At 47.7% G+C, this 72,089-nt stretch overlaps 1 long non-coding RNA gene across 1 annotated transcript; it reads left to right on the forward strand.

Annotated features, from left to right (window-relative positions):
• The first annotated feature begins 13,708 nt into the window (after positions 1 to 13,708).
• Positions 13,709 to 55,501, forward strand: LOC132389010 (uncharacterized). The gene is made up of 3 exons (XR_009510401.1): positions 13,709 to 13,939; positions 54,759 to 54,811; positions 55,059 to 55,501. It is a non-coding gene; the product is annotated as an uncharacterized LOC132389010 (long non-coding RNA).
• The last annotated feature ends 16,588 nt before the right edge of the window (positions 55,502 to 72,089 follow it).

A 72,089-nucleotide genomic window follows, 5' to 3' on the forward strand; every position in this document is an offset into this window, starting at 1 on the left:
AGGAAATGTTTAGAGGGATACGGACAGGTACACGGATAGGAAAGGTTTAGAGGGAAACGGACAGGTACACGGATAGGAAAGGTTTAGAGGGAAACGGACAGGTACACGGATAGGAATGGTGTAGAGGGATACGGACAGGTACACGGATAGGAAATGTTTAGAGGGATACGGAGAGGCACATAGATAGGAAAGGTTTAGAGAGATACGGACAGGTACACGGATAGGAAAGGTATAGAGGGATACGGACAGGTACACGGATAGGAAATGTTTAGAGGGATATGGACAGTTACACGGATAGGAAAGGTTTAGAGGGATACGGACAGGTACATGGATAGGAAAGGTTTAGAGGGATACGGACAGGTACATGGATAGGAAAGGTTTAGAGGGATAAGGACAGGTACACGGATAGGAAAGTTTCAGAGGGATATGGACAGGTACATGGATAGGAAAGGTTTAGAGGGATGCGGACAGGTACACGGATAGGAAATGTTTAGAGGGATATGGACAGGTACATGGATAGGAAAGGTTTAGAGGGATACGGACAGGTACACGGATAGGAAATGTTTAGAGGGATATGGACAGGTACACAGATAGGAAAGTTTCAGAGGGATACGGACAGGTAAACGGATAGGAAAGGTTTAGAGGGATACGGACAGGTACACGGATAGGAAAGGTTTAGAGGGATACGGACAGGCACACGGATAGGAAAGGATTAGAGGCATTCGGACAGGTACATAGATAGGAAAGGTTTAGAGGGATACGGACAGGTACACGGATAGGAAATGTTTAGAGGGATACGGACAGGTACACAGATAGGAAAGGTTTAGAGGGAAACGGACAGGTACACGGATAGGAAAGGTTTAGAGGGAAACGGACAGGTACACGGATAGGAAAGGTGTAGAGGGATACGGACAGGTACACGGATAGGAAATGTTTAGAGGGATACGGAGAGGCACATAGATAGGAAAGGTTTAGAGAGATACGGACAGGTACATGGATAGGAAATGTTTAGAGGGATACGGACAGGTACACGGATAGGAAATGTTTAGAGGGATACGGAGAGGCACATAGATAGGAAAGGTTTAGAGAGATACGGACAGGTACATGGATAGGAAAGGTTTAGAGGGATATGGACAGGTACACGGATAGGAAAGTTTCAGAGGGATATGGACAGGTACATGGATAGGAAAGGTTTAGAGGGATGCGGACAGGTACACGGATAGGAAATGTTTAGAGGGATATGGACAGGTACATGGATAGGAAAGGTTTAGAGGGATACGGACAGGTACACGGATAGGAAATGTTTAGAGGGATATGGACAGGTACACAGATAGGAAAGTTTCAGAGGGATACGGACAGGTAAACGGATAGGAAAGGTTTAGAGGGATACGGACAGGGACACAGATAGGAAAAGTTTAGAGGGATACGGACAGGTACACGGATAGGAAAGGTTTAGAGGGATACGGACAGGCACACGGATAGGAAAGGTTTAGAGGGATTCGGACAGGTACATAGATAGGAAAGGTTTAGAGGGATACGGACAGGTACACGGATAGGAATGGTTTAGAGGGATATGGACAGGTACACGGATAGGAAATGTTTAGAGGGATATGGACAGGTACACGGATAGGAACGGTTTAGAGGGATATGGACAGGTACACGGATAGGAAATGTTTAGAGGGATACGGACAGGTACACGGATAGGAAAGGTTCAGAGGGATATGAACAGGTACATGGATGGGAAAGGTTTAGAGGGATACAGACAGGTACATGGATAGGAACGGTTTAGAGGGATATGGACAGGTACACGGATAGGAAATGTTTAGAGGGATATGGACAGGTACATGGAGAGGAACGGTTTAGAGGGATATGGACAGGTACACGGATAGGAAATGTTTAGAGGGATACGGACAGGTACACGGATAGGAAAGGTTTAGAGGGAAACGGACAGGTACACGGATAGGAAAGGTTTAGAGGGAAACGGACAGGTACACGGATAGGAAAGGTGTAGAGGGATACGGACAGGTACACGGATAGGAAATGTTTAGAGGGATACGGAGAGGCACATAGATAGGAAAGGTTTAGAGAGATACGGACAGGTACACGGATAGGAAAGGTATAGAGGGATACGGACAGGTACACGGATAGGAAATGTTCAGAGGGATATGGACAGTTACACGGATAGGAAAGGTTTAGAGGGATACGGACAGGTACACGGATAGGAAATGTTTAGAGGGATATGGACAGGTACATGGATAGGAAATGTTTAGAGGGATATGGACAGGTACATGGATAGAAAATGTTTAGAGGGATACGGACAGGTACATGGATAGGAAAGGTTTAGAGGGATATGGACAGGTACACGGATAGGAAAGTTTCAGAGGGATATGGACAGGTACATGGATAGGAAAGGTTTAGAGGGATGCGGACAGGTACACGGATAGGAAATGTTTAGAGGGATATGGACAGGTACATGGATAGGAAAGGTTTAGAGGGATACGGACAGGTACACGGATAGGAAATGTTTAGAGGGATATGGACAGGTACACAGATAGGAAAGTTTCAGAGGGATACGGACAGGTAAACGGATAGGAAAGGTTTAGAGGGATACGGACAGGGACACAGATAGGAAAAGTTTAGAGGGATACGGACAGGTACACGGATAGGAAAGGTTTAGAGGGATACGGACAGGCACACGGATAGGAAAGGTTTAGAGGGATTCGGACAGGTACATAGATAGGAAAGGTTTAGAGGGATACGGACAGGTACACGGATAGGAATGGTTTAGAGGGATATGGACAGGTACACGGATAGGAAATGTTTAGAGGGATATGGACAGGTACACGAATAGGAACGGTTTAGAGGGATATGGACAGGTACACGGATAGGAAATGTTTAGAGGGATACGGACAGGTACACGGATAGGAAAGGTTCAGAGGGATACGAACAGGTACATGGATAGGAAAGGTTTAGAGGGATATGGACAGGTACATGGATAGGAAAGGTTTAGAGGGATACGGACAGGTACATGGATAGGAAAGGTTTAGAGGGATACGGACAGGTACACGGATAGGAAATGTTTAGAGGGATATGGACAGGTACATGGATAGGAAAGGATTAGAGGGATACGGACAGGTACATGGATAGGAAAGGTTTAGAGGGATACGGAAAGGTACACGGATAGGAAATGTTTAGAGGGATATGGACAGGTACACAGATAGGGAAGTTTCAGAGGGATACGGACAGGTAAACGGATAGGAAAGGTTTAGAGGGATACGGACAGGGACACAGATAGGAAAAGTTTAGAGGGATACGGACAGGTACACGGATAGGAAAGGTTTAGAGGGATACGGACAGGCACACGGATAGGAAAGGTTTAGAGGGATTCGGACAGGTACATAGATAGGAAAGGATTAGAGGGATACGGACAGGTACACGGATAGGAATGGTTTAGAGGGATATGGACAGGTACACGGATAGGAAATGTTTAGAGGGATATGGACAGGTACACGGATAGGAAAGGTATAGAGGGATACGGACAGGTACACGAATAGGAAATGTTTAGAGGGATACGGACAGTTACACGGATAGGAAAGGTTTAGAGGGATACGGACAGGTACACGGATAGGAGCGGTTTAGAGGGATATGGACAGGTACACGGATAGGAAATGTTTAGAGGGATATGGACAGGTACATGGAGAGGAACGGTTTAGAGGGATATGGACAGGTACACGGATAGGAAATGTTTAGAGGGATACGGACAGGTACACGGATAGGAAAGGTTTAGAGGGAAACGGACAGGTACACGGATAGGAAAGGTTTAGAGGGAAACGGACAGGTACACGGATAGGAAAGGTGTAGAGGGATACGGACAGGTACACGGATAGGAAATGTTTAGAGGGATATGGACAGGTACATGGATAGGAAATGTTTAGAGGGATATGGACAGGTACATGGATAGGAAATGTTTAGAGGGATACGGACAGGTACATGGATAGGAAAGGTTTAGAGGGATAAGGACAGGTACACGGATAGGAAAGTTTCAGAGGGATATGGACAGGTACATGGATAGGAAAGGTTTAGAGGGATGCGGACAGGTACACGGATAGGAAATGTTTAGAGGGATATGGACAGGTACATGGATAGGAAAGGTTTAGAGGGATACGGACAGGTACACGGATAGGAAATGTTTAGAGGGATATGGACAGGTACACAGATAGGAAAGTTTCAGAGGGATACGGACAGGTAAACGGATAGGAAAGGTTTAGAGGGATACGGACAGGTACACGGATAGGAAAGGTTTAGAGGGATACGGACAGGCACACGGATAGGAAAGGTTTAGAGGCATTCGGACAGGTACATAGATAGGAAAGGTTTAGAGGGATACGGACAGGTACACGGATAGGAAATGTTTAGAGGGATACGGACAGGTACACAGATAGGAAAGGTTTAGAGGGAAACGGACAGGTACACGGATAGGAAAGGTTTAGAGGGAAACGGACAGGTACACGGATAGGAAAGGTGTAGAGGGATACGGACAGGTACACGGATAGGAAATGTTTAGAGGGATACGGAGAGGCACATAGATAGGAAAGGTTTAGAGAGATACGGACAGGTACACGGATAGGAAAGGTATAGAGGGATACGGACAGGTACACGGATAGGAAATGTTTAGAGGGATATGGACAGTTACACGGATAGGAAAGGTTTAGAGGGATACGGACAGGTACACGGATAGGAAATGTTTAGAGGGATATGGACAGGTACATGGATAGGAAATGTTTAGAGGGATATGGACAGGTACATGGATAGGAAATGTTTAGAGGGATACGGACAGGTACATGGATAGGAAAGGTTTAGAGGGATATGGACAGGTACACGGATAGGAAAGTTTCAGAGGGATATGGACAGGTACATGGATAGGAAAGGTTTAGAGGGATGCGGACAGGTACACGGATAGGAAATGTTTAGAGGGATATGGACAGGTACATGGATAGGAAAGGTTTAAAGGGATACGGACAGGTACACGGATAGGAAATGTTTAGAGGGATATGGACAGGTACACAGATAGGAAAGTTTCAGAGGGATACGGACAGGTAAACGGATAGGAAAGGTTTAGAGGGATACGGACAGGGACACAGATAGGAAAAGTTTAGAGGGATACGGACAGGTACACGGATAGGAAAGGTTTAGAGGGATACGGACAGGCACACGTATAGGAAAGGTTTAGAGGGATTCGGACAGGTACATAGCTAGGAAAGGTTTAGAGGGATACGGACAGGTACACGGATAGGAATGGTTTAGAGGGATATGGACAGGTACACGGATAGGAAATGTTTAGAGGGATATGGACAGGTACACGGATAGGAACGGTTTAGAGGGATATGGACAGGTACACGGATAGGAAATGTTTAGAGGGATACGGACAGGTATACGGATAGGAAAGGTTCAGAGGGATACGAACAGGTACATGGATAGGAAAGGTTTAGAGGGATACAGACAGGTACATGGATAGGAAAGGATTGGAGGGATATGGACAGGTACATGGATAGGAAAGGTTTAGAGGGATACGGACAGGTACACGGATATGAAATGTTTAGAGGGATATGGACAGGTACATGGATAGGAAAGGTTTAGAGGGATACGGACAGGTACATGGATAGGAAAGGTTTAGAGGGATACGGACAGGTACACGGATAGGAAATGTTTAGAGGGATATGGACAGGTACATGGATAGGAAAGGATTAGAGGGATACGGACAAGAAGACGGATAGGAAATGTTTAGAGGGATATGAACAGGTACATGGATAGGAAAGGTTTAGAGGGATACGGACAGGTACACGGATAGGAAATGTTTAGAGGGATATGGACAGGTACATGGATAGGAAAGGTTTAGAGGGATACGGACAGGTACATGGATAGGAAAGGTTTAGAGGGATACGGACAGGTAGACGGATAGGAAATGTTTAGAGGGATATGGACAGGTACATAGATAGGAAAGGTTTAGAGGGATACGGACAGGTACATGGATAGGAAATGTTTAGAGGGATATGGACAGGTACATGGATAGGAAAGGTTTAGAGGGATACGGACAGGTACATGGATAGGAAAGGTTTAGAGGGATACGGACAGGTACACGGATAGGAAATGTTTAGAGGGATATGGACAGGTACACAGATAGGAAAGTTTCAGAGGGATACGGACAGGTAAACGGATAGGAAAGGTTTAGAGGGATACGGACAGGGACACAGATAGGAAAAGTTTAGAGGGATACGGACAGGTACATAGATAGGAAAGGTTTAGAGGGATACGGACAGGTACACGGATAGGAATGGTTTAGAGGGATATGGACAGGTACACGGATAGGAAATGTTTAGAGGGATATGGACAGGTACACGGATAGGAAAGGTATAGAGGGATACGGACAGGTACACGGATAGGAAATGTTTAGAGGGATACGGACAGTTACACGGATAGGAAAGGTTTAGAGGGATACGGACAGGTACACGGATAGGAACGGTTTAGAGGGATATGGACAGGTACACGGATAGGAAATGTTTAGAGGGATATGGACAGGTACATGGAGAGGAACGGTTTAGAGGGATATGGACAGGTACACGGATAGGAAATGTTTAGAGGGATACGGACAGGTACACGGATAGGAAAGGTTTAGAGGGAAACGGACAGGTACACGGATAGGAAAGGTTTAGAGGGAAACGGACAGGTACACGGATAGGAATGGTGTAGAGGGATACGGACAGGTACACGGATAGGAAATGTTTAGAGGGATACGGAGAGGCACATAGATAGGAAAGATTTAGAGAGATACGGACAGGTACACGGATAGGAAAGGTTTAGAGGGATACGGACAGGGACACAGATAGGAAAAGTTTAGAGGGATACGGACAGGTACATAGATAGGAAAGGTTTAGAGGGATACGGACAGGTACACGGATAGGAATGGTTTAGAGGGATATGGACAGGTACACGGATAGGAAATGTTTAGAGGGATATGGACAGGTACACGGATAGGAAAGGTATAGAGGGATACGGACAGGTACACGGATAGGAAATGTTTAGAGGGATACGGACAGTTACACGGATAGGAAAGGTTTAGAGGGATACGGACAGGTACACGGATAGGAACGGTTTAGAGGGATATGGACAGGTACACGGATAGGAAATGTTTAGAGGGATATGGACAGGTACATGGAGAGGAACGGTTTAGAGGGATATGGACAGGTACACGGATAGGAAATGTTTAGAGGGATACGGACAGGTACACGGATAGGAAAGGTTTAGAGGGAAACGGACAGGTACACGGATAGGAAAGGTTTAGAGGGAAACGGACAGGTACACGGATAGGAATGGTGTAGAGGGATACGGACAGGTACACGGATAGGAAATGTTTAGAGGGATACGGAGAGGCACATAGATAGGAAAGGTTTAGAGAGATACGGACAGGTACACGGATAGGAAAGGTATAGAGGGATACGGACAGGTACACGGATAGGAAATGTTTAGAGGGATATGGACAGTTACACGGATAGGAAAGGTTTAGAGGGATACGGACAGGTACATGGATAGGAAAGGTTTAGAGGGATACGGACAGGTACACGGATAGGAAATGTTTAGAGGGATACGGACAGGGACACGGATAGGAAATGTTTAGAGGGATACGGACAGTTACACGGATAGGAACGGTTTAGAGGGATACGGACAGGTACATGGATAGGAAAGGTTTAGAGGGAAACGGACAGGTACACGGATAGGAAAGGATTAGAGGGATATGGACAGGTACATGGATAGGAAAGGTTTAGAGGGATACGGACAGGTACACGGATATGAAATGTTTAGAGGGATATGGACAGGTACATGGATAGGAAAGGTTTAGAGGGATACGGACAGGTACATGGATAGGAAAGGTTTAGAGGGATACGGACAGGTACACGGATAGGAAATGTTTAGAGGGATATGGACAGGTACATGGATAGGAAAGGATTAGAGGGATACGGACAGGTAGACGGATAGGAAATGTTTAGAGGGATATGAACAGGTACATGGATAGGAAAGGTTTAGAGGGATACGGACAGGTACACGGATAGGAAATGTTTAGAGGGATATGGACAGGTACATGGATAGGAAAGGTTTAGAGGGATACGGACAGGTACATGGATAGGAAAGGTTTAGAGGGATACGGACAGGTACACGGATAGGAAATGTTTAGAGGGATATGGACAGGTACATAGATAGGAAAGGTTTAGAGGGATACGGACAGGTACATGGATAGGAAAGGTTTAGAGGGATACGGACAGGTAGACGGATAGGAAATGTTTAGAGGGATATGGACAGGTACATGGATAGGAAAGGTTTAGAGGGATACAGACAGATACACGGATAGGAAATGTTTAGAGGGATATGGACAGGTACATGGATAGGAAAGGTTTAGAGGGATAGGGACAGGTACACGGATAGGAAATGTTTAGAGGGATATGGACAGGTACACGGATAGGAAAGTTTCAGAGGGATATGGACAGGTACATGGATAGTAAAGGTTTAAAGGGATACGGACAGGTACACGGATAGGAAATGTTTAGAGGGATATGGACAGGTACATGGATAGGAAAGGTTTAGAGGGATACGGACAGGTACAGGGATAGGAAATGTTTAGAGGGATATGGACAGGTACATGGATAGGAAATGTTTAGAGGGATATGGACAGGTACATGGATAGAAAATGTTTAGAGGGATACGGACAGGTGCATGGATAGGAAAGGTTTAGAGGGATATGGACAGGTACACGGATAGGAAAGTTTCAGAGGGATATGGACAGTTACATGGATAGGAAAGGTTTAGAGGGATACGGACAGGTACACGGATAGGAAATGTTTAGAAGGATACGGACAGGTACATGGATAGGAAAGGTTTAGAGTGATACGGACAGGTACACGGATAGGAAATGTTTAGAGGGATACGGACAGGTACACGGATTGGAAAGTTTAGAGGGATACGGACAGGTACATGGATAGGAAAGGTTTAGAGGGATACGGACAGGTACACGGATAGGGAAGGTTTAGAGGGATATGGACAGGTACACGGATAGGAACGGTTTAGAGGGACATGTACAGGAAAGTTTTAGGGGGATACGGACAGGTACACGGATTGGAAAGGTTTAGAGGGATAGGGACAGGTACACGGATAGGAAAGGTTTAGATGGATACAGACAGGTACACGGATAGGAAATATTTAGAGGGATACGGACAGGTTCACGGACAGGAAAGGTTATGAGTGATATGGACAGGTACACGGATAGGAAAGGTTTAGAGGGATACGGACAGGTACGGATAGGAAAGGTTTAGAGGGATACGGACAGGTACACGGATAGGAAAGGTTCAGAGGGATACAGACAGGTACACGGATAGGAACGGTTTAGAGGGACATGTACAGGAAAGTTTTAGGGGGATACGGACAGATACACGGATAGGAAAGGTTCAGGGGGATAGGGACAGGTACACGGATAGGAAAGGTTTAGAGGGATACAGACAGGTACACGGATAGCAAAGGTTTAGAGGGATACAGTCAGGTACAGGGATAGGAAAGGTTTAGAGGGATACAGAGAGGTACACGGATAGGAAAGGTTTACAGGGATATGGACGGGTACACGGATAGGAAAGGTTTAGCGGGATATGGACAGGTACACGGATAGGAAAGGTTTAGAGGGATATGGACAGGTACATGGATAGGAAAGGTTTACAGGGATATGGACAGTTACACGGATAGGAAAGGTTTACAGGGATACGGACGGGTACACGGATAGGAAAGGTTTACAGGGATACGGACGGGTACACGGATAGGAAAGTTTCAGAGGGATATGGACATGTACATGGATAGGAAAGGTTTAGAGGGATACGGACAGGTACACGGATAGGAAATGTTTAGAGGGATATGGACAGGTACATGGATAGGAAAGGTTTAGAGGGATACGGACAGGTACACGGATAGGAAAGGTTTAGAGGGATACGGACAGGTACACGGATTGGAAAGGTTTAGAGGGATACGGACAGGTACACAGATAGGAAAGGTTTAGAGGGATACGGACAGGTACACGGATAGGAAAGGTTTAGAGGGATATGGACAGGTACATGGATAGCAAAGGTTCAGAGGGATACGGACAGGTTCACGGATAGGAAAGGTTTTGAGTGATATGGTCAGGTACACGGATAGGAAAGGTTTAGAGGGATACGGACAGGTATACGGATAGGAAAGGTTTAGAGGGATACGGACAGGTACACGGATAGGAAAGGTTCAGAGGGATACGGACAGGTACACGGATAGGAACGGTTTAGAGGGACATGCACAGGAAAGTTTTAGGGGGATACGGACAGATACACGGATAGGAAAGGTTCAGGGGGATAGGGACAGGTACACGGATAGGAAAGGTTTAGAGGGATACAGACAGGTACACGGATAGCAAAGGTTTAGAGGGATACAGTCAGGTACAGGGATAGGAAAGGTTTAGGGGGATACGGAGAGGTACACGGATAGGAAAGGTTTACAGGGATATGGACGGGTACACGGATAGGAAAGGTTTAGGGGGATATGGACAGGTACACGGATAGGAAAGGTTTAGAGGGATATGGACAGGTACATGGATAGGAAAGGTTTACAGGGATATGGACAGGTACGCGGATAGGAAAGGTTTACAGGGATACGGACGGGTACACGGATAGGAAAGGTTTACAGGGATACGGACGGGTACACGGATAGGAAAGGTTTACAGGGATACAGACGGGTACACGTATAGGAAAGGTTTAGGGGGTTATGGACAGGTACACGGATAGGAGAGGTTTAGAGGGACACGGACAGGAAAGGTTTAGGGGGATAGGGACAGGTGCACGGATAGCAAAGGTTCAGAGGGATACGGACAGGTACAAGGATAGGAAATATTTAGAGGGATACAGACAGGTACAGGGATAGGAAAGGTTTCGAGGGATACGGACAGCTACACTGATAGGAAAGGTTTAGAGGGATACAGACAGGTACAGGGATAGGAAAGGTTTAGAGGGATACGGAGAGGTACACGGATAGGAAAGGTTTACAGGGATATGGACAGGTACGCGGATAGGAAAGGTTTACAGGGATACGGACGGGTACATGGATAGGAAAGGTTTACAGGGATACGGACGGGTACACCGATAGGAAAGGTTTACAGGGATACGGACGGGTACACGGATAGGAAAAGTTTATGGGGATATGGACAGGTACACGGATAGGAAAGGTTTAGAGGGACACGGACAGGAAAGGTTTAGGGGTATAGGGACAGGTACACGGATGGGAAAGGTTTAGAGGAATACGGACAGGTCCACGGATAGGAAAGGTTTACAGGGATACGGACGGGTACACGTATAGGAAAGGTTCAGAGGGATGCGGACAGGTACACTGATAGGAAAGGTTCAGAGGGATACGGACAGGTACACGGATAGGAAATGTTTAGAAGGATACGGACAGCTACACTGATAGGAAAGGTTTAGAGGGATACAGACAGGTACAGGGATAGGACAGGTTTAGAGGGATACGGAGAGGTACACGGATAGGAACGGTTTACAGGGATATGGACAGGTACGCGGATAGGAAAGGTTTACAGGGATACGGACGGGTACACGGATAGGAAAAGTTTAGGGGGATATGGACTGGTACACGGATAGGAAAGGTTTAGAGGGATATGGACAGCTACACGGATAGGAAAGGTTTACAGGGATATGGACAGGTACGCCGATAGGAAATGTTTACAGGGATACGGACGGGTACATGGATAGGAAAGTTTTACAGGGATACGGACGGGTACACGGATAGGAAAGGTTTATGGGGATATGGACAGGTACACGGATAGGAAAGGTTTAGAGGGACACGGACAGGAAAGGTTTAGGGGTATAGGGACAGGTACACGGATGGGAAAGGTTTAGAGGGATACGGACAGGTCCACGGATAGGAAAGGTTTACAGGGATACGGACGGGTACAGGTATAGGAAAGGTTTAGGGGGATATGGACAGGTACACGGATAGGAAAGGTTTAGAGGGACACGGACAGGAAAGGTTTAGGGGGATAGTGACAGGTACATGGAGGGGAAAGGTTTAGAGGGATACGGACAGGTACACGGATAGGAAATGTTTAGAAGGATACGGACAGGTACACGGATAGGAAAGGTTTAGAGTGATACGGAAAGGTACACAGATAGGAACGGTTTAGAGGGATACGAACAGGTACACGGATAGGAAAGGTTTAGAGGGATACGGACAGGTACACAGATAGGAAATGTTCAAAGGGATATGGACAGGTACACGGATAGGAAAGGTTTAGGGGGATAGGGACAGGTACATTGAGGGGAAAGGTTTAGAGGGATATGGACATGTACACGGATGGGAAATGTTTAGAGGGACACGGACATGTGCACGGATAGCAAAGGTTCAGAGGGATGCGGACAGGTACACGGATAGGAAAGGTTTAGAGGGATACGGACAGGTACACGGATAGCAAAGGTTCAGAGGGATATGGACAGGTACACAGATAGGAAAGTTTTAGAGGGATACGGACAGGTACACGGATAGCAAAGGTTCAGAGGGATACGGACAGGTACACAGATAGGAAAGGTTTAGAGGGATACGGACAGGTACTCTGATAGGAAAGGTTCAGAGGGATACGGACAGGTACACGGATAGGAAAGGTTCAGAGGGATACGGACAGGTACACGGATAGGAAATGTTTAGAAGGATACGGACAGGTACACGGATAGGAAAGGTTTAGAGTGATACGGAAAGGTACACAGATAGGAAAGGTTTAGAGGGATACGAACAGGTACACGGATAGGAAAGGTTTAGAGGGATACGGACAGGTACACAGATAGGAAATGTTCAAACGGATACGGACAGGTACATGGATAGGAAAGGTTTAGAGGGACATGGACAGGAAAGGTTTAGGGGGATACGGACAGGTACACGGATATGAAAGGTTTAGAGGGATAATGACAGGTACACGGATTGGAAAGGTTTAGAGGGATACGGACAGCTACACTGATAGGAAAGGTTTAGAGGGATACAGACAGGTACAGGGATAGGAAAGGTTTAGAGGGATACGGAGAGGTACACGGATAGGAAAGGTTTACAAGGATATGGACAGGTACGCGGATAGGAAAGGTTTACAGGGATACGGAGGGGTACATGGATAGGAAAGGTTTAGGGGGATATGGACAGGTACACGGATAGGAAAGGTTTAGAGGGATATGGACAGCTACACGGATAGGAAAGGTTTACAGGGATATGGACAGGTACGCGGATAGGAAAGGTTTACAGGGATACGGACGGGTACATGGATAGGAAAGGTTTACAGGGATACGGACGGGTACACGGATAGGAAAGGTTTACAGGGATACGGACGGGTACACGGATAGGAAAGGTTTATGGGGATATGGACAGGTACACGGATAGGAAAGGTTTACAGGGATACGGACGGGTACACGGATAGGAAAGGTTTAGGGGGATATGGACAGGTACACGGATAGGAAAGGTTTAGAGGGATACGGACAGGTCCACGGATAGGAAAGGTTTACAGGGATATGGAAGGGTACACGTATAGGAAAGGTTTAGGGGGATATGGACAGGTACACGGATAGGAAAGGTTTAGAGGGACACGGACAGGAAAGGTTTAGGGGGATAGGGACAGGTACACGGATAGGAAAGGTTTAGGGGGATATGGACAGGTACAAGGATAGGAAAGGTTTAGAGGGATGCGGACATGTGCACGGATAGCAAAGGTTTAGAGGGATACAGACAGGTACAAGGATAGGAAAGGTTTAGAGTTATACGGACAGGTACACGGATAGCAAAGGTTCAGAGGGATATGGACAGGTACACGGATAGGAAAGGTTTAGAGGGATACGGAGAGGTACACGGATAGGAAAGGTTTACAAGGATATGGACAGGTACGCGGATAGGAAAGGTTTACAGGGATACGGAGGGGTACATGGATAGGAAAGGTTTAGGGGGATATGGACAGGTACACGGATAGGAAAGGTTCAGAGGGATATGGACAGGTACACAGATAGGAAAGTTTTAGAGGGATACGGACAGGTACACGGATAGCAAAGGTTCTGAGGGATACGGACAGGTACACAGATAGGAAAGGTTTAGAGGGATACGGACAGGTACTCTGATAGGAAAGGTTCAGAGGGATACGGACAGGTACACGGATAGGAAAGGTTTAGAGGGATATGGACAGGTACACGGATAGGAAAGGTTCAGAGGGATACGGACAGGTACACGGATAGGTAACGTTTAGAGGGATACGGACAGGTACACGAATAGGAAAGGTCAGAGGGATACGGACAGGTACATGGATTGGAAAGGTTTAGAGGGTTACGGACAGGTACACGGAGACGAAAGGTTTAGAGGGATACGGACAGGTACACGGATAGGAAAGGTTCAGAGGGATACGGCAGATACACGGATAGGAACGGTTTAGAGGGACATGGACAGGAAAGGTTTAGGGGGATACGGACAGATACACGGATAAGAAATGTTCAGGGGGATAGGGACAGGTACACGGATAGGAAAGGTTTACAGGGATATGGACAGGTACGCGGATAGGAAAGGTTTACAGGGATACGGACGGGTACACGGATAGGAAAGGTTTAGGGGGATATGGACAGGTACACGGATAGGAAAGGTTTAGAGGGATATGGACAGGTACACGGATAGGAAAGTTTTACAGGGATACGGATAGGAAAGGTTTACAGGGATACGGACGGGTACACGGATAGGAAAGGTTTACAGGGATACGGACAGGTACACGGATAGGAAAGGTTTATGGGGATATGGACAGGTACACGGATAGGAAAGGTTTAGAGGGACACGGACAGGAAAGGTTTACGGGGATAGGGACAGGTACACAGATAGGAAATTTAAGAGGGATACAGACATGTGCACGGATAGCAAAGGTTCAGAGGGATACGGACAGGTACACGGATAGGAAAGGTTTAGAGGGATACGGACAGGTACACTGATAGGAAAGGTTTAGAGGGATACGGACAGGTACACTGATAGGAAAGGTTCAGAGGGATACGGACAGGTACACGGATAGGAAATGTTTAGAAGGATACGGACAGGTACATGGATAGGAAAGGTTTAGAGTGATACGGACAGGTACACGGATAGGAAAGGTTTAGAGGTATACGGACAGGTACACGGATTGGAAAGGTTTAGAGGGATACGGACAGGTACACGGATAGGAAAGGTTTAGAGGGATACGGACGGGTACACGGATAGGAAAGGTTTAGGGGGATATGGACAGGTACACGGATAGGAAAGGTTTAGAGGGATATGGACAGGTACACGGATAGGAAAGGTTTACAGGGATACGGATAGGAAAGGTTTACAGGGATACGGACGGGTACACGGATAGGAAAGGTTTACAGGGATACGGACAGGTACACGGATAGGAAAGGTTTATGGGGATATGGACAGGTACACGGATAGGAAAGGTTTAGACGACACGGACAGGAAAGGTTTACGGGGATAGGGACAGGTACACAGATAGGAAAGGTTTAGAGGGATACGGACAGGTACACGGATAGCAAAGGTTCAGAGGGATATGGACAGGTACACAGATAGGAAAGTTTTAGAGGGATACGGACAGGTACACGGATAGCAAAGGTTCAGAGGGATACGGACAGGTACACAGATAGGAAAGGTTTAGAGGGATACGGACAGGTACTCTGATAGGAAAGGTTCAGAGGGATACGGACAGGTACACGGATAGGAAAGGTTTAGAGGGATATGGACAGGTACACGGATAGGAAAGGTTCAGAGGGATACGGACAGGTACACGGATAGGTAACGTTTAGAGGGATACGGACAGGTACACGAATAGGAAAGGTCAGAGGGATACGGACAGGTACATGGATTGGAAAGGTTTAGAGGGTTACGGACAGGTACACGGAGAGGAAAGGTTTAGAGGGATACGGACAGGTACACGGATAGGAAAGGTTCAGAGGGATACGGCAGATACACGGATAGGAACGGTTTAGAGGGACATGGACAGGAAAGTTTTAGGGGGATACGGACAGATACACGGATAAGAAATGTTCAGGGGGATAGGGACAGGTACACGGATAGGAAAGGTTTACAGGGATATGGACAGGTACGCGGATAGGAAAGGTTTACAGGGATACGGACGGGTACACGGATAGGAAAGGTTTAGCGGGATATGGACAGGTACACGGATAGGAAAGGTTTAGAGGGATATGGACAGGTACACGGATAGGAAAGGTTTACAGGGATACGGATAGGAAAGGTTTACAGGGATACGGACGGGTACACGGATAGGAAAGGTTTACAGGGATACGGACAGGTACACGGATAGGAAAGGTTTATGGGGATATGGACAGGTACACGGATAGGAAAGGTTTAGAGGGACACGGACAGGAAAGGTTTACGGGGATAGGGACAGGTACACAGATAGGAAATTTAAGAGGGATACAGACATGTGTACGGATAGCAAAGGTTCAGAGGGATACGGACAGGTACACGGATAGGAAAGGTTTAGAGGGATACGGACAGGTACACTGATAGGAAAGGTTTAGAGGGATACGGACAGGTACACTGATAGGAAAGGTTCAGAGGGATACGGACAGGTACACGGATAGGAAATGTTTAGAAGGATACGGACAGGTACATGGATAGGAAAGGTTTAGAGTGATACGGACAGGTACACGGATAGGAAAGGTTTAGAGGTATACGGACAGGTACACGGATTGGAAAGGTTTAGAGGGATACGGACAGGTACACGGATAGGAAAGGTTTAGAGGGATACGGACGGGTACACGGATAGGAAAGGTTTAGGGGGATATGGACAGGTACACGGATAGGAAAGGTTTAGAGGGATATGGACAGGTACACGGATAGGAAAGGTTTACAGGGATACGGATAGGAAAGGTTTACAGGGATACGGACGGGTACACGGATAGGAAAGGTTTACAGGGATACGGACAGGTACACGGATAGGAAAGGTTTATGGGGATATGGACAGGTACACGGATAGGAAAGGTTTAGAGGGACACGGACAGGAAAGGTTTACGGGGATAGGGACAGGTACACAGATAGGAAATTTAAGAGGGATACAGACATGTGCACGGATAGCAAAGGTTCAGAGGGATACGGACAGGTACACGGATAGGAAAGGTTTAGAGGGATACGGACAGGTACACTGATAGGAAAGGTTCAGAGGGATACGGACAGGTACACAGATAGGAAATGTTTAGAAGGATACGGACAGGTACATGGATAGGAAAGGTTTAGAGTGATACGGACAGGTACACGGATAGGAAAGGTTTAGAGGTATACGGACAGGTACACGGATTGGAAAGGTTTAGAGGGATACGGACAGGTACACGGATAGGAAAGGTTTAGAGGTATACGGACAGGTACACGGATTGGAAAGGTTTAGAGGGATACGGACAGGTACACGGATAGGAAAGGTTTAGAGGGATACGGACAGGTACACGGATAGGAAAGGTTTAGAGGGATACGGACAGGTACATGGATAGGAAAGGTTTAGAGGGATACGGACAGGTACTCTGATAGGAAAGGTTCAGAGGGATACGGACAGGTACACGGATAGTAAATGTTTAGAGGGATACGGACAGGTTCACGGATAGGAAAGGTTTTGAGTGATATGGACAGGTACACGGATAGGAAAGGTTTAGAGGGATACGGACAGGGACACGGATAGGAAATGTTTAGAGGGATACGGACAGTTACACGGATAGGAAACGTTTAGAGGGATACGGACAGGTACACGGATAGGAAAGGTTTAGAAGGATACGGACAGGAAAGGTTTAGGGGGATAGGGACAGGTACATGGAGGGGAAAGGTTTAGAGGGATATGGACAGGTACACGGATGGGAAATGTTTAGAGGGACACGGACATGTGCACGGATAGCAAAGGTTCAGAGGGATGCGGACAGGTACACTGATAGGAAAGGTTCAGAGTGATACGGACAGGTACACGGATAGGAAATGTTTAGAAGGATACGGACAGCTACACTGATAGGAAAGGTTTAGAGGGATACAGACAGGTACAGGGATAGGACAGGTTTAGAGGGATACGGAGAGGTACACAGATAGGAACGGTTTACAGGGATATGGACAGGTACGCGGATAGGAAAGGTTTACAGGGATACGGACGGGTACACGGATAGGAAAAGTTTAGGGGGATATGGACTGGTACACGGATAGGAAAGGTTTAGAGGGATATGACAGCTACACGGATAGGAAAGGTTTACAGGGATATGGACAGGTACGCCGATAGGAAATGTTTACAGGGATACGGACGGGTACATGGATAGGAAAGTTTTACAGGGATACGGACGGGTACACGGATAGGAAAGGTTTATGGGGATATGGACAGGTACACGGATAGGAAAGGTTTAGAGGGACACGGACAGGAAAGGTTTAGGGGTATAGGGACAGGTACACGGATGGGAAAGGTTTAGAGGGATACGGACAGGTCCACGGATAGGAAAGGTTTACAGGGATACGGACGGGTACACGTATAGGAAAGGTTTAGGGGGATATGGACAGGTACACGGATAGGAAAGGTTTAGAGGGACACGGACAGGAAAGGTTTAGGGGGATAGGGACAGGTACATGGAGGGGAAAGGTTTAGAGGGATATGGACATGTACACGGATGGGAAATGTTTAGAGGGACACGGACACGTGCACGGATAGCAAAGGTTCAGAGGGATGCGGACAGGTACACTGATAGGAAAGGTTCAGAGGGATACGGACAGGTACACGGATAGGAAATGTTTAGAAGGATACGGACAGGTGCACGGATAGGAAAGGTTTAGAGTGATACGGAAAGGTACACAGATAGGAAAGGTTTAGAGGGATACGAACAGGTACACGGATAGGAAAGGTTTAGAGGGATACGGACAGGTACACAGATAGGAAATGTTCAAAGGGATACGGACAGGTACACGGATAGGAAAGGTTTAGAGGGACATGGACAGGAAAGGTTTAGGGGGATACGGACAGGTACACGGATATGAAATGTTTAGAGGGATAATGACAGGTACACGGATTGGAAAGGTTTAGAGGGATACGGACAGCTACACTGATAGGAAAGGTTTAGAGGGATACAGACAGGTACAGGGATAGGAAAGGTTTAGAGGGATACGGAGAGGTACACGGATAGGAAAGGTTTACAAGGATATGGACAGGTACGCGGATAGGAAAGGTTTTCAGGGATACGGAGGGGTACATGGATAGGAAAGGTTTAGGGGGATATGGACAGGTACACGGATAGGAAAGGTTTAGAGGGATATGGACAGCTACACGGATAGGAAAGGTTTACAGGGATATGGAAAGGTACGCGGATAGGAAAGGTTTAAAGGGATACGGACGGGTACATGGATAGGAAAGGTTTACAGGGATACGGACGGGTACACGGATAGGAAAGGTTTACAGGGATACGGACGGGTACACGGATAGGAAAGGTTTATGGGGATATGGACAGGTACACGGATAGGAAAGGTTTACAGGGATACGGACGGGTACACGGATAGGAAAGGTTTAGGGGGATATGGACAGGTACACGGATAGGAAAGGTTTAGAGGGATACGGACAGGTCCACGGATAGGAAAGGTTTACAGGGATATGGAAGGGTACACGTATAGGAAAGGTTTAGGGGGATATGGACAGGTACACGGATAGGAAAGGTTTAGAGGGACACGGACAGGAAAGGTTTAGGGGTATAGGGACAGGTACACGGATAGGAAAGGTTTAGGGGGATATGGACAGTTACAAGGATAGGAAAGGTTTAGAGGGATGCGGACATGTGCACGGATAGCAAAGGTTTAGAGGGATACAGACAGGTACACGGAGAGGAAAGGTTTAGAGTTATACGGACAGGTACACGGATAGCAAAGGTTCAGAGGGATATGGACAGGTACACGGATAGGAAAGGTTTAGAGGGATACGGACAGGTACACGGATAGCAAAGGTTCAGAGGGATATGGACAGGTACACAGATAGGAAAGTTTTAGAGGGATACGGACAGGTACACGGATAGCAAAGGTTCAGAGGGATACGGACAGGTACACAGATAGGAAAGGTTTAGAGGGATACGGACAGGTACTCTGATAGGAAAGGTTCAGAGGGATACGGACAGGTACACGGATAGGAAAGGTTTAGAGGGATATGGACAGGTACACGGATAGGAAAGGTTCAGAGGGATACGGACAGGTACACGGATAGGTAACGTTTAGAGGGATACGGACAGGTACACGAATAGGAAAGGTCAGAGGGATACGGACAGGTACATGGATTGGAAAGGTTTAGAGGAATACAGACAGGTACACGGATAGGAAAGGTTCAGAGGGTTACGGACAGGTACACGGAGAGGAAAGGTTTAGAGTGATACGGACAGGTACACGGATAGGAAAGGTTCAGAGGGATACGGACAGTTACACGGATAGGAACGGTTTAGAGGGACATGGACAGGAAAGGTTTAGGGGGATACGGACAGATACACGGATAAGAAATGTTCAGGGGGATAGGGACAGGTACACGGATAGGAAAGGTTTACAGGGATATGGACAGGTACGCGGATAGGAAAGGTTTACAGGGATACGGACGGGTACACGGATAGGAAAGGTTTAGGGGGATATGGACAGGTACACGGATAGGAAAGGTTTAGAGGGATATGGACAGGTACACGGATAGGAAAGCTTTACAGGGATACGGATAGGAAAGGTTTACAGGGATACGGACGGGTACACGGATAGGAAAGGTTTACAGGGATACGGACAGGTACACGGATAGGAAAGGTTTATGGGGATATGGACAGGTACACGGATAGGAAAGGTTTAGAGGGACACGGACAGGAAAGGTTTACGGGGATAGGGACAGGTACACAGATAGGAAATTTAAGAGGGATACAGACATGTGCACGGATAGCAAAGGTTCAGAGGGATACGGACAGGTACACGGATAGGAAAGGTTTAGAGGGATACGGACAGGTACACTGATAGGAAAGGTTCAGAGGGATACGGACAGGTACACGGATTGGAAATGTTTAGAAGGATACGGACAGGTACATGGATAGGAAAGGTTTAGTGATACGGACAGGTACACGGATAGGAAAGGTTTAGAGGTATACGGACAGGTACACGGATTGGAAAGGTTTAGAGGGATACGGACAGGTACACGGATAGGAAAGGTTTAGAGGGATACGGACAGGTACACGGATAGGAAAGGTTTAGAGGGATACGGACAGGTACACGGATAGCAAAGGTTCAGAGGGATACGGACAGGTACATGGATAGGAAAGGTTTAGAGGGATACGGACAGGTACTCTGATAGGAAAGGTTCAGAGGGATACGGACAGGTACACGGATAGTAAATGTTTAGAGGGATACGGACAGGTTCACGGATAGGAAAGGTTTTGAGTGATATGGACAGGTACACGGATAGGAAAGGTTTAGAGGGATATGGACAGCTACACGGATAGGAAAGGTTTACAGGGATATGGAAAGGTACGCGGATAGGAAAGGTTTACAGGGATACGGACGGGTACATGGATAGGAAAGGTTTACAGGGATACGGACGGGTACACGGATAGGAAAGATTTACAGGGATACGGACGGGTACACGGATAGGAGAGGTTTATGGGGATATGGACAGGTACACGGATAGGAAAGGTTTACAGGGATACGGACGGGTACACGGATAGGAAAGGTTTAGGGGGATATGGACAGGTACACGGATAGGAAAGGTTTAGAGGGATACGGACAGGTCCACGGATAGGAAAGGTTTACAGGGATATGGAAGGGTACACGTATAGGAAAGGTTTAGGGGGATATGGACAGGTACACGGATAGGAAAGGTTTAGAGGGACACGGACAGGAAAGGTTTAGGGGGATAGGGACAGGTACACGGATAGGAAAGGTTTAGGGGGATATGGACAGTTACAAGGATAGGAATGGTTTAGAGGGATGCGGACATGTGCACGGATAGCAAAGGTTTAGAGGGATACAGACAGGTACACGGATAGGAAAGGTTTAGAGTTATACGGACAGGTACACGGATAGCAAAGGTTCAGAGGGATATGGACAGGTACACGGATAGGAAAGGTTTAGAGGGATACGGACAGGTACACGGATAGCAAAGGTTCAGAGGGATATGGACAGGTACACAGATAGGAAAGTTTTAGAGGGATACGGACAGGTACACGGATAGCAAAGGTTCAGAGGGATACGGACAGGTACACAGATAGGAAAGGTTTAGAGGGATACGGACAGGTACTCTGATAGGAAAGGTTCAGAGGGATACGGACAGGTACACGGATAGGAAAGGTTTAGAGGGATATGGACAGGTACACGGATAGGAAAGGTTCAGAGGGATACGGACAGGTACACGGATATGAAAGGTTCAGAGGGATACGGACAGTTACACGGATAGGAACGGTTTAGAGGGACATGGACAGGAAAGGTTTAGGGGGATACGGACAGATACACGGATAAGAAATGTTCAGGGGGATAGGGACAGGTACACGGATAGGAAAGGTTTACAGGGATATGGACAGGTACGCGGATAGGAAAGGTTTACAGGGATACGGACGGGTACACGGATAGGAAAGGTTTAGGGGGATATGGACAGGTACACGGATAGGAAAGGTTTAGAGGGATATGGACAGGTACACGGATAGGAAAGCTTTACAGGGATACGGATAGGAAAGGTTTACAGGGATACGGACGGGTACACGGATAGGAAAGGTATACAGGGATACGGACAGGTACACGGATAGGAAAGGTTTATGGGGATATGGACAGGTACACGGATAGGAAAGGTTTAGAGGGACACGGACAGGAAAGGTTTACGGGGATAGGGACAGGTACACAGATAGGAAATTTAAGAGGGATACAGACATGTGCACGGATAGCAAAGGTTCAGAGGGATACGGACAGGTACACGGATAGGAAAGGCTTAGAGGGATACGGACAGGTACACTGATAGGAAAGGTTCAGAGGGATACGGACAGGTACACGGATAGGAAATGTTTAGAAGGATACGGACAGGTACATGGATAGGAAAGGTTTAGTGATACGGACAGGTACACGGATAGGAAAGGTTTAGAGGTATACGGACAGGTACACGGATTGGAAAGGTTTAGAGGGATACGGACAGGTACACGGATAGGAAAGGTTTAGAGGGATACGGACAGGTACACGGATAGGAAAGGTTTAGAGGGATACGGACAGGTACACGGATAGCAAAGGTTCAGAGGGATACGGACAGGTACATGGATAGGAAAGGTTTAGAGGGATACGGACAGGTACTCTGATAGGAAAGGTTCAGAGGGATACGGACAGGTACACGGATAGTAAATGTTTAGAGGGATACGGACAGGTTCACGGATAGGAAAGGTTTTGAGTGATATGGACAGGTACACGGATAGGAAAGGTTTAGAGGGATACGGACAGGGACACGGATAGGAAATGTTTAGAGGGATACGGACAGTTACACGGATAGGAAAGGTTTAGAGGGATACGGACAGGTACACGGATAGGAAAGGTTTAGAGGGATACGGACAGGAAAGGTTTAGGGGGATAGGGACAGGTACATGGAGTGGAAAGGTTTAGAGGGATATGGACAGGTACACGGATGGGAAATGTTTAGAGGGACACGGACATGTGCACGGATAGCAAAGGTTCAGAGGGATGCGGACAGGTACACTGATAGGAAAGGTTCAGAGGGATACGGACAGGTACACGGATAGGAAATGTTTAGAAAGATACGGACAGCTACACTGATAGGAAAGGTTCAGAGGGATACGGACAGGTACACGGATATGAAAGGTTCAGAGGGATACGGACAGTTACACGGATAGGAACGGTTTAGAGGGACATGGACAGGAAAGGTTTAGGGGGATACGGACAGATACACGGATAAGAAATGTTCAGGGGGATAGGGACAGGTACACGGATAGGAAAGGTTTACAGGGATATGGACAGGTACGCGGATAGGAAAGGTTTACAGGGATACGGACGGGTACACGGATAGGAAAGGTTTAGGGGGATATGGACAGGTACACGGATAGGAAAGGTTTAGAGGGATATGGACAGGTACACGGATAGGAAAGCTTTACAGGGATACGGATAGGAAAGGTTTACAGGGATACGGACGGGTACACGGATAGGAAAGGTTTACAGGGATACGGACAGGTACACGGATAGGAAAGGTTTATGGGGATATGGACAGGTACACGGATAGGAAAGGTTTAGAGGGACACGGACAGGAAAGGTTTACGGGGATAGGGACAGGTACACAGATAGGAAATTTAAGAGGGATACAGACATGTGCACGGATAGCAAAGGTTCAGAGGGATACGGACAGGTACACGGATAGGAAAGGCTTAGAGGGATACGGACAGGTACACTGATAGGAAAGGTTCAGAGGGATACGGACAGGTACACGGATAGGAAATGTTTAGAAGGATACGGACAGGTACATGGATAGGAAAGGTTTAGTGATACGGACAGGTACACGGATAGGAAAGGTTTAGAGGTATACGGACAGGTACACGGATTGGAAAGGTTTAGAGGGATACGGACAGGTACACGGATAGGAAAGGTTTAGAGGGATACGGACAGGTACACGGATAGGAAAGGTTTAGAGGGATACGGACAGGTACACGGATAGCAAAGGTTCAGAGGGATACGGACAGGTACATGGATAGGAAAGGTTTAGAGGGATACGGACAGGTACTCTGATAGGAAAGGTTCAGAGGGATACGGACAGGTACACGGATAGTAAATGTTTAGAGGGATACGGACAGGTTCACGGATAGGAAAGGTTTTGAGTGATATGGACAGGTACACGGATAGGAAAGGTTTAGAGGGATACGGACAGGGACACGGATAGGAAATGTTTAGAGGGATACGGACAGTTACACGGATAGGAAAGGTTTAGAGGGATACGGACAGGTACACGGATAGGAAAGGTTTAGAGGGATACGGACAGGAAAGGTTTAGGGGGATAGGGACAGGTACATGGAGTGGAAAGGTTTAGAGGGATATGGACAGGTACACGGATGGGAAATGTTTAGAGGGACACGGACATGTGCACGGATAGCAAAGGTTCAGAGGGATGCGGACAGGTACACTGATAGGAAAGGTTCAGAGGGATACGGACAGGTACACGGATAGGAAATGTTTAGAAAGATACGGACAGCTACACTGATAGGAAAGGTTTAGAGGGATACAGACAGGTATAGGGAGAGGACAGGTTTAGAGGGATACGGAGAGGTACGCGGATAGGAAAGGTTTACAGGGATACGGACGGGTACACGGATAGGAAAAGTTTAGGGGGATATGGACTGGTACACGGATAGGAAAGGTTTAGAGGGATATGGACAGCTACACGGATAGGAAAGGTTTACAGGGATATGGACAGGTACATGGATAGGAAAGTTTTACAGGGATACGGACGGGTACACGGATAGGAAAGGTTTATGGGGATATGGACAGGTACGCGGATAGGTAAGGTTTAGAGGGACACGGACAGGAAAGGTTTAGAGGTATAGGGACAGGTACACGGATGGGAAAGGTTTAGAGGGATACGGACAGGTCCACGGATAGGAAAGGTTTACAGGGATACGGACGGGTACACGTATAGGAAAGGTTTAGGGGGATATGCACAGGTACACGGATAGGAAAGGTTTAGAGGGACACGGACAGGAAAGGTTTAGGGGGATAGGGACAGGTACATGGAGGGGAAAGGTTTAGAGGGATATGGACATGTACACGGATGGGAAATGTTTAGAGGGACACGGACATGTGCACGGATAGCAAAGGTTCAGAGGGATGCGGACAGGTACACTGATAGGAAAGGTTCAGAGGGATACGGACAGGTACACGGATAGGAAATGTTTAGAAGGATACGGACAGGTACACGGATAGGAAAGGTTTAGAGTGATACGGAAAGGTACACTGATAGGAAAGGTTTAGAGGGATACGAACAGGTACACGGATAGGAAAGGTTTAGAGGGATACGGACAGGTACACAGATAGGAAATGTTCAAAGGGATACGGACAGGTACACGGATAGGAAAGGTTTAGAGGGACATGGACAGGAAAGGTTTAGGGGGATACGGACAGGTACACGGATATGAAAGGTTTAGAGGGATAATGACAGGTACACGGATTGGAAAGGTTTAGAGGGATACGGACAGCTACACTGATAGGAAAGGTTTAGGGGGATACAGACAGGTACAGGGATAGGAAAGGTTTAGAGGGATACGGAGAGGTACACGGATAGGAAAGGTTTACAAGGATATGGACAGGTACGCGGATAGGAAAGGTTTACAGGGATACGGAGGGGTACATGGATAGGAAAGGTTTAGGGGGATATGGACAGGTACACGGATAGGAAAGGTTTAGAGGGATATGGACAGCTACACGGATAGGAAAGGTTTACAGGGATATGGACAGGTACGCGGATAGGAAAGGTTTACAGGGATACGGACGGGTACATGGATAGGAAAGGTTTACAGGGATACGGACGGGTACACGGATAGGAAAGGTTTACAGGGATACGGACGGGTACACGGATAGGAAAGGTTTATGGGGATATGGACAGGTACACGGATAGGAAAGGTTTACAGGGATACGGACGGGTACACGGATAGGAAAGGTTTATGGGTATATAGACAGGTACACGGATAGGAAAGGTTTAGAGGGATACGGACAGGTCCACGGATAGGAAAGGTTTACAGGGATACGGAAGGGTACACGTATAGGAAAGGTTTAGGGGGATATGGACAGGTACACGGATAGGAAAGGTTTAGAGGGACACGGACAGGAAAGGTTTAGGGGGATAGGGACAGGTACACGGATAGGAAAGGTTTAGGGGGATATGGACAGGTACAAGGATAGGAAAGGTTTAGAGGGATGCGGACATGTGCACGGATAGCAAAGGTTTAGAGGGATACAGACAGGTACACGGATAGGAAAGGTTTAGAGGTATACGGACAGGTACACGGATAGCAAAGGTTCAGAGGGATATGGACAGGTACACGGACAGGAAAGGTTTAGAGGGATACGGACAGGTACACGGATAGCAAATGTTCAGAGGGATATGGACAGGTACACAGATAGGAAAGTTTTAGAGGGATACGGACAGGTACACGGATAGCAAAGGTTCAGAGGGATACGGACAGGTACACAGATAGGAAAGCTTTAGAGGGATACGGACAGGTACTCTGATAGGAAAGGTTCAGAGGGATACGGACAGGTACACGGATAGGAAAGGTTTAGAGGGATATGGACAGGTACACGGATAGGAAAGGTTCAGAGGGATATGGACAGGTACACGGATAGGTAACGTTTAGAGGGATACGGACAGGTACACGAATAGGAAAGGTCAGAGGGATACGGACAGGTACATGGATTGGAAAGGTTTAGAGGGATACAGACAGGTACACGGATAGGAAAGGTTCAGAGGGATACGGACAGATACACGGATAGGAACGGTTTAGAGGGACATGGACAGGAAAGGTTTAGGGGGATACGGACAGATACACGGATAAGAAATGTTCAGGGGGATAGGGACAGGTACACGGATAGGAAAGGTTTACAGGGATATGGACAGGTACGCGGATAGGAAAGGTTTACAGGGATACGGATGGGTACACGGATAGGAACGGTTTAGGGGATATGGACAGGTACACGGATAGGAAAGGTTTAGAGGGATATGGACAGGTACACGGATAGGAAAGGTTTACAGGGATACGGATAGGAAAGGTTTACAGGGATACGGACGGGTACACGGATAGGAAAGGTTTATAGGGATACGGACAGGTACACGGATAGGAAAGGTTTATGGGGATATGGACAGGTACAGGGATAGGAAAGGTTTAGAGGGACACGGACAGGAAAGGTTTACGGGGATAGGGACAGGTACACAGATAGGAAATTTAAGAGGGATACAGACATGTGCACGGATAGCAAAGGTTCAGAGGGATACGGACAGGTACACGGATAGGAAAGGTTTAGAGGGATACGGACAGGTACACTGATAGGAAAGGTTCAGAGGGATACGGACAGGTACACGGATAGGAAATGTTTAGAAGGATACGGACAGGTACATGGATAGGAAAGGTTTAGAGTGATATGGACAGGTACACGGATAGGAAAGGTTTAGAGGTATACGGACAGGTACACGGATTGGAAAGGTTTAGAGGGATACGGACAGGTACACGGATAGGAAAGGTTTAGAGGGATACGGACAGGTACACGGATAGGAAAGGTTTAGAGGGATACGGACAGGTACACGGATAGCAAAGGTTCAGAGGGATACGGACAGGTACATGGATAGGAAAGGTTTAGAGGGATACGGACAGGTACTCTGATAGGAAAGGTTCAGAGGGATACGGACAGGTACACGGATAGTAAATGTTTAGAGGGATACGGACAGGTTCACGGATAGGAAAGGTTTTGAGTGATATGGACAGGGACACGGATAGGAAAGGTTTAGAGGGATACGGACAAGTACACGGATAGGAAAGGTTTAGAGGGATACGGACAGGTACACGGATAGGAAAGGTTTAGAGGGATACGGACAGGTACACGGATAGGAAAGGTTTAGAGGGATACGAACAGGTACAGGGATAGGAAAGGTTTAGAGGGATACGGACAGGTACACAGATAGGAAATGTTCAGAGGGATACGGACAGGTACACGGATAGGAAAGGTTTAGAGGGACATGGACAGGAAAGGTTTAGGGGGATACGGACAGGTACACGGTTATGAAAGGTTTAGAGGGATAATGACAGGTACACGGATTGGAAAGGTTTAGAGGGATACGGACAGCTACACTGATAGGAAAGGTTTAGAGGGATACAGACAGGTACAGGGATAGGAAAGGTTTAGAGGGATACGGAGAGGTACACGGATAGGAAAGGTTTACCAGGATATGGACAGGTACGCGGATAGGAAAGGATTACAGGGATACGGACGGGTACATGGATAGGAAAGGTTTAGGGGGATATGGACAGGTACACGGATAGGAAAGGTTTAGAGGGATATGGACAGCTACACGGATAGGAAAGGTTTACAGGGATATGGACAGGTACGCGGATAGGAAAGGTTTACAGGGATACGGACGGGTACATGGATAGGAAAGGTTTACAGGGATACGGACGGGTACACGGATAGGAAAGGTTTACAGGGATACGGACGGGTACACGGATAGGAAAGGTTTATCGGGATATGGACAGGTACACGGATAGGTAAGGTTTACAGGGATACGGACGGGTACACGGATAGGAAAGGTTTAGGGGGATACGGACAGGTACACAGATAGGAAAGGTTTAGAGGGATACGGACAGGTACTCTGATAGGAAAGGTTCAGAGGGATACGGACAGGTACACGGATAGGAAAGGTTTAGAGGGATATGGACAGGTAAACGGATAGGAAAGGTTCAGAGGGATACGGACAGGTACACGGATAGGTAACGTTTAGAGGGATACGGACAGGTACACGAATAGGAAAGGTCAGAGGGATACGGACAGGTACATGGATTGGAAAGGTTTAGAGGGATACAGACAGGTACACGGATAGGAAAGGTTCAGAGGGTTACGGACAGGTACACGGAGAGGAAAGGTTTAGAGGGATACGGACAGGTACACGGATAGGAAAGGTTCAGAGGGATACGGACAGATACACGGATAGGAACGGTTTAGAGGGACATGGAGAGGAAAGGTTTAGGGGGATACGGACAGATAAACGGATAAGAAATGTTCAGGGGGATAGGGACAGGTACACGGATAGGAAAGGTTTACAGGGATATGGACAGGTACGCGGATAGGAAAGGTTAACAGGGATACGGACGGGTACACGGATAGGAAAGGTTTAGGGGGATATGGACAGGTACACGGATAGGAAAGGTTTAGAGGGATATGGACAGGTACACGGATAGGAAAGGTTTACAGGGATATGGATAGGAAAGGTTTACAGGGATACGGACGGGTACACGGATAGGAAAGGTTTACAGGGATACGGACGGGTACACGGATAGGAAAGGTTTATGGGGATATGGACAGGTACACGGATAGGAAAGGTTTAGAGGGACACGGACAGGAAAGGTTTACGGGGATAGGGACAGGTACACAGATAGGAAATTTAAGTGGGATACAGACATGTGCACGGATAGCAAAGGTTCAGAGGGATACGGACAGGTACACGGATAGGAAAGGTTTAGAGGGATACGGACAGGTACACTGATAGGAAAGGTTCAGAGGGATACGGACAGGTACACGGATAGGAAATGTTTAGAAGGATACGGACAGGTACATGGATAGGAAAGGTTTAGAGTGATACGGACAGGTACACGGATAGGAAAGGTTTAGAGGTATACGGACAGGTACACGGATTGGGAAGGTTTAGAGGGATACGGACAGGTACACGGATAGGAAAGGTTTAGAGGGATACGGACAGGTACACGGATAGGAAAGGTTTAGAGGGATACGGACAGGTACACGGATAGCAAAGGTTCAGAGGGATACGGACAGGTACATGGATAGGAAAGGTTTGGAGGGATACGGACAGGTACTCTGATAGGAAAGGTTCAGAGGGATACGGACAGGTACACGGATAGTAAATGTTTAGAGGGATACGGACAGGTTCACGGATAGGAAAGGTTTTGAGTGATATGGACAGGTACACGGATAGGAAATGATTAGAGGGATACAGACAGGTACATGGATAGGAAAGGTTTAGAGGGATACGGACAGGTACACGGATAGGAAAGGTTTAGAGGGATACGAACAGGTACAGGGATAGGAAAGGTTTAGAGGGATACGGACAGGTACACAGATAGGAAATGTTCAGAGGGATACGGACAGGTACACGGATAGGAAAGGTTTAGAGGGACATGGACAGGAAAGGTTTAGGGGGATACGGACAGGTACACGGTTATGAAAGGTTTAGAGGGATAATGACAGGTACACGGATTGGAAAGGTTTAGAGGGATACGGACAGCTACACTGATAGGAAAGGTTTAGAGGGATACAGACAGGTACAGGGATAGGAAAGGTTTAGAGGGATACGGAGAGGTACACGAATAGGAAAGGTTTACAAGGATATGGACAGGTACGCGGATAGGAAAGGATTACAGGGATACGGACGGGTACATGGATAGGAAAGGTTTAGGGGGATATGGACAGGTACACGGATAGGAAAGGTTTAGAGGGATATGGACAGCTACACGGATAGGAAAGGTTTACAGGGATATGGACAGGTACGCGGATAGGAAAGGTTTACAGGGATACGGACGGGTACATGGATAGGAAAGGTTTACAGGGATACGGACGGGTACACGGATAGGAAAGGTTTACAGGGATACGGACGGGTACACGGATAGGAAAGGTTTATCGGGATATGGACAGGTACACGGATAGGTAAGGTTTACAGGGATACGGACGGGTACACGGATAGGAAAGGTTTAGGGGGATACGGACAGGTACACAGATAGGAAAGGTTTAGAGGGATACGGACAGGTACTCTGATAGGAAAGGTTCAGAGGGATACGGACAGGTACACGGATAGGAAAGGTTTAGAGGGATATGGACAGGTAAACGGATAGGAAAGGTTCAGAGGGATACGGACAGGTACACGGATAGGTAACGTTTAGAGGGATACGGACAGGTACACGAATAGGAAAGGTCAGAGGGATACGGACAGGTACATGGATTGGAAAGGTTTAGAGGGATACAGACAGGTACACGGATAGGAAAGGTTCAGAGGGTTACGGACAGGTACACGGAGAGGAAAGGTTTAGAGGGATACGGACAGGTACACGGATAGGAAAGGTTCAGAGGGATACGGACAGATACACGGATAGGAACGGTTTAGAGGGACATGGAGAGGAAAGGTTTAGGGGGATACGGACAGATAAACGGATAAGAAATGTTCAGGGGGATAGGGACAGGTACACGGATAGGAAAGGTTTACAGGGATATGGACAGGTACGCGGATAGGAAAGGTTTACAGGGATACGGACGGGTACACGGATAGGAAAGGTTTAGGGGGATATGGACAGGTACACGGATAGGAAAGGTTTAGAGGGATATGGACAGGTACACGGATAGGAAAGGTTTACAGGGATATGGATAGGAAAGGTTTACAGGGATACGGACGGGTACACGGATAGGAAAGGTTTACAGGGATACGGACGGGTACACGGATAGGAAAGGTTTATGGGGATATGGACAGGTACACGGATAGGAAAGGTTTAGAGGGACACGGACAGGAAAGGTTTACGGGGATAGGGACAGGTACACAGATAGGAAATTTAAGTGGGATACAGACATGTGCACGGATAGCAAAGGTTCAGAGGGATACGGACAGGTACACGGATAGGAAAGGTTTAGAGGGATACGGACAGGTACACTGATAGGAAAGGTTCAGAGGGATACGGACAGGTACACGGATAGGAAATGTTTAGAAGGATACGGACAGGTACATGGATAGGAAAGGTTTAGAGTGATACGGACAGGTACACGGATAGGAAAGGTTTAGAGGTATACGGACAGGTACACGGATTGGGAAGGTTTAGAGGGATACGGACAGGTACACGGATAGGAAAGGTTTAGAGGGATACGGACAGGTACACGGATAGGAAAGGTTTAGAGGGATACGGACAGGTACACGGATAGCAAAGGTTCAGAGGGATACGGACAGGTACATGGATAGGAAAGGTTTGGAGGGATACGGACAGGTACTCTGATAGGAAAGGTTCAGAGGGATACGGACAGGTACACGGATAGTAAATGTTTAGAGGGATACGGACAGGTTCACGGATAGGAAAGGTTTTGAGTGATATGGACAGGTACACGGATAGGAAAGGTTTAGAGGGATACGGACAAGTACATGGATAGGAAAGGTTCAGAGGGATACGGACAGGTACACGGATAGGAAAGGTTTAGAGGGACATGGACAGGAAAGGTTTAGGGGGATACGGACAGGTACACGGTTATGAAAGGTTTAGAGGGATAATGACAGGTACACGGATTGGAAAGGTTTAGAGGGATACGGACAGCTACATTGATAGGAAAGGTTTAGAGGGATACAGACAGGTACAGGGATAGGAAAGGTTTAGAGGGATACGGAGAGGTACACGGATAGGAAAGGTTTACAAGGATATGGACAGGTACGCGGATAGGAAAGGTTTACAGGGATACGGAGGGGTACATGGATAGGAAAGGTTTAGGGGGATATGGACAGGTACACGGATAGGAAAGGTTTAGAGGGATATGGACAGCTACACGGATAGGAAAGGTTTACAGGGATATGGACAGGTACGCGGATAGGAAAGGTTTACAGGGATACGGACGGGTACATGGATAGGAAAGGTTTACAGGGATACGGACGGGTACACGGATAGGAAAGGTTTACAGGGATACGGACGGGTACACGGATAGGAAAGGTTTATGGGGATATGGACAGGTACACGGATAGGAAAGGTTTACAGGGATACGGACGGGTACACGGATAGGAAAGGTTTAGGGGGATATGGACAGGTACACGGATAGGAAAGGTTTAGAGGGATACGGACAGGTCCACGGATAGGAAAGTTTTACAGGGATACGGAAGGGTACACGTATAGGAAAGGTTTAGGGGGATATGGACAGGTACACGGATAGGAAAGGTTTAGAGGGACACTGACAGGAAAGGTTTAGGGGGATAGGGACAGGTACATGGATAGGAAAGGTTTAGAGGGATATGGACAGGTACACGGATGGGAAATGTTTAGAGGGACACGGACATGTGCACGGATAGCAAAGGTTCAGAGAGATATGGACAGGTACACGGATAGGAAAGGTTAAGAGGGATACGGACAGGTACACGGATAGGAAAGGTTTAGAGGGATACGGACAGGTACACGGATAGGAAAGGTTTAGAGGTATACGGACAGGTACAGGGATAGCAAAGGTTCAGAGGGATACAGACAGGTACACGGATAGGAAATGTTTAGAGGAATACGGACAGGTACAGGGATAGCAAAGGTTCAGAGGAATACAGACAGGTACACTGATAGGAAAGGTTTAGAGGGATACGGACAGGTACACGGATAGGAAAGGTTTAGAGGGATACAGACTGGTACACTGATGGGAAAGGTTCAGAGGGATACGGAAAGGTACACGAATAGGAAAGGTTTAGAGGGACATGGTCAGGTACATGGATAGGAAAGGTTTAGGGGGATATGGACAGGTACAAGGATAGGAAAGGTTTAGAGGGATGCGGACATGTGCACGGATAGCAAAGGTTTAGACGGATACAGACAGGTACACGGATAGGAAAGGTTTTGAGGTATACGGACAGGTACACGGATAGCAAAGGTTCAGAGGGATATGGACAGGTACACGGATAGGAAAGGTTTAGAGGGATACGGACAGGTACACGGATAGCAAAGGTTCAGAGGGATATGGACAGGTACACAGATAGGAAAGTTTTAGAGGGATACGGACAGGTACACGGATAGCAAAGGTTCAGAGGGATACGGACAGGTACACAGATAGGAAAGGTTTAGAGGGATACGGACAGGTACTCTGATAGGAAAGGTTCAGAGGGATACGGACAGGTACACGGATAGGAAAGGTTTAGAGGGATATGGACAGGGACACGGATAGGAAAGGTTCAGAGGGATACGGACAGGTACACAGATAGGTAACGTTTAGAGGGATATGGACAGGTACACGGATAGGAAAGGTTCAGAGGGATACGGACAGGTACACGGATAGGAAAGGTTTAGAGGGATATGGACAGGGACACGGATAGGAAAGGTTCAGAGGGATACGGACAGGTACACGGATAGGTAACGTTTAGAGGGATACGGACAGGTACATGGATTGGAAAGGTTTAGAGGGATACGGACAGGTACACGGATAGGAAAGGTTCAGAGGGTTACGGACAGGTACACGGAGAGGAAAGGTTTAGAGGGATACGGACAGGTACACGGATAGGAAAGGTTCAGAGGGATACGGACAGATACACGGATAGGAACGGTTTAGAGGGACATGGACAGGAAAGGTTTAGGGGGATACGGACAGATACACGGATAAGAAATGTTCAGGGGGATAGGGACAGGTACACGGATAGGAAAGGTTTAGAGGGATACAGACAGGTACACGGAAAAGAAAGATTTAGAGGGATACGGAGAGGTACACGGATAGGAAAGGTTTACAGGGATATGGACAGGTACGCGGATAGGAAAGGTTTACAGGGATACGGACGGGTACACGGATAGGAAAGGTTTAGGGGGATATGGACAGGTACACGGATAGGAAAGGTTTAGAGGGATATGGACAGGTACACGGATAGGAAAGGTTTACAGGGATACGGAAGGGTGCACGGATAGGAAAGGTTTGCAGGGATACGGACGGGTACACGGATAGGAAAGGTTTACAGGGATACGGACGGGTACACGGATAGGAAAGGTTTAGAGGGACACGGACAGGAAAGATTTAGGGGGATAGGGACAGGTACACAGATAGGTAACGTTTAGAGGGATATGGACAGGTACACGGATAGGAAAGGTTCAGAGGGATACGGACAGGTACACGGATAGGAAAGGTTTAGAGGGATATGGACAGGGACACGGATAGGAAAGGTTCAGAGGGATACGGACAGTTACACGGATAGGAACGGTTTAGAGGGACATGGACAGGAAAGGTTTAGGGGGATACGGACAGATACACGGATAAGAAATATTCAGGGGGATAGGGACAGGTACACAGATAGGAAAGGTTTACAGGGATATGGACAGGTACGCGGATAGGAAAGGTTTACAGGGATACGGACGGGTACACGGATAGGAAAGGTTTAGGGGGATATGGACAGGTACACGGATAGGAAAGGTTTAGAGGGATATGGACAGGTACACGGATAGGAAAGCTTTACAGGGATACGGATAGGAAAGGTTTACAGGGATACGGACGGGTACACGGATAGGAAAGGTTTACAGGGATACGGACAGGTACACGGATAGGAAAGGTTTATGGGGATATGGACAGGTACACGGATAGGAAAGGTTTAGAGGGACACGGACAGGAAAGGTTTACGGGGATAGGGACAGGTACACAGATAGGAAATTTAAGAGGGATACAGACATGTGCACGGATAGCAAAGGTTCAGAGGGATACGGACAGGTACACGGATAGGAAAGGTTTAGAGGGATACGGACAGGTACACTGATAGGAAAGGTTCAGAGGGATACGGACAGGTACACGGATAGGAAATGTTTAGAAGGATACGGACAGGTACATGGATAGGAAAGGTTTAGTGATACGGACAGGTACACGGATAGGAAACGTTTAGAGGTATACGGACAGGTACACGGATTGGAAAGGTTTAGAGGGATACGGACAGGTACACGGATAGGAAAGGTTTAGAGGGATACGGACAGGTACACAGATAGGAAAGGTTTAGAGGGATACGGACAGGTACATGGATAGCAAAGGTTCAGAGGGATACGGACAGGTACATGGATAGGAAAGGTTTAGAGGGATACGGACAGGTACTCTGATAGGAAAGGTTCAGAGGGATACGGACAGGTACACGGATAGTAAATGTTTAGAGGGATACGGACAGGTTCACGGATAGGAAAGGTTTTGAGTGATATGGACAGGTACACGGATAGGAAAGGTTTAGAGGGATACGGACAGGGACACGGATAGGAAATGTTTAGAGGGATACGGACAGTTACACGGATAGGAAAGGTTTAGAGGGATACGGACAGGTACACGGATAGGAAAGGTTTAGAGGGATACGGACAGGAAAGGTTTAGGGGGATAGGGACAGGTACATGGAGTGGAAAGGTTTAGAGGGATATGGACAGGTACACGGATGGGAAATGTTTAGAGGGACACGGACATGTGCACGGATAGCAAAGGTTCAGAGGGATGCGGACAGGTACACTGATAGGAAAGGTTCAGAGGGATACGGACAGGTACACGGATAGGAAATGTTTAGAAGGATACGGACAGCTACACTGATAGGAAAGGTTTAGAGGGATACAGACAGGTACAGGGATAGGACAGGTTTAGAGGGATACGGAGAGGTACGCGGATAGGAAAGGTTTACAGGGATACGGACGGGTACACGGATAGGAAAAGTTTAGGGGGATATGGACTGGTACACGGATAGGAAAGGTTTAGAGGGATATGGACAGCTACACGGATAGGAAAGGTTTACAGGGATATGGACAGGTACGCCGATAGGAAATGTTTACAGGGATACGGACGGGTACATGGATAGGAAAGTTTTACAGGGATACGGACGGGTACACGGATAGGAAAGGTTTACGGGGATATGGACAGGTACACGGATAGGAAAGGTTTAGAGGGACACGGACAGGAAAGGTTTAGGGGTATAGGGACAGGTACACGGATGGGAAAGGTTTAGAGGGATACGGACAGGTCCACGGATAGGAAAGGTTTAAAGGGATACGGACGGGTACACGTATAGGAAAGGTTTAGGGGGATATGCACAGGTACACGGATAGGAAAGGTTTAGAGGGACACGGACAGGAAAGGTTTAGGGGGATAGGGACAGGTACATGGAGGGGAAAGGTTTAGAGGGATATGGACATGTACACGGATGGGAAATGTTTAGAGGGACACGGACATGTGCACGGATAGCAAAGGTTCAGAGGGATGCGGACAGGTACACTGATAGGAAAGGTTCAGAGGGATACGGACAGGTACACAGATAGGAAATGTTTAGAAGGATACGGACAGGTACACGGATAGGAAAGGTTTAGAGTGATACGGAAAGGTACACTGATAGGAAAGGTTTAGAGGGATACGAACAGGTACACGGATAGGAAAGGTTTAGAGGGATACGGACAGGTACACAGATAGGAAATGTTCAAAGGGATACGGACAGGTACACGGATAGGAAAGGTTTAGAGGGACATGGACAGGAAAGGTTTAGGGGGATACGGACAGTAAACGGATATGAAAGGTTTAGAGGGATAATGACAGGTACACGGATTGGAAAGGTTTATAGGGATACGGACAGCTACACTGATAGGAAAGGTTTAGGGGGATACAGACAGGTACAGGGATAGGAAAGGTTTAGAGGGATACGGAGAGGTACACGGATGGGAAAGGTTTACAAGGATATGGACAGGTACGCGGATAGGAAAGGTTTACAGGGATACGGAGGGGTACATGGATAGGAAAGGTTTAGGGGGATATGGACAGGTACACGGATAGGAAAGGTTTAGAGGGATATGGACAGCTACACGGATAGGAAAGGTTTACAGGGATATGGACAGGTACGCGGATAGGAAAGGTTTACAGGGATACGGACGGGTACATGGATAGGAAAGGTTTACAGGGATACGGACGGGTACACGGATAGGAAAGGTTTACAGGGATACGGACGGGTACACGGATAGGAAAGGTTTATGGGGATATGGACAGGTACACGGATAGGAAAGGTTTACAGGGATACGGACGGGTACACGGATAGGAAAGGTTTAGGGGGATATGGACAGGTACACGGATAGGAAAGGTTTAGAGGGATACGGACAGGTCCACGGATAGGAAAGGTTTACAGGGATACGGAAGGGTACACGTATAGGAAAGGTTTAGGGGGATATGGACAGGTACACGGATAGGAAAGGTTTAGAGGGACACGGACAGGAAAGGTTTAGGGGGATAGGGACAGGTACACGGATAGGAAAGGTTTAGGGGGATATGGACAGGTACAAGGATAGGAAAGGTTTAGAGGGATGCGGACATTTGCACGGATAGCAAAGGTTTAGAGGGATACAGACAGGTACACGGATAGGAAAGGTTTAGAGGTATACGGACAGGTACACGGATAGCAAAGGTTCAGAGGGATATGGACAGGTACACGGATAGGAAAGGTTTAGAGGGATACGGACAGGTACACGGATAGCAAAGGTTCAGAGGGATATGGACAGGTACACAGATAGGAAAGTTTTAGAGGGATACGGACAGGTACACGGATAGCAAAGGTTCAGAGGGATACGGAGAGGTACACAGATAGGAAAGGTTTAGAGGGATACGGACAGGTACTCTGATAGGAAAGGTTCAGAGGGATACGGACAGGTACACGGATAGGAAAGGTTTAGAGGGATATGGTCAGGTACACGGATAGGAAAGGTTCAGAGGGATATGGACAGGTACACGGATAGGTAACGTTTAGAGGGATACGGACAGGTACACGAATAGGAAAGGTCAGAGGGATACGGACAGGTACATGGATTGGAAAGGTTTAGAGGGATACAGACAGGTACACGGATAGGAAAGGTTCAGAGGGATACGGACAGATACACGGATAGGAACGGTTTAGAGGGACATGGACAGGAAAGGTTTAGGGGGATACGGACAGATACACGGATAAGAAATGTTCAGGGGGATAGGGACAGGTACACGGATAGGAAAGGTTTACAGGGATATGGACAGGTACGCGGATAGGAAAGGTTTACAGGGATACGGATGGGTACATGGATAGGAACGGTTTAGGGGATATGGACAGGTACACGGATAGGAAAGGTTTAGAGGGATATGGACAGGTACACGGATAGGAAAGGTTTACAGGGATACGGATAGGAAAGGTTTACAGGGATACGGACGGGTACACGGATAGGAAAGGTTTATAGGGATACGGACAGGTACACGGATAGGAAAGGTTTATGGGGATATGGACAGGTACACGGATAGGAAAGGTTTAGAGGGACACGGACAGGAAAGGTTTACGGGGATAGGGACAGGTACACAGATAGGAAATTTAAGAGGGATACAGACATGTGCACGGATAGCAAAGGTTCAGAGGGATACGGACAGGTACACGGATAGGAAAGGTTTAGAGGGATACGGACAGGTACACTGATAGGAAAGGTTCAGAGGGATACGGACAGGTACACGGATAGGAAATGTTTAGAAGGATACGGACAGGTACATGGATAGGAAAGGTTTAGAGTGATATGGACAGGTACACGGATAGGAATGGTTTAGAGGTATACGGACAGGTACACGGATTGGAAAGGTTTAGAGGGATACGGACAGGTACACGGATAGGAAAGGTTTAGAGGGATACGGACAGGTACACGGATAGGAAAGGTTTAGAGGGATACGGACAGGTACACGGATAGCAAAGGTTCAGAGGGATACGGACAGGTACATGGATAGGAAAGGTTTAGAGGGATACGGACAGGTACTCTGATAGGAAAGGTTCAGAGGGATACGGACAGGTACACGGATAGTAAATGTTTAGAGGGATACGGACAGGTTCACGGATAGGAAAGGTTTTGAGTGATATGGACAGGGACACGGATAGGAAAGGTTTAGAGGGATACGGACAAGTACACGGATAGGAAAGGTTTAGAGGGATACGGACAGGTACACGGATAGGAAAGGTTTAGAGGGATACGGACAGGTACACGGATAGGAAAGGTTTAGAGGGATACGAACAGGTACACGGATAGGAAAGGTTTAGAGGGATACGGACAGGTACACAGATAGGAAATGTTCAGAGGGATACGGACAGGTACACGGATAGGAAAGGTTTAGAGAGACATGGACAGGAAAGGTTTAGGGGGATACGGACAGGTACACGGTTATGAAAGGTTTAGAGGGATAATGACAGGTACACGGATTGGAAAGGTTTAGAGGGATACGGACAGCTACACTGATAGGAAAGGTTTAGAGGGATACAGACAGGTACAGGGATAGGAAAGGTTTAGAGGGATACGGAGAGGTACACGGATAGGAAAGGTTTACAAGGATATGGACAGGTACGCGGATAGGAAAGGATTACAGGGATACGGACGGGTACATGGATAGGAAAGGTTTAGGGGGATATGGACAGGTACACGGATAGGAAAGGTTTAGAGGGATATGGACAGCTACACGGATAGGAAAGGTTTACAGGGATATGGACAGGTACGCGGATAGGAAAGGTTTACAGGGATACGGACGGGTACATGGATAGGAAAGGTTTACAGGGATACGGACGGGTACACGGATAGGAAAGGTTTACAGGGATACGGACGGGTACACGGATAGGAAAGGTTTATCGGGATATGGACAGGTACACGGATAGGTAAGGTTTACAGGGATACGGACGGGTACACGGATAGGAAAGGTTTAGGGGGATACGGACAGGTACACAGATAGGAAAGGTTTAGAGGGATACGGACAGGTACTCTGATAGGAAAGGTTCAGAGGGATACGGACAGGTACACGGATAGGAAAGGTTTAGAGGGATATGGACAGGTAAACGGATAGGAAAGGTTCAGAGGGATACGGACAGGTACACGGATAGGTAACGTTTAGAGGGATACGGACAGGTACACGAATAGGAAAGGTCAGAGGGATACGGACAGGTACATGGATTGGAAAGGTTTAGAGGGATACAGACAGGTACACGGATAGGAAAGGTTCAGAGGGTTACGGACAGGTACACGGAGAGGAAAGGTTTAGAGGGATACGGACAGGTACACGGATAGGAAAGGTTCAGAGGGATACGGACAGATACACGGATAGGAACGGTTTAGAGGGACATGGAGAGGAAAGGTTTAGGGGGATACGGACAGATAAACGGATAAGAAATGTTCAGGGGGATAGGGACAGGTACACGGATAGGAAAGGTTTACAGGGATATGGACAGGTACGCGGATAGGAAAGGTTTACAGGGATACGGACGGGTACACGGATAGGAAAGGTTTAGGGGGATATGGACAGGTACACGGATAGGAAAGGTTTAGAGGGATATGGACAGGTACACGGATAGGAAAGGTTTACAGGGATACGGATAGGAAAGGTTTACAGGGATACGGACGGGTACACGGATAGGAAAGGTTTACAGGGATACGGACGGGTACACGGATAGGAAAGGTTTATGGGGATATGGACAGGTACACGGATAGGAAAGGTTTAGAGGGACACGGACAGGAAAGGTTTACGGGGATAGGGACAGGTACACAGATAGGAAATTTAAGAGGGATACAGACATGTGCACGGATAGCAAAGGTTCAGAGGGATACGGACAGGTACACGGATAGGAAAGGTTTAGAGGGATACGGACAGGTACACTGATAGGAAAGGTTCAGAGGGATACGGACAGGTACACGGATAGGAAATGTTTAGAAGGATACGGACAGGTACATGGATAGGAAAGGTTTAGAGTGATATGGACAGGTACACGGATAGGAAAGGTTTAGAGGTATACGGACAGGTACACGGATTGGAAAGGTTTAGAGGGATAAGGACAGGTACACTGATAGGAAAGGTTCAGAGGGATACGGACAGGTACACGGATAGGAAATGTTTAGAAGGATACGGACAGGTACATGGATAGGAAAGCTTTAGAGTGATACGGACAGGTACACGGATAGGAAAGGTTTAGAGGTATACGGACAGGTACACGGATTGGGAAGGTTTAGAGGGATACGGACAGGTACACGGATAGGAAAGGTTTAGAGGGATACGGACAGGTACACGGATAGGAAAGGTTTAGAGGGATACGGACAGGTACACGGATAGCAAAGGTTCAGAGGGATACGGACAGGTACATGGATAGGAAAGGTTTAGAGGGATACGGACAGGTACTCTGATAGGAAAGGTTCAGAGTGATACGGACAGGTACACGGATAGTAAATGTTTAGAGGGATACGGACAGGTTCACGGATAGGAAAGGTTTTGAGTGATATGGACAGGTACACGGATAGGAAAGGTTTAGAGGGATACGGACAAGTACATGGATAGGAAAGGTTCAGAGGGATACGGACAGGTACACGGATAGGAAAGGTTTAGAGGGACATGGACAGGAAAGGTTTAGGGGGATACGGACAGGTACACGGTTATGAAAGGTTTAGAGGGATAATGACAGGTACACGGATTGGAAAGGTTTAGAGGGATACGGACAGCTACATTGATAGGAAAGGTTTAGAGGGATACAGACAGGTACAGGGATAGGAAAGGTTTAGAGGGATACGGAGAGGTACACGGATAGGAAAGGTTTACAAGGATATGGACAGGTACGCGGATAGGAAAGGTTTACAGGGATACGGAGGGGTACATGGATAGGAAAGGTTTAGGGGGATATGGACAGGTACACGGATAGGAAAGGTTTAGAGGGATATGGACAGCTACACGGATAGGAAAGGTTTACAGGGATATGGACAGGTACGCGGATAGGAAAGGTTTACAGGGATACGGACGGGTACATGGATAGGAAAGGTTTACAGGGATACGGACGGGTACACGGATAGGAAAGGTTTACAGGGATACGGACGGGTACACGGATAGGAAAGGTTTATGGGGATATGGACAGGTACACGGATAGGAAAGGTTTACAGGGATACGGACGGGTACACGGATAGGAAAGGTTTAGGGGGATATGGACAGGTACACGGATAGGAAAGGTTTAGAGGGATACGGACAGGTCCACGGATAGGAAAGGTTTACAGGGATACGGAAGGGTACACGTATAGGAAAGGTTTAGGGGGATATGGACAGGTACACGGATAGGAAAGGTTTAGAGGGACACTGACAGGAAAGGTTTAGGGGGATAGGGACAGGTACATGGATAGGAAAGGTTTAGAGGGATATGGACAGGTACACGGATGGGAAATGTTTGGAGGGACACGGACATGTGCACGGATAGCAAAGGTTCAGAGAGATATGGACAGGTACACGGATAGGAAAGGTTAAGAGGTATACGGACAGGTACACGGATAGGAAAGGTTTAGAGGGATACGGACAGGTACACGGATAGGAAAGGTTTAGAGGTATACGGACAGGTACAGGGATAGCAAAGGTTCAGAGGGATACAGACAGGTACACGGATAGGAAATGTTTAGAGGAATACGGACAGGTACAGGGATAGCAAAGGTTCAGAGGGATACAGACAGGTACACTGATAGGAAAGGTTTAGAGGGATACGGACAGGTACACGGATAGGAAAGGTTTAGAGGGATACAGACTGGTACACTGATGGGAAAGGTTCAGAGGGATACGGAAAGGTACACGAATAGGAAAGGTTTAGAGGGACATGGTCAGGTACATGGATAGGAAAGGTTTAGGGGGATATGGACAGGTACAAGGATAGGAAAGGTTTAGAGGGATGCGGACATGTGCACGGATAGCAAAGGTTTAGACGGATACAGACAGGTACACGGATAGGAAAGGTTTTGAGGTATACGGACAGGTACACGGATAGCAAAGGTTCAGAGGGATATGGACAGGTACACGGATAGGAAAGGTTTAGAGGGATACGGACAGGTACACGGATAGCAAAGGTTCAGAGGGATATGGACAGGTACACAGATAGGAAGGTTTTAGAGGGATACGGACAGGTACACGGATAGCAAAGGTTCAGAGGGATACGGACAGGTACACAGATAGGAAAGGTTTAGAGGGATACGGACAGGTACTCTGATAGGAAAGGTTCAGAGGGATACGGACAGGTACACGGATAGGAAAGGTTTAGAGGGATATGGACAGGGACACGGATAGGAAAGGTTCAGAGGGATACGGACAGGTACACAGATAGGTAACGTTTAGAGGGATATGGACAGGTACACGGATAGGAAAGGTTCAGAGGGATACGGACAGGTACACGGATAGGAAAGGTTTAGAGGGATATGGACAGGGACACGGATAGGAAAGTTTCAGAGGGATACGGAGAGGTACACGGATAGGTAACGTTTAGAGGGATACGGACAGGTACATGGATTGGAAAGGTTTAGAGGGATACGGACAGGTACACGGATAGGAAAGGTTCAGAGGGTTACGGACAGGTACACGGAGAGGAAAGGTTTAGAGGGATACGGACAGGTACACGGATAGGAAAGGTTCAGAGGGATACGGACAGATACACGGATAGGAACGGTTTAGAGGGACATGGACAGGAAAGGTTTAGGGGGATACGGACAGATACACGGATAAGAAATGTTCAGGGGGATAGGGACAGGTACACGGATAGGAAAGGTTTAGAGGGATACAGACAGGTACACGTAAAAGAAAGATTTAGAGGGATACGGAGAGGTACACGGATAGGAAAGGTTTACAGGGATATGGACAGGTACGCGGATAGGAAAGGTTTACAGGGATACGGACGGGTACACGGATAGGAAAGGTTTAGGGGGATATGGACAGGTACACGGATAGGAAAGGTTTAGAGGGATATGGACAGGTACACGGATAGGAAAGGTTTACAGGGATACGGAAGGGTGCACGGATAGGAAAGGTTTACAGGGATACGGACGGGTACACGGATAGGAAAGGTTTACAGGGATACGGACGGGTACACGGATAGGAAAGGTTTAGAGGGACACGGACAGGAAAGATTTAGGGGGATAGGGACAGGTACACAGATAGGAAATTTAAGAGGGATACAGACATGTGCACGGATAGCAAAGGTTCAGAGGGATACGGACAGGTACACGGATAGGAAAGGTTTAGAGGGATACGGACAGGTACACTGATAGTAAAGGTTCAGAGGGATACGGACAGGTACACGGATAGGAAATGTTTAGAAGGATACGGACAGGTACACCGATAGGAAAGGTTTAGAGTGATACGGACAGGTACACGGATAGGAAAGGTTCAGAGGGATATGGACAGGTACACGGATAGGAAAGGTTTAGAGGGATACGGAAAGGTACACGGATAGGAAACGTTAAGAGGGATATGGACATGTGCACGGATAGGAAAGGTTTAGAGTGACTCGGACAGGAAAGGTTTAGGGGGATAGGGACAGTTACACGGTATTGAAAGGTTTACAGGGACACGGACATGTGCACGGATAGTAAAGGTATAGATGCATAGGGCAGGTACACGGAGAGGAATGGTTCAGAGGGATACGGACAGGTACACGGATAGGAGAGGTTTAGAGTGACACGGACAGGAAAGGTTTAGGGGGATAGGGACAGGTACACGGATAGGAAAGGTTTACAGGGACACGGACAGGAAAGGGTTAGAGGGATACGGACAGGTACACAGATAGGAAAGGTTTAGAGGGATACGGACAGGTACACGGATAGGAAAGGTTCAGAGGGATACGGACTGGTACACGGATAGGAAAGGTTTAGAGGGATACGGACAGGTACACGGATAGGAAAGGTTTAGAGGGATATGGACAGGTACACGGATAGGAAAGGTTTAGAGGGATATGGACAGGTACACGGATAGGAAAGGTTCAGGGGGATAATGACAGGTACACGGATAGGAAATGTTTAGAGGGATACAGACAGGTACACGAATAGGAAAGGTTTAGAGGGATACGGACAGGTACACGGATAGGAAAGGTTGAGAGGGATATGGACAGGTACACGGTTAGGAAAGGTTCCGAGGAATACGGACAGGTACAGGAATAGGAAAGGTTTAGAGGGATACGGACAGGTACACGGATAGGAAAGGTTTAGAGGAATACGGACAAGTACACGGATAGGAAAGGTTTAGAGGGATACAGACAGGTACACGGATAGGAAAGGTTCAGAGGGATACGGACAGGTACACGGATAGTAAATGTTTAGAGGGATACGGACAGGTTCACGGATAGGAAAGGTTTTGAGTGATATGGACAGGTACACGGATAGGAAAGGTTTAGAGGGATACGGACAAGTACACGGATAGGAAAGGTTTAGAGGGATACGGACAGGTACACGGATAGGGAAGGTTTAGAGGGATACGGACAGGTACACGGATAGGAAAGGTTCAGAGGGATACGGACAGGTACACGGATAGGAACGGTTTAGAGGGACATGTACAGGAAAGTTTTAGGGGGATACGGACAGATACAGGGATAGGAAAGGTTTAGAGGGATACGGACAGGTACACGGATAGGAAAGGTTTAGAGTGATACGGACAGGTACACGGATAGGAAAGGTTTAGAGGTATACGGACAGGTACACGGATTGGAAAGGTTTAGAGGGATACGGACAGGTACACGGATAGGAGAGGTTTAGAGGGATACGGACAGGAACACGGATAGGAAAGGTTTAGAGGGATACGGACAGGTACATGGATAGCAAAGGTTCAGAGGGATACGGACAGGTACATGGATAGGAAAGGTTTAGAGGGATACGGACAGGTACTCTGATAGGAAAGGTTCAGAGGGATACGGACAGGTACACGGATAGTAAATGTTTAGAGGGATACGGACAGGTTCACGGATAGGAAAGGTTTTGAGTGATATGGACAGGTACACGGATAGGAAAGGTTTAGAGGGATACGGACAAGTACACGGATAGGAAAGGTTTAGAGGGATACGGACAGGTACACGGATAGGAAAGGTTTAGAGGGATACGGACAGGTACACGGATAGGAAAGGTTCAGAGGGATACGGACAGGTACACGGATAGGAACGGTTTAGAGGGACATGTACAGGAAAGTTTTAGGGGGATACGGACAGACACAGGGATAGGAAAGGTTTAGAGGGATACGGACAGGTACACGGATAGGAAAGGTTTAGAGGAATACGGACAGGTACACGGATAGGAAAGGTTCCGAGGAATACGGACAGGTACAGGAATAGGAAAGGTTTAGAGGGATACGGACAAGTACACGGATAGGAAAGGTTTAGAGGGATACAGACAGGTACACGGATAGGAAAGGTTCAGAGGGATACGGACAGGTACACGGATAGGAAAGGTTCAGAGGGATACGGACAGGTACACGGATAGGAACGGTTTAGAGGGACATGTACAGGAAAGTTTTAGGGGGATACGGACAGATACAGGGATAGGAAAGGTTTAGAGGGATACGGACAGGTACACGGATAGGAAAGGTTTAGAGTGATACGGACAGGTACACGGATAGGAAAGGTTTAGAGGTATACGGACAGGTACACGGATTGGAAAGGTTTAGAGGGATACGGACAGGTACACGGATAGGAAAGGTTTAGAGGGATACGGACAGGTACACGGATAGGAAAGGTTTAGAGGGATACGGACAGGTACATGGATAGCAAAGGTTCAGAGGGATACGGACAGGTACATGGATAGGAAAGGTTTAGAGTGATACGGACAGGTACACGGATAGGAAAGGTTTAGAGGTATACGGACAGGTACACGGATTGGGAAGGTTTAGAGGGATACGGACAGGTACAGGGATAGGAAAGGTTTAGAGGGATACGGACAGGTACACGGATAGGAAAGGTTTAGAGGGATACGGACAGGTACACGGATAGCAAAGGTTCAGAGGGATACGGACAGGTACATGGATAGGAAAGGTTTAGAGGGATACGGACAGGTACTCTGATAGGAAAGGTTCAGAGGGATACGGACAGGTACACGGATAGTAAATGTTTAGAGGGATACGGACAGGTTCACGGATAGGAAAGTTTTTGAGTGATATGGACAGGTACACGGATAGGAAAGGTTTAGAGGGATACGGACAAGTACACGGATAGGAAAGGTTCAGAGGGATACGGACAGGTACACGGATAGGAAAGGTTTAGAGGGACATGGACAGGAAAGGTTTAGGGGGATACGGACAGGTACACGGTTATGAAAGGTTTAGAGGGATAATGACAGGTACACGGATTGGAAAGGTTTAGAGGGATACGGACAGCTACATTGATAGGAAAGGTTTAGAGGGATACAGACAGGTACAGGGATAGGAAAGGTTTAGAGGGATACGGAGAGGTACACGGATAGGAAAGGTTTACAAGGATATGGACAGGTACGCGGATAGGAAAGGTTTACAGGGATACGGAGGGGTACATGGATAGGAAAGGTTTAGGGCGATATGGACAGGTACACGGATAGGAAAGGTTTAGAGGGATATGGACAGCTACACGGATAGGAAAGGTTTACAGGGATATGGACAGGTACGCGGATAGGAAAGGTTTACAGGGATACGGACGGGTACATGGATAGGAAAGGTTTACAGGGATACGGACGGGTACACGGATAGGAAAGGTTTATGGGGATATGGACAGGTACACGGATAGGAAAGGTTTACAGGGATACGGACGGGTACACGGATAGGAAAGGTTTAGGGGGATATGGACAGGTACACCGATAGGAAAGGTTTAGAGGGATACGGACAGGTCCACGGATAGGAAAGGTTTACAGGGATACCGAAGGGTACACGTATAGGAAAGGTTTAGGGGGATATGGACAGGTACACGGATAGGAAAGGTTTAGAGGGACACTGACAGGAAAGGTTTAGGGGGATAGGGACAGGTACATGGATAGGAAAGGTTTAGAGGGATATGGACAGGTACACGGATGGGAAATGTTTAGAGGGACACGGACATGTGCACGGATAGCAAAGGTTCAGAGAGATATGGACAGGTACATGGATAGGAAAGGTTAAGAGGGATACGGACAGGTACACGGATAGGAAAGGTTTAGAGGGATACGGACAGGTACACGGATAGGAAAGGTTTAGAGGTATACGGACAGGTACAGGGATAGCAAAGGTTCAGAGGGATACAGACAGGTACACGGATAGGAAATGTTTAGAGGAATACGGACAGGTACAGGGATAGCAAAGGTTCAGAGGGATACAGACAGGTACACTGATAGGAAAGGTTTAGAGGGATACGGACAGGTACACGGATAGGAAAGGTTTAGAGGGATACAGACTGGTACACTGATGGGAAAGGTTCAGAGGGATACGGAAAGGTACACGAATAGGAAAGGTTTAGAGGGACATGGTCAGGTACATGGATAGGAAAGGTTTAGGGGGATATGGACAGGTACAAGGATAGGAAAGGTTTAGAGGGATGCGGACATGTGCACGGATAGCAAAGGTTTAGACGGATACAGACAGGTACACGGATAGGAAAGGTTTTGAGGTATACGGACAGGTACACGGATAGCAAAGGTTCAGAGGGATATGGACAGGTACACGGATAGGAAAGGTTTAGAGGGATACGGACAGGTACACGGATAGCAAAGGTTCAGAGGGATATGGACAGGTACACAGATAGGAAAGTTTTAGAGGGATACGGACAGGTACACGGATAGCAAAGGTTCAGAGGGATACGGACAGGTACACAGATAGAAAAGGTTTAGAGGGATACGGACAGGTACTCTGATAGGAAAGGTTCAGAGGGATACGGACAGGTACACGGATAGGAAAGGTTTAGAGGGATATGGACAGGGACACGGATAGGAAAGGTTCAGAGGGATACGGACAGGTACACGGATAGGTAACGTTTAGAGGGATACGGACAGGTACACGAATAGGAAAGGTCAGAGGGATACGGACAGGTACATGGATTGGAAAGGTTTAGAGGGATACGGACAGGTACACGGATAGGAAAGGTTCAGAGGGTTACGGACAGGTACACGGAGAGGAAAGGTTTAGAGGGATACGGACAGGTACACGGATAGGAAAGGTTTAGAGGGATACGGACAGGTACACGGATAGGAAAGGTTTAGAGGGATACAGACAGGTACACGGAAAAGAAAGATTTAGAGGGATACGGAGAGGTACACGGATAGGAAAGGTTTACAGGGATATGGACAGGTACGCGGATAGGAAAGGTTTACAGGGATACGGACGGGTACACGGATAGGAAAGGTTTAGGGGGATATGGACAGGTACACAGATAGGAAAGGTTTAGAGGGATATGGACAGGTACACGGATAGGAAAGGTTTACAGGGATACGGAAGGGTGCACGGATAGGAAAGGTTTACAGGGATACGGACGGGTACACGGATAGGAAAGGTTTACAGGGATACGGACGGGTACACGGATAGGAAAGGTTTAGAGGGACACGGACAGGAAAGATTTAGGGGGATAGGGACAGGTACACAGATAGGAAATTTAAGAGGGATACAGACATGTGCACGGATAGCAAAGGTTCAGAGGGATACGGACAGGTACACGGATAGGAAAGGTTTAGAGGGATACGGACAGGTACACTGATAGTAAAGGTTCAGAGGGATACGGACAGGTACACGGATAGGAAATGTTTAGAAGGATACGGACAGGTACACCGATAGGAAAGGTTTAGAGTGATACGGACAGGTACACGGATAGGAAAGGTTCAGAGGGATATGGACAGGTACACGGATAGGAAAGGTTTAGAGGGATACGGACAGGTACACGGATAGGAAACGTTAAGAGGGATATGGACATGTGCACGGATAGGAAAGGTTTAGAGTGACTCGGACAGGAAAGGTTTAGGGGGATGGGGACAGTTACACGGTATTGAAAGGTTTACAGGGACACGGACATGTGCACGGATAGCAAAGGTATAGATGCATAGGGCAGGTACACGGAGAGGAATGGTTCAGAGGGATACGGACAGGTACACGGATAGGAGAGGTTTAGAGTGACACGGACAGGAAAGGTTTAGGGGGATAGGGACAGGTACACGGATAGGAAAGGTTTACAGGGACACGGACAGGAAAGCTTTAGAGGGATACAGACAAGTACACGGATAGGAAGGTTCAGAGGGATACGGACAGGTACACTGATAGTAATGGTTTAGAGGGATACGGACAGGTACACGGATAGGAAAGGTTCAGAGGGATACGGACTGGTACACGGATAGGAAAGGTTTAGAGGGATACGGACAGGTACACGGATAGGAAAGGTTCAGAGGGATACGGACAAGTACACGGATAGGAAAGGTTTAGAGGGATATGGACAGGTACACGGATAGGAAAGGTTCAGGGGGATAATGACAGGTACACGGATAGGAAATGTTTAGAGGGATACAGACAGGTACACGAATAGGAAACGTTTAGAGGGATACGGACAGGTACACGGATAGGAAAGGTTGAGAGGGATACGGACAGGTACACGGTTAGGAAAGGTTCCGAGGAATACGGACAGGTACAGGAATAGGAAAGGTTTAGAGGGATACGGACAAGTACACGGATAGGAAAGGTTTAGAGGGATACAGACAGGTACACGGATAGGAAAGGTTCAGAGGGATACGGACAGGTACACGGATAGTAAATGTTTAGAGGGATACGGACAGCTTCACGGATAGGAAAGGTTTTGAGTGATATGGACAGGTACACGGATAGGAAAGGTTCAGAGGGATACGGACAGGTACACGGATAGGAACGGTTTAGAGGGACATGTACAGGAAAGTTTTAGGGGGATACGGACAGATACAGGGATAGGAAAGGTTTAGAGGGATACGGACAGGTACACGGATAGGAAAGGTTTAGAGTGATACGGACAGGTACACGGATAGGAAAGGTTTAGAGGTATACGGACAGGTACACGGATTGGAAAGGTTTAGAGGGATACGGACAGGTACACGGATAGGAAAGGTTTAGAGGGATACGGACAGGTACACGGATAGGAAAGGTTTAGAGGGATACGGACAGGTACATGGATAGCAAAGGTTCAGAGGGATACGGACAGGTACATGGATAGGAAAGGTTTAGAGGGATACGGACAGGTACTCTGATAGGAAAGGTTCAGAGGGATACGGACAGGTACACGGATAGTAAATGTTTAGAGGGATACGGACAGGTTCACGGATAGGAAAGGTTTTGAGTGATATGGACAGGTACACGGATAGGAAAGGTTTAGAGGGATACTGACAAGTACACGGATAGGAAAGGTTTAGAGGGATACGGACAGGTACACGGATAGGAAAGGTTTAGAGGGATACGGACAGGTACACGGATAGGAAAGGTTCAGAGGGATACGGACAGGTACACGGATAGGAACGGTTTAGAGGGACATGTACAGGAAAGTTTTAGGGGGATACGGACAGATACAGGGATAGGAAAGGTTTAGAGGGATACGGACAGGTACACGGATAGGAAAGGTTTAGAGGAATACGGACAGGTACACGGATAGGAAAGGTTCTGAGGGATACGGACAGGTACACGGATAGGAAAGGTTTAGAGGGATACGGACAGGTACACGGATAGGAAAGGTTTAGAGGGTTACTGACAGGTACACGGTTAGGAAAGGTTTAGAGGGATACGGACAGGTACACGGATAGGAAAGGTTTAGAGGGATACGGACAGGTACACGGATAGGAAAGGTTCAGAGGGATATGGACAGGTACACGGATAGGAAAGGTTTAGAGGGATACGGACAGGTACACGGATAGGAAACGTTAAGAGGGATATGGACATGTGCACGGATAGGAAAGGTTTAGAGTGACTCGGACAGGAAAGGTTTAGGGGGATAGGGACAGTTACACGGTATTGAAAGGTTTACAGGGACACGGACATGTGCACGGATAGCAAAGGTATAGATGGATAGGGCAGGTACACGGAGAGGAATGGTTCAGAGTGATACGGACAGGTACACGGATAGGAGAGGTTTAGAGTGACACGGACAGGAAAGGTTTAGGGGGATAGGGGCAGGTACACGGATAGGAAAGGTTTACAGGGACACGGACAGGAAAGGTTTAGAGGGATACAGAGAAGTACACGGATAGGAAGGTTCAGAGGGATCCGGACAGGTACACTGATAGTAATGGTTTAGAGGGATAAGGACAGGTACACGGATAGGAAAGGTTCAGAGGGATACGGACTGGTACACGGATAGGAAAGGTTTAGAGAGATACGGACAGGTACACGGATAGGAAAGGTTCAGAGGGATACGGACAAGTACACGGATAGGAAAGGTTTAGAGGGATATGGACAGGTACACGGATAGGAAAGGTTCAGGGGGATAATGACAGGTACACGGATAGGAAATGTTTAGAGGGATACGGACAGGTACACGAATAGGAAAGGTTTAGAGGGATACGGACAGGTACACGGATAGGAAAGGTTGAGAGGGATACGGACAGGTACACGGTTAGGAAAGGTTCCGAGGAATACGGACAGGTACAGGAATAGGAAAGGTTTAGAGGGATACGGACAAGTACACGGATAGGAAAGGTTTAGAGGGATACAGACAGGTACACGGATAGGAAAGGTTCAGAGGGATACGGACAGGTACGCGGATAGGAAATGTTTAGAGGGATACGGACGGGTACACGAATAGGAAAGGTTTAGGAGGATAGGGACAGGTATACGGATAGGAAAGGTTAAGAGGGATACGGACAGGTACACGGATAGGAAATATTTAGAGGGATACGGACAGGTACGCGGATAGGAAATGTTTAGAGGGATACGGACAGGTACACGGATAGGAAAAGTTTAGAGGGATACGGAGATGTACACGGATAGGAAAGGTTTACAGGGATATGGACAGGTACGCGGATAGGAAAGGTTCAGAGGGATACGGAGAGGTACACGGATAGGAAAGGTTTACATGGATATGGACAGGTACGCGGATAGGAAAGGTTCAGAGGGATACGGACAGGTACACGGATAGGATAGGTTTACAGGGATATGGACAGGTACGCGGATCGGAAAGGTTCAGAGGGATACGGACAGGTATACGGATAGGAAAGGTTTACAGGGATACGGACGGGTACACGGATAGGAAAGGTTTAGGGGGATACGGACAGGTACACGGATAGGAAAGATTTAGAGGGACATGGACAGGTACACAGATAGGAAATGTTTAGAGGGATACGGACAGGTACATGGATAGGAAAGGTTTAAAGGGATACGGACAGGTACACGGATAGGAAAGGTTCAGAGGGATATGGACAGGTACATGGATAGGAAAGGTTCAGGTGGATAGGGACAGGTACACGGATAGGAAAGGTTTAGAGGGATACGGACATGTGCACGGATAGGAAAGGTTTAGAGGGTACGGAGAGCTACACGGATAGCAAAGTTTTAGGGGATAGGGACAGGTACACGGATAGGAAAGGTTTAGAGTGACACGGACGGGAAAGGTTTAGGGGGATAGGGACAGGTACACGGATAGGAAAGGTTAAGAGAGATACGGACATGTGCACGGATAGGAAAGGTTTAGAGGGATACAGACAGGTACAGGGATAGGAAAGGTTTAGAGGGATACGGACAGGTACACGGATAGGAAAGGTTTACAGGGATACGGAGAGGTACACGGATAGGAAAGATTTAGAGGGATACAGACATGTGCACGGATAGGAAAGGTTTAGAGGGATACGGAGAGCTACACGGATAGCAAAGTTTTAGGGGATAGGGACAGGTACACGGATAGGAAAGGTTTAGAGTGACACGGACGGGAAAGGTTTAGGGGGATAGGGACAGGTACATGGATAGGAAAGGTTAAGAGAGATACGGACATGTGCACGGATAGGAAAGGTTTAGAGGGATACAGACAGGTACAGGGATAGGAAAGGTTTAGAGGGATACGGACAGGTACACGGATAGGAAAGGTTTACAGGGATACGGAGAGGTACACGGATAGGAAAGCTTTACAGGGATATGGACAGGTACGCGGATAGGAAAGGTTCAGAGGGATACGGACAGGTACACGGATTGGAAAGGTTTACAGGGATACGGACGGGTACACGGATAGGAAAGGTTTAGGGGGATAGGGACAGGTACATGGATAGGAAAGCTTTAGAGGGATACGGACAGGAAAGGTTTAGGGGGAGACGGACAGGTACACGGATAGGAAAGGTTTAGAGTGACACGGACAGGAAAGGTTTAGAGGGATACGGACAGCTACACGGATAGGAAAGGTTTACAGGGACACGGACAGGAAAGGTTTAGGGGGATACGGACAGGTCCACGGATAGGAAAGGTTTAGAGGGATACAGACATGTGCACGGATAGCAAAGGTATAGATGGATAGGGACAGGTACACGGAGAGGAAAGGTTCAGAGGGATACGGACAGGTACACGGATAGGAACGGTTTAGAGGAATAGTGACATGTGCACGGACAGCAAAGGTTCAGAGGGATACAGACAGGTATACGGATAGGAAAGGATTAGAGGGATACGGACAGTTACACAGATAGGAAAGGTATAGAGGGATACGGACAGGTACACAGATAGGAAAGGTTTAGAGGGATACGGACAGGTACACGGATAGGAAAGTTTTAGAGTGATATGGACAGGTACACAGATAGGAAAGGTTTAGAGGGATACGGGCAGGTACACGGATAGGAAAGGTTTTGAGGGATACGGACAAGTACACGGATAGGAAAGGTTCAGAGGGATACGGACAGGTACACGGATAGGAAAGGTTTAGGGGGATACGGACAGGTCCACAGATAGGAAAGGTTTACAGGGACACAGACAGGAAAGGATTAGGGGGATACGGACAGGTACACAGATAGCAAAGGTAGAGATGGATAGGGACAGGTACACGGAGAGGAAAGGTTCAGAGGGATACGGACAGGTACAGGGATAGGAATGGTTCAGAGGGATACGGACAAGTACACGGAGAGGAAGGGTTCAGAGGGATACGGACAGTTACACGGATAGGAAAGGTTTAGACGGATACGGACAGGTACACGGACAGGAAAGGTTCAGAGGGATACGGACAGGTACACGGATAGGAAAGGATTAGAGGGATACGGACAGTTACACGGATAGGAAAGGTTTAGACGGATACTGACATGTGCACGGACAGCAAAGGTTCAGAGGGACACAGACAGGTACACGGATAGGAAAGGATTAGAGGGATACGGACAGGTACACAGATAGGAAAGGTTTAGAGTGATACGGACAGGTACACGGATAGGAAAGGATTAGAGGGATACGGACAAGTACACGGATAGGAAAGGTTGAGAGGGATACGGACAGGTACACGGATAGGAAAGGTTCAGAGGGATACGGACAGGTACATGGATAGGAAAGGTTTAGGGGGATACGGTCAGGTACACGGATAGGAAAGTTTTAGAGGGATAGGGACAGGTACACGGATAGGAAAGGTTTAGAGGGATACAGAGAGGTACATGGATAGGAAAGGTTTACAGGGATATGGACAGGTACGTGGATAGGAAAGGTTCAGAGGGATTCGGACAGGTACACGGATAGGAAAGGTTTAGAGGGATACGGACTGGTACGTGGATAGGAAATGTTTACAGGGATACGGACGGGTACACGAATAGGAAAGGTTTAGGGGGATAGGGACATGTATACGGATAGGAAAGGTTCAGATGGATAGGGACAGGTACACGGATAGGAAAGGTTTAGAGGGATACAGAGAGGTACACGAATAAGAAAGATTTAGAGGGATACGGACATGTGCATGAATAGGAAAGGTTTAGGGGGATACGGAGAGGTACACGGATAGCAAAGTTTTAGGGGGATAGGGACAGGTACACGCATAGGAAAGGTTTAGAGTGACACGGACGGGAAAGGTTTAGGGGGATAGGGACAGGTACATGGATAGGAAAGGTTAAGAGGGATACGGACATGTGCACGGATAGGAAAGGTTTAGAGGGATACAGACAGGTACAGGGATAGGAAAGGTTTAGAGGGATACGGACAGGTACACGGATAGGAAAGGTTTACAGGGATACGGAGAGGTACACGGATAGGAAAGCTTTACAGGGATATGGACAGGTACACGGATTGGAAAGGTTCAGAGGGATACGGACAGGTACACGGATAGGAAACGTTTACAGGGATATGGACGGGTACACGGATAGGAAAGGTTTAGGGGGATAGGGACGGTACACGGATAGGAAAGCTTTAGAGGGATACGGACAGGAAAGGTTTAGGGGGAGACGGACAGGTACACGGATAGGAAAGGTTTAGAGTGACACGGACAGGAAAGGTTTAGAGGGATACGGACAGCTACACGGATAGGAAAGGTTTACAGGGACACGGACAGGAAAGGTTTAGGGGGATACGGACAGGGCCACGGATAGGAACTGTTTAGAGGGATACAGACATGTGCACGGATAGCAAAGGTATAGATGGATAGGGACAGGTACACGGAGAGGAAAGGTTCAGAGGGATACGGACAGGTACACGGATAGGAACGGTTTAGAGGAATAGTGACATGTGCACGGACAGCAAAGGTTCAGAGGGATACAGACAGGTATACGGATAGGAAAGGATTAGAGGGATACGGACAGTTACACAGATAGGAAAGGTTTAGAGGGATACGGACAGGTACACAGATAGAAAAGGTTTAGAGGGCTCCGGACAGGTACACGGATAGGAAAGTTTTAGAGTGATATGGACAGGTACACAGATAGGAAAGGTTTAGAGGGATACGGACAGGTACACGGATAGGAAAGGTTTAGAGGGATACGGACAAGTACACGGATAGGGAAGGTTCAGAGGGATACGGACAGGTACACGGATAGGAAAGGTTTAGGGAGATACGGACAGGTCCACGGATAGGAAAGGTTTACAGGGACACGGACAGAAAAGGTTTAGGGGGATACGGACAGGTACACAGATAGCAAAGGTAGAGATGGATAGGGACAGCTACACGGAAAGGAAAGGTTCAGAGGGATACGGACAGGTACAGGGATAGGAATGGTTCAGAGGGATACGGACAAGTACACGGATAGGAAAGGTTCAGAGGGATACGGACAGGTACACGGATAGGAAAGGTTTAGAGGGATACGGACAGGTACACGGACAGGAAAGGTTCAGAGGGATACGGACATGTACACGGATAGGAAAGGTTTAGAGGGATACGGACAGGTACACAGATAGGAAAGGGTTAGAGGGATACGGACAGGTACACGGATAGGAAAGGTTTAGAGGGATACGGACAAGTACACGGATAGGAAAGGTTCAGAGGGATACGGACAGGTACACGGATAGGAAAGGTTTAGGGGGATACGGACAGGTCCACGGATAGGAAAGGTTTACAGGGACACGGACAGGAAAGGTTCAGAGGCATGCGGACAGGTACACGGATAGGAAAGGTTCAGAGGGATACGGACAAGTACACGGATAGGATAGGTTCAGAGGGATACGGACAGGTACACGGAAAGGAAAGGTTTAGAGGGATACGGATAGGTACACGGATAGGAAAGGTTTAGAGGGATACGGACAGGTACACGGATAGGAAAGTTTTAGAGGGATATGGACAGGTACACGGATAGGAAAGGTTAAGAGGGATATGGACATATGCACGGATAGGAAAGGTTTAGAGTGATTCGGACAGGAAAGGTTTAGGGGGATAGGGACATGTGCACGGATAGCAAAGGTATAGATGGATAGGGACAGGTACACGGAGAGGAATGGTTCAGAGGGATACGGACAGGTACACGGATAGGTAAGGTTTACAGGGACACGGACATGTGCATGGATAGCAAAGGTATAGATGGATAGGGACAGGTACACGGAGAGGAATGGTTCAGAGGGATACGGACAGGTACACGGATAGGAAAGGTTTAGAGTGACTTGGACAGGAAAGGTTTAGGGGGATAGGGACTTGTGCACGGATAGCAAAGGTATAGATGGATAGGGACAGGTACAAGGAGAGGAATGGTTCAGAGTGATACGGACAGGTACACGGATAGGAAAGGTTTACAGGGACACGGACATGTGCACGGATAGCAAAGGTATAGATGGATAGGGACAGGTACACGGAGAGGAATGGTTCAGAGGGATACGGACAGGTACACGGATAGGAAAGGTTTAGAGTGACACGGACAGGAAAGGTTTAGGGGGATAGGGACAGGTACACGGATAGGAAAGGTTTACAGGGACACGGACAGGAAAGGTTTAGAGGGATACGGACAAGTACACGGATAGGAAGGTTCAGAGGGATACGGACAGGTACACTGATAGTTATGGTTTAGAGGGATACGGACAGGTACACGGATAGGAAAGGTTCAGAGGGATACGGACAGGTACACGGATAGGAACGGTTTAGAGGGATACGGACCGGTACACGGATACGAAAGGTTCAGAGGGATACGGACAAGTACACGGATAGGAAAGGTTTAGAGGGATATGGACAGGTACACGAATAGTAAAGGTTCAGGGGTATAAGGACAGGTACACGGATAGGAAAGGTTTAGAGGGATACAGACAGGTACACGAATAGGAAAGGTTTAGAGGGATACGGACAGGTACACGGATAGGAAAGGTTTAGAGGGATACGGACAGGTACACGGTTAGGAAAGGTTCCGAGGAATACGGACAGGTACTGGAATAGGAAAGGTTTAGAGGGATACGGACAAGTACACGGATAGGAAAGGTTTAGAGGGAGACGGACAGGTACACGGATAGGAAAGGTTCAGAGGGATACGGACAGGTACATGGATAGGAAAGGTTTAGACGAATACAGACAGGTACGCGGATAGGAAATGTTTAGAGGGATACGGACGGGTACACGAATAGGAAAGGTTTAGGAGGATAGGGACAGGTATACTGATAGGAAAGGTTAAGAGGGATATCGACAGGTACACGGATAGGAAATGTTTAGAGGGATACGGACAGGTACGCGGATACGAAATGTTTAGAGGGATACGGACAGGTACACGGATAGGAAAGGTTTAGGGGGATAGGGGCAGGTACACGGATAGGAACGGTTTACAGGGATATGGACTGGTACACGGATATGAAAAGTTTAGAGGGATACGGAGAGGTACACGGATAGGAAAGGTTTACAGGGATATGGACAGGTACGCGGATAGGAAAGGTTCAGAGGGATACGGAGAGGTACACGGATAGGAAAGGTTTACATGGATATGGACAGGTACGCGGATAGGAAAGGTTCAGAGGGATACGGACAGGTACACGGATAGGAAAGATTTACAGGGATATGGACAGGTACGCGGATAGGAAAGGTTCAGAGGGATACGGACAGGTATACGGATAGGAAAGGTTTACAGGGATACGGACGGGTACACGGATAGGAAAGGTTTAGAGGGATAGGGACAGGTACACGGATAGGAAAGGTTTAGAGGGATACAGAGAGGTACGTGGATAGGTAAGGTTTACAGGGATATTGACAGGTACGCGGATAGGAAAGGTTCAGAGGGATTCGGACAGGTACACGGATAGGAAAGGTTTAGAGGGATACGGACTGGTACGCGGATAGGAAATGTTTAGAGGGATACGGACGGGTACACGAATAGGAAAGGTTTAGGGGGATAGGGACAGGTACACGGATAGGAAAGGTATAGAGGGATACGGACAGGTACACGGATAGGAAAGGTTTAGAGTGACACGAACGGGAAAGGTTTAGGGGGATAGGGACAGGTACACGGACAGGAAAGTTTAAGAGGGATACGGACATGTGCACGGATAGGAAAGGTTTAGAGGGATACAGACAGGTACAGGGATAGGAAATGTTCAGAGGGATACGGACAGGTACACGGATAGGAACGGTTTAGAGGGATACGGACAAGTACACGGATAGGAAAGGTTCAGAGGGATACGGACAAGTACACGGATAGGAAAGGTTTAGAGGGATATGGACAGGTACACGGATAGTAAAGGTTCAGGGGTATAATGACAGGTACACGGATAGGAAAGGTTTAGAGGGATACAGACAGGTACACGAATTGGAAAGGTTTAGAGGGATACGGACAGGTACACGGATAGGAAAGGTTTAGAGGGATACGGACAGGTACACGGTTAGGAAAGGTTCCGAGGAATACGGACAGGTACAGGAATAGGAAAGGTTTAGGGGGATACTGACATCTGCACGGACAGCAAAGGTTCAGAGGGACACAGACAGGTACACGGATAGGAAAGGATTAGAGGGATACGGACAGGTACACAGATAGGAAAGGTTTAGAGTGATACGGACAGGTACACGGATAGGAAAGGATTAGAGGGATACGGACAAGTACACGGACAGGAAAGGTTGAGAGGGATACGGACAGGTACACGGATAGGACAGATTTAGAGGGACACGGACAGGTACACAGATAGGAAATGTTTAGAGGGATACGGACAGGTACATGGATAGGAAAGGTTTATGGGGATACGGACAGGTACACGGATAGGAAAGGTTCAGTGGGATACGGACAGGTACATGGATAGGAAAGGTTTAGGGGGATACGGTCAGGTACACGGATAGTAAAGTTTTAGAGGGATAGGGACAGGTACACGGATAGGAAAGGTTTAGAGGGATACAGAGAGGTACATGGATAGGAAAGGTTTACAGGGATATGGACAGGTACGTGGATAGGAAAGGTTCAGAGTGATTCGGACAGGTACACGGATAGGAAAGGTTTAGAGGGATACGGACTGGTACGTGGATAGGAAATGTTTACAGGGATACGGATGGGTACACGAATAGGAAAGGTTTAGGGGGATAGGGACATGTATACGGATAGGAAAGGTTCAGATGGATAGGGACAGGTACACGGATAGGAAAGGTTTAGAGGGATACAAACAGGTACACGAATAGGAAAGATTTAGAGGGATACGGACATGTGCACGGATAGGAAAGGTTTAGAGGGATACAGACAGGTACAGGGATAGGAAAAGTTTAGAGGGATACGGAGAGGTACACGGATAGCAAAGGTTTACAGGGATACGGACGGGTACACGGATAGGAAAGGTTTAGAGGGATACGGACAGGTACACGGATAGGAAAGGTTTAGAGGGATACGGACAGGTACACGGATAGGAACGGTTTAGGGGGATACGGACAGGTACACGGATAGGAAAGGTTCAGAGGGATACGGACAGGTACACGGATAGGAAAGGTTCGCAGGGATACGGACAGGTACACGTATAGGAAAGGTTTAGTGTGACACGGACAGGAAAGGTTTAGAGGGAGACGGACAGGAAAGGTTTAGAGGGATACGGACAGGTACACGGATAGGAAAGGTTTACAATGACACGGACAGGAAAGGTTTAGAGAGAGACGGACAGGAAAGGTTTAGAGGGATACGGACTGGTACACGGATAGGAAAGGTTTACAGGGAGACGGACAGGAAAGGTTTAGAGGGATACGGACAGGTACACGGATAGGAAAGGTTTAGAGTGACACGGACAGGAAAGGTTTAGAGGGATACGGACAGGAAAGGTTTAGGGGGATACGGACAGGTCCATGGTTAGCAAAGGTTTACAGGGACACGGACAGGAAAGGTTTAGGGGGATACGGACAGGTACACAGATAGCAAAGGTAGAGATGGATAGGGACAGGTACACGGAGAGGAAAGGTTCAGGGGGATACGGACAGGTACAGGGATAGGAATGGTTCAGAGGGATACGGACAAGTACACGGATAGGAAAGGTTCAGAGGGATACGGACAGGTACACGGATAGGAAATGTTTAGAGGGATACGGACAGGTACGCCGATAGGAAATGTTTAGAGGGATACGGACAGGTACACGGTTAGGAAAGGTTTAGGGGGATAGGGGCAGGTACACGGATAGGAACGGTTTACAGGGATATGGACTGGTACACGGATAGGAAAAGTTTAGAGGGATACGGAGAGGTACACGGATAGGAAAGGTTTACAGGGATATGGACAGGTACACGGATAGGAATGGTTCAGAGGGATACGGAGAGGTACACGGATAGGAAAGGTTTACATGGATATGGACAGGTACACGGATAGGAAAGGTTCAGAGGGATACGGACAGGTACACGGATAGGAAAGGTTTACAGGGATATGGACAGGTACGCGGATAGGAAAGGTTCAGAGGGATACGAACAGGTATACGGATAGGAAAGGTTTACAGGGATACGGACGGGTACACGGATAGGAATGGTTCAGAGGGATTCGGACAGGTACACGGATAGGAAAGGTTTAGGGGGATACGGACAGGTACACGGATAGGAAAGGTTTAGAGGGATAGGGACAGGTACACGGATAGGAAAGGTTTAGAGGGATACAGAGAGGTACATGGATAGGAAAGGTTTACAGGGATATGGACAGGTACGCGGATAGGAAAGGTTCAGAGGGATTCGGACAGGTACACGGATAGGAAAGGTTTAGAGGGATACGGACTGGTACGCGGATAGGAAATGTTTAGCGGGATACGGACGGGTACACGAATAGGAAAGGTTTAGGGGGATAGGGACAGGTATACGGATAGGACAGGTTCAGGTGGATAGGGACAGGTACACGGATAGAAAAGGTTTAGAGTGACACGGACGGGAAAGGATTAGGGGGATAGGGACAGGTACACGGACAGGAAAGGTTAAGAGGGATACGGCCATGTGCATGGATAGGAAAGGTTTAGAGGGATACAGACAGGTACAGGGATAGGAAAAGTTTAGAGGGATACGGAGAGGTACACGGATAGCAAAGGTTTACAGGGATACGGACGGGTACACGGATAGGAAAGGTTTAGAGGGATACGGACAGGTACACGGATAGGAAAGGTTTAGAGGGATACGGACAGGTACACGGATAGGAACGGTTTAGGGGGATACGGACAGGTACACAGATAGGAAAGGTTCAGAGGGATACGGACAGGTACACGGATAGGAAAGGTTCACAGGGATACGGACAGGTACACGTATAGGAAAGGTTTAGTGTGACACGGACAGGAAAGGTTTAGGGGGAGACGGACAGGAAAGGTTTAGAGGGATACGGACAGGTACACGGATAGGAAAGGTTTACAATGACACGGACAGGAAAGGTTTAGAGAGAGACGGACAGGAAAGGTTTAGAGGGATATGGACTGGTACACGGATAGGAAAGGTTTACAGGGAGACGGACAGGAAAGGTTTAGAGGGATACGGACAGGTACACGGATAGGAAAGGTTTAGAGTGACACGGACAGGAAAGGTTTAGAGGGATACGGACAGGAAAGGTTTAGGGGGATACGGACAGGTCCATGGTTAGCAAAGGTTTACAGGGACACGGACAGGAAAGGTTTAGGGGGATACGGACAGGTACACAGATAGCAAAGGTAGAGATGGATAGGGACAGGTACACGGAGAGGAAAGGTTCAGGGGGATACGGACAGGTACAGGGATAGGAATGGTTCAGAGGGATACGGACAAGTACACGGATAGGAAAGGTTCAGAGGGATACGGACAGGTACACGGATAGGAAATGTTTAGAGGGATACGGACAGGTACGCAGATAGGAAATGTTTAGAGGGATACGGACAGGTACACGGTTAGGAAAGGTTTAGGGGGATAGGGGCAGGTACACGGATAGGAACGGTTTACAGGGATATGGACTGGTACACGGATAGGAAAAGTTTAGAGGGATACGGAGAGGTACACGGATAGGAAAGGTTTACAGGGATATGGACAGGTACACGGATAGGAATGGTTCAGAGGGATACGGAGAGGTACACGGATAGGAAAGGTTTACATGGATATGGACAGGTACGCGGATAGGAAAGGTTCAGAGGGATACGGACAGGTACACGGATAGGAAAGGTTTACAGGGATATGGACAGGTACGCGGATAGGAAAGGTTCAGAGGGATACGAACAGGTATACGGATAGGAAAGGTTTACAGGGATACGGACGGGTACACGGATAGGAATGGTTCAGAGGGATTCGGACAGGTACACGGATAGGAAAGGTTTAGGGGGATACGGACAGGTACACGGATAGGAAAGGTTTAGAGGGATAGGGACAGGTACACGGATAGGAAAGGTTTAGAGGGATACAGAGAGGTACATGGATAGGAAAGGTTTACAGGGATATGGACAGGTACGCGGATAGGAAAGGTTCAGAGGGATTCGGACAGGTACACGGATAGGAAAGGTTTAGAGGGATACGGACTGGTACGCGGATAGGAAATGTTTAGCGGGATACGGACGGGTACACGAATAGGAAAGGTTTAGGGGGATAGGGACAGGTATACGGATAGGACAGGTTCAGGTGGATAGGGACAGGTACACGGATAGAAAAGGTTTAGAGTGACACGGACGGGAAAGGATTAGGGGGATAGGGACAGGTACACGGACAGGAAAGGTTAAGAGGGATACGGACATGTGCATGGATAGGAAAGGTTTAGAGGGATACAGACAGGTACAGGGATAGGAAAAGTTTAGAGGGATACGGAGAGGTACACGGATAGGAAAGGTTTACAGGGATACGGACGGGTACACGGATAGGAAAGGTTTAGAGGGATACGGACAGGTACACGGATAGGAAAGGTTTAGAGGGATACGGACAGGTACACGGACAGGAAAGGTTTAGGGGGAGACGGACAGGTACACGGATAGGAAAGGTTTAGAGGGATACGGACAGGTACACGGACAGGAAAGGTTTAGGAGGAGACGGACAAGTACACGGATAGGAAAGGTTTAGAGGGATACGGACAGGTACACGGACAGGAAAGGTTTAGGGGGAGACGGACAGGTACACGGATAGGAAAGGTTTAGAGTGACACGGACAGGAAAGGTTGAGAGGGTTACGGACAGCTACAGGGATAGGAAAGGTTTACAGGGACACGGACAGGAAAGGTTTAGGGGGATACGGACAGGTCCACGGAAAGGAAAGGTTTAGAGGGATACAGACAGGTACACGGATAGGAACGGTTTAGAGGAATACTGACATGTGCACGGACAGCAAAGGTTCAGAGGGATACGGACAGGTATACGGATAGGAAAGGATTAGAGGGATACGGACCGTTACACAGATAGGAAAGGTTTAGAGGGATACGGACAGGTACACAGACAGGAAAGGTTTAGAGGGATACGGACAGGTACACGGATAGGAAAGTTTTAGAGTGATATGGACAGGTACACAGATATGAAAGGTTTAGAGGGATACGGACAGGTACACGGATAGGAAAGGTTTAGAGGGATACGGACAAGTACACGGATAGGAAAGGTTCAGAGGGATACGGACAGGTACACGGATAGGAAAGGTTTAGAGGGATACGGACAAGTACACGGATAGGAAAGGTTCAGAGGGATACGGACAGGTACACGGATAGTAAAGGTTTAGAGGGATACGGACAGGTACACGGATAGGAAAGGTTCAGAGGGATACGGACAGGTACACGGATAGGAAAGGTTTAGATTGACACGGACAGGAAAGATTTAGGGGGATAGGGACAGGTACACGGATAGGAAAGGTTTACAGGTACACGGACAGGAAAGGTTTAGAGGGATACGGACAGGTACACGGATAGGAAAGGTTTAGAGGGATACGGACAGGTTCACGGATAGGAAAGGTTCAGAGGGATACGGACAGGTACACGGATAGGAAAGGTTCAGAGGGATACGGACAGGTACACGGATAGGAAAGGTTTAGACTGACACGGACAGGAAAGGTTTAGAGGGAGACGGACAGGAAAGGTTTAGAGGGATACGGACAGGTACACGGATAGGAAAGGTTTACAGGGATATGGACAGGTACGCGGATAGGAATGGTTCCGAGGGATACGGAGAGGTACACGAAGAGGATAGGTTTACATGGATATGGACAGGTACGCGGATAGGAAAGGTTCAGAGGGATACGGACAGGTACACGGATAGGAAAGGTTTACAGGGATATGGACAGGTACGTGGACAGGAAAGGTTCAGAGGGATACGGACAGGTATACGGATAGGAAAGGTTTACAGGGATACGGACGGGTACACGGATAGGAAAGGTTCAGAGGGATTCGGACAGGTACACGGATAGGAAAGGTTTAGGGGGATACGGTCAGGTACACGGATAGGAAAGTTTTAGAGGGATAGGGACAGGTACACGGATAGGAAAGGTTTAGAGGGATACAGAGAGGTACATGGATAGGAAAGGTTTACAGGGATATGGACAGGTACGCGGATAGGAAAGGTTCAGAGGGATTCGGACAGGTACACGGATGGGAAAGGTTTAGAGGGATACGGACTGGTACGCGGATAGGAAATGTTTAGAGGGATACGGACGGGTACACGAATAGGAAAGGATTAGGGGGATAGGGACAGGTATACGGATAGGACAGGTTCAGGTGGATAGGGACAGGTACACTGATAGGAAAGGTTTAGAGTGACACGGACGGGAAAGGTTTAGGGGGATAGGGACAGGTACACGGACAGGAAAGGTTAAGAGTGATACGGACATGTGCACGGATAGGAAAGGTTTAGAGGGATACAGACAGGTACAGGGATAGGAAAGGATTAGAGGGATACGGACAGGTACACGGATAGGAAAGGTTTAGAGGGATACGGAGAGGTACACGGATAGGAAAGCTTTACAGGGATATGGACAGGTACGCGGATAGGAAAGGTTCAGAGGGATACGGACAGGTACACGGATAGGAAAGGTTTACAGGGATACGGACGGGTACACGGATAGGAAAGGTTTAGAGGGTTACGGACAGGAAAGGTTTAGGGGGATACGGACAGGTACACAGATAGCAAAGGTAGAGATTGATAGGGACAGGTACACGGAGACGAAAGGTTCAGAGGGATACGGACAGGTACAGGGATAGGAAAGGTTCAGAGCGATACGGACAAGTACACGGATAGGAAAGGTTCAGAGGGATACGGACAGGTACACGGATAGGAAAGGTTCAGAGGGATACGGACAAGTACACGGATTGGAAAGGTTCAGAGGGATACGGACAGGTACACGGATAGGAAACGTTTAGAGGGATACGGACAGGAAAGGTTTAGGGTGAGACGGACAGGTACAACGGATAGGAAAGGTTTAGAGTGACACGGACAGGAAAGGTTTAGAGGGATACGGACAGCTACATGGATAGGAAAGGTTTACAGGGACACGGACAGGAAAGGTTTAGGGGGATACGGACAGGTCCACGGATAGGAAAGGTATAGATGGTTAGGGACAGGTACACGGAGAGGAAAGGTTCAGAGGGATACGGACAGGTACACGGATAGGAACGGTTTAGAGGAATAGTGACATGTGCACGGACAGCAAAGGTTCAGAGGGATACAGACAGGTACACGGATAGGAAAGGATTAGAGGGATACGGACAGTTACACAGATAGGAAAGGTTTAGAGGGATACGGACAGGTACACAGATAGGAAAGGTTTAGAGGGATACAGACAGGTACTCGGATAGGAAAGTTTTAGAGTGATATGGACAGGTACACAGATAGTAAAGGTTTAGAGGGTTACGGACAGGTACACGGATAGGAAAGATTTACAGGGATACGGACAAGTACACGGATAGGAAAGGTTCAGAGGGATACGGACAGGTACACGGATAGGAAAGGTTTAGAGGGATACGGACAAGTACACGGATAGGAAAGGTTCAGAGGGATACGGACAGGTAAACGGATAGTAATGGTTCAGAGGGATACGGACAGGTACACGGATAGGAAAGGTTTAGAGGGATAGGGACAGGTACACGGATAGGAAAGGTTTAGAGGGATACAGAGAGGTACATGGATAGGAAAGGTTTACAGGGATATGGACAGGTACGCGGATAGGAAAGGTTCAGAGGGATACGGACAGGTACACAGACAGGAAAGGTTTAGAGGGATACGGACAGGTACACGGATAGGAAAGTTTTAGAGTGATATGGACAGGTACACAGATAGGAAAGGTTTAGAGGGATACGGACAGGTACACGGATAGGAAAGGTTTAGAGGGATACGGACAAGTACATGGATAGGAAAGGTTCAGAGGGATACGGACAGGTACACGGATAGGAAAGGTTTAGAGGGATACGGACAAGTACACGGATAGGAAAGGTTCAGAGGGATACGGACAGGTACACGGATAGTAAAGGTTTAGAGGGATACGGACAGGTACACGGATAGGAAAGGTTCAGAGGGATACGGACAGGTACACGGATAGGAAAGGTTTAGATTGACACGGACAGGAAAGATTTAGGGGGATAGGGACAGGTACACGGATAGGAAAGGTTTACAGGTACACGGACAGGAAAGGTTTAGAGGGATACGGACAGGTACACGGATAGGAAAGGTTTAGAGGGATACGGACAGGTTCACAGATAGGAAAGGTTCAGAGGGATACGGACAGGTACACGGATAGGAAAGGTTCAGAGGGATACGGACAGGTACACGGATAGGAAAGGTTTAGACTGACACGGACAGGAAAGGTTTAGAGGGAGACGGACAGGAAAGGTTTAGAGGGATACGGACAGGTACACGGATAGGAAAGGTTTACAGGGATATGGACAGGTACGCGGATAGGAATGGTTCCGAGGGATACGGAGAGGTACACGAAGAGGATAGGTTTACATGGATATGGACAGGTACGCGGATAGGAAAGGTTCAGAGGGATACGGACAGGTACACGGATAGGAAAGGTTTACAGGGATATGGACAGGTACGCGGACAGGAAAGGTTCAGAGGGATATGGACAGGTATACGGATAGGAAAGGTTTACAGGGATACGGACGGGTACACGGATAGGAAAGGTTCAGAGGGATTCGGACAGGTACACGGATAGGAAAGGTTTAGGGGGATACTGTCAGGTACACGGATAGGAAAGTTTTAGAGGGATAGGGACAGGTACACGGATAGGAAAGGTTTAGAGGGATACAGAGAGGTACATGGATAGGAAAGGTTTACATGGATATGGACAGGTACGCGGATAGGAAAGGTTCAGAGGGATTCGGACAGGTACACGGATGGGAAAGGTTTAGAGGGATACGGACTGGTACGCGGATAGGAAATGTTTAGAGGGATACGGACGGGTACACGAATAGGAAAGGATTAGGGGGATAGGGACAGGTATACGGATAGGACAGGTTCAGGTGGATAGGGACAGGTACACTGATAGGAAAGGTTTAGAGTGACATGGACGGGAAAGGTTTAGGGGGATAGGGACAGGTACACGGACAGGAAAGGTTAAGAGGGATACGGACATGTGCACGGATAGGAAAGGTTTAGAGGGATACAGACAGGTACAGGGATAGGAAAGGATTAGAGGGATACGGACAGGTACACGGATAGGAAAGGTTTAGAGGGATACGGAGAGGTACACGGATAGGAAAGCTTTACAGGGATATGGACAGGTACGCGGATAGGAAAGGTTCAGAGGGATACGGACAGGTACACGGATAGGAAAGGTTTACAGGGATACGGACGGGTACACGGATAGGAAAGGTTTAGAGGGTTACGGACAGGAAAGGTTTAGGGGGATACGGACAGGTACACAGATAGCAAAGGTAGAGATTGATAGGGACAGGTACACGGAGACGAAAGGTTCAGAGGGATACGGACAGGTACAGGGATAGGAAAGGTTCAGAGCGATACGGACAAGTACACGGATAGGAAAGGTTCAGAGGGATACGGACAGGTACACGGATAGGAAAGGTTCAGAGGGATACGGACAAGTACACGGATTGGAAAGGTTCAGAGGGATACGGACAGGTACACGGATAGGAAAGGTTTAGAGGGATACGGACAGGAAAGGTTTAGGGTGAGACGGACAGGTACACGGATAGGAAAGGTTTAGAGTGACACGGACAGGAAAGGTTTAGAGGGATACGGACAGCTACATGGATAGGAAAGGTTTACAGGGACACGGACAGGAAAGGTTTAGGGGGATACGGACAGGTCCACGGATAGGAAAGGTATAGATGGTTAGGGACAGGTACACGGAGAGGAAAGGTTCAGAGGGATACGGACAGGTACACGGATAGGAACGGTTTAGAGGAATAGTGACATGTGCACGGACAGCAAAGGTTCAGAGGGATACAGACAGGTATACGGATAGGAAAGGATTAGAGGGATACGGACAGTTACACAGATAGGAAAGGTTTAGAGGGATACGGACAGGTACACAGATAGGAAAGGTTTAGAGGGATACAGACAGGTACTCGGATAGGAAAGTTTTAGAGTGATATGGACAGGTACACAGATAGTAAAGGTTTAGAGGGTTACGGACAGGTACACGGATAGGAAAGATTTACAGGGATACGGACAAGTACACGGATAGGAAAGGTTCAGAGGGATACGGACAGGTACACGGATAGGAAAGGTTTAGAGGGATACGGACAAGTACACGGATAGGAAAGGTTCAGAGGGATACGGACAGGTAAACGGATAGTAATGGTTCAGAGGGATACGGACAGGTACACGGATAGGAAAGGTTTAGAGGGATAGGGACAGGTACACGGATAGGAAAGGTTTAGAGGGATACAGAGAGGTACATGGAGAGGAAAGGTTTACAGGGATATGGACAGTTACGCGGATAGGAAAGGTTCAGAGGGATACGGACAGGTACACAGACAGGAAAGGTTTAGAGGGATACGGACTGGTACGCGGATAGGAAATGTTTAGCGGGATACGGACGGGTACACGAATAGGAAAGGTTTAGGGGGATAGGGACAGGTATACGGATAGGACAGGTTCAGGTGGATAGGGACAGGTACACGGATAGAAAAGGTTTAGAGTGACACGGACGGGAAAGGATTAGG

The sequence above is a fragment of the Hypanus sabinus genome, unplaced genomic scaffold (assembly GCF_030144855.1).
Source record: "Hypanus sabinus isolate sHypSab1 unplaced genomic scaffold, sHypSab1.hap1 scaffold_459, whole genome shotgun sequence".
In the NCBI taxonomy this organism is placed as follows: Eukaryota; Metazoa; Chordata; class Chondrichthyes; order Myliobatiformes; family Dasyatidae; genus Hypanus; species Hypanus sabinus.